Here is a 72089-nt window from a genome sequence, read left to right on the forward strand (position 1 = left end):
TTGGGTACTAGTGTACTTATTGATTCGTGCTGAAATAATAACGTTATTATTTAGAAAGCCATTCTTCACATGAGGAGGGGAGGGTGTTTTGTACACATTCTGTACTTTAACCATACTATTTTATTAAAACGGATATCATAAAACTTCATTTAAAAAATAGCCCGGACGCCGGATCAAGAAGTGCATTCACCAAAAATTATTATATTGTTAGATGAAAGTACAGAATAGTTTAAAAAAAAAAATACCCTCCCCATGTTAAGAATGGCTTTCTAAATAATGTTATTATTTCAGGACGGTCCGTATTCTGCACTATTATCAATTTATTAAATTGGGGTTTGTATTACTGTACACATAGATTCGAAAAAGTTGTCAAAAAAACAAATATATAACAAATAAATGTTACCAAAGGCAAGATAAGTTACTTTTCGTCCAAACTGGATATGTTTTTAGTGTTTTTATTCAATGTAACATGTTTATTCAGCTCGAAAAACATAGTGTTTACCGATGTATTGGAAAATTCAAAATGGCGCCCGACTCTCTCTTTAACACGGTAAGTTTGAGAAAAGGTGTTATAAATAAAAAAACTGGATAAAATACTGTTACAACTCGCTCAATATATGTTACCGTGACAAAGGTTGACATATATTCGTCGGGTTTTTAATAGTATGTTGTCTAGTTTTTTATTTATAACACCTTTTCACAAACTTACCGTGTTAAAGAGAGAGTTGGGCGCCATTTTAAATTTTCCAATACATCGGTAAACACTATGTTTTTCGAGCTGAATAAACATGTTACATTGAATAAAAACACGAAAAATATATCCAGTTTGGTAGAAAAGTAACTTATTTTGCATTTGATAACATTTGTTTTTTGACAACTTTTTCGAATCTATGTGTGTGCAGTAATACAAACCCAAGAAGAAATTATTATATTTTTAGATGAAAGTACAGAATAGTTTTTAAAAAATACCCTCCCCATGTTAAGAATGGCTTTCTAAATAATGTTATTATTTCAGCACGGTCCGTATTCTGCACTATTATCAATTTATTAAATTGTTAGGTGAAAGTACAGAATAGTTACAAAACACCCTCCCCATGTTAAGAATGGCTTTCTTATATTGTTACACAATAGTAAAAAAAAAAACCCTCCCTATGTTAAGAATAACTTTCTAAATAATGACCTTATTATTTCAGCACGGTCCGTATTCTGCATAAGAATCATTTTATTATATTGTTAGGTGAAAGTAGAGAACAGTAAAAAAACAAACCCTCCCGATGTTAAGAGTAGCTTTCTAAATAATAACGTTATTATTTCAACACGGTCCGTATTCTGCATAAGAACCATTTTATTATATTGTTAGGTGAAAGCATACAATAGTAAAAAAAAAAAAAAAAAAAAACCCTCCCTATGTTAAGAATAGCTTTCTAAATAATGACGTTATTATTTCAGCACGGTCCGTATTCTGCATAAGAACCATTTTAATATATTGTTAGGTGAAAGTAGAGAACAGTAAAAAAAAAACCTCCCTATGTTAAGAATACCTTTCTAAATAATGACGTTATTATTTCAACACGGTCCGTATTCTGCATATGAACCATTTTATTATATTGTTAGGTGAAAGTACAGAACAGTAAAAAAAAACCCTCCCTATGTTAAGAATAGCTTTCTAAATAATGACGTTATTATTTCAGCACGGTCCGTATTCGGCATAGAACCGTTTTATTATATTGTTCGGTGAAAGTATACAATAATAATAAAAAAAAACCCTCCCTATGTCAAGATTAGCTTTCTAAATAATGACATTGTTAGGTGAAAGTACAGAACAGTAAAAAAAAAACCCTCCCTATGTTAAGAATAGCTTTCTAAATAATGACGTTATTATTTCAACACGGTCCGTATTCTCCATAAGTAGCTGTTTATTAAATTGTTAGGTGAAAGTACAGAAGAGTTACAAAACACCCTCCCCATGTTAAGAATGGCTTTCTAAATAATAACGTTATTATTTCAGCACGGTCCGTATTCTGCATAAGTAGCAGTTTATTAAATTGTCAGGTGAAAGTGCACTGCTATAATTTATCAATTTATTAAATTGTTAGGTGAATATGGACCGTGCTGAAATAATAACGTCATTATTTAGAAAGCCATTCTTAACATGGGGAGGGAAGAGCATTTTGTATTTTCACCTAACGATTTTATAAATTGGGACTTTTGCAGAACTTGTTGGCTGGGGGTAAAGATTTGTCGAAAATAGTAATATATCCAAAAATTACGAAAATTACTCCAGTAGAAAATTATTTAGTTATAGTTAATTTTTATTAAAAATTGGTGGTGGTGGTGGTGGGGGTGGGGGAAATTGCATTTTATCCTATTTGTGAACATCTTGAAGTTTACGAATACAGGGGACACACTTATGTCCCTTTTCACCACTTTAATGACTTATGTTTTGTTTACGCCGATAACGGTATATATATATATATATATATATATATATATATATATATATATATATATATATATATATATATATATATTACTAAAAACACAATAATAGTTCTACTCAATGAATTTTCGTAATTTTTGGATAAATTACTATTTTCGACAGGACAATATACGTAATATTGTTTTTGCTTGTTTTAAAAAAAATCGTTTTGTCGACTCTTTCTTAATAAGTAAATAAATAAATTGGTTCTTATGCCGAAAACAGACCGTGCTGAAATAATAGCGTTACTATTCAGAAAACCATTCTTAACATGGGGAGGGTGTTTTGTAATTATTCTGTACTTTCACCTAACAATTTAATGAATTGATAATTACGCAGGATACTGACAGTGCTGAAATAATAACGTTCTTATTTAGAAAGCCATTCTTACATTGGGAGGATGCTTTGTAACTATTCTGTACTTTCACCTAACAATTTAATAAATTGATAATTATGCAGAATACGGACCATGCTGAAATAATAACGTTCTTATTTAGAAAGCCATTCTTAACATGGGGAGGATGTTTTGTAACTATTCTGTACTTTCACCTAACAATTTAATAAATTGATAATTATGCAGGATACTGACAGTGGTGAAATAATACTTTCACCTAACAACTTAATAAATTGGTCTTTTGCAGAATACTGCTGAAATAATAGCTTTATTATTTAGAAAGCCATTTTTAACATAGAGATGATTTTTTTTTTACTATTCTGTACTTTCTATTAAGAAAGCCATTCTTAAGAAGGGAGGGTGTTTTTGTTTTAGCTATTCTGTAATTTCACATAACAATTTAATAAATCGCTACTCAGGCAGAATACAGACAGTGCTGAAACGTTATTATGTAGAAAGCCATTCTTAACATGGGTAGGGTTTTTTTTTTACTATTAAGAATAAGGACCATGCTAAAAAAATAACATTATTAATAATAAAACGATTCAACAATATAATAAAATGGTTCCTATGCAGAATAATGATCGTGCTTATTATTTAGAAAGCCATTCTTAACATGGGGAGGGTATTTTCTAACGATTCTGTACTTTCACCTAACAGTTGGCTACTTACGCCAAATACAGACCATGCTGAAATAATGAGGTTATTATTCAGAAAGCCATTCTTTATATGGGGAGGGTGTTTTTTTCGTTTTTTTTTTTTTTTTTACATAGGCGTCACCACTTATCAAGGCCGAGAATCCACTCAAGGATAAGGGTTAAAGAGTGTACAGTAGTCAAAAGGACAATATAGTAATCGATAGTAATGGAAGGTCGGTAAATTTGTTAACTTAAGTCGAACGGCTCATCAGAAACTTGTTTACATTGGACTTGAACACAACCATATTGTAGTCAGCTGGAAAGCAGGAAAACGGAAGACAATTCCACAGGCGTGCAGTTCTAAGAAAGAAGCTTTGTTCATGGAATCTATGTTTAGGTTTAGGCACAGATAAAGAGTGGGGAAAATTATTGATAGTGTTTACAGCTAGACGAGTGTTTCTTGTGAAAGTTTGGCGAGGGGGGACCATAGATTGAAGCTCAGGCGAACACTTTCTATGAAAATAACGATACATCAGAGACAAACTCGCAACATCTCTTCTGTGAGATAGAGGTTGCAGTGAAGAGAAAAGGACATCTCCTACGAGGCTACGAAGTCTATTTTGAACTCTATCAAGGCAGGACAAGTCCTTTCTAGCAGCTCCTGCCCAGATGTGGCAACAGTATTCCATCCTTGGACGTAACTTGCTCTTATATCGATAGAGAATTGCATCAGCAGTGAGATATCTACTGGATCGATAGAAGGATCCTACCATTTTTCCAGCAGCTTTGGCAACAGATTTGATGTACGTATTCCATGTAAGATCAGGAGTAAAGGTCAAGCCCAGAAGCCTGTCAAAACTTGAGGCCTCCCCAAGACGAGAGCCATTCATTTTAATTGATGCCAGTTGGGGACAGAACTTTGATGATGTAAAGATAGAAGCTTGGTTTTAGATGCATTAAAAGTAACCAGCCACCCCTTTCCCCATTGTACAACGTGATCAAGATCAGAGGAGAGAACTTGGTCGTTTACTGTCTTAGATGTGCTACCATAGATGGTAGTGTCATCAGCATAAATGTCTATGAATGATTTTGTAACTATACTGTACTTTCACCTAACAATTTAATAAATTGCTATTTATACAGAACACAGACTTTGCTTAAATGATTACGTTATTATTTAAAAATTCTTAACAAGGGGCGGGTGTTTTTTTTTGACTACTCTGAGCTTTCACGTAACAATTTAATAAATTGGTAATTATGCAGATACGGACCATGCTAAAATTATAACATTATTAAGAAAGCCGTTCTTAACAAGGAGAGGGTGTCTTCTTTTTTAGCTATTCTGTACTTTCACCTAACAATTTAATAAATTGCTACACACGCAGAATACAGACCGTGCTGAAATAATGTTATTATTTAGAAAGCTATTCTTAACATGGTAGGGTGTTTTTTTTTTTACTATTCTAAACTCTCGCCGAAAAATTTAATAAATCGATAATTATGCAGAATAAGGACCATGCTGAAAAAATAACATTATTTAGAAAGCCATTCTTAACATGGGGAGGATGTTTTGTAACTATTCTGTACTTTCACCTAACAATTTAAATAATTGGTCGTTATGCATAATAATGATCATGCTGAAATGATAACGTTATTATTTAGAAATCCATTCTTAACAAGCCATTTTTAACATGGGTAAGGTGTTTGTAACTATTCTGTACTTTCACCTAACGATTTAATAAATTGATACTTATGCAGAATACTACGGACCGTGCTGAAATGATCATGTTATTATTTAGAAAGCCATTCTTAACAAGAGGAGGGTGTTTTTTTTTTTTACTACTCTGTGCTGTCACCTAACAATTTAACAATTTAATAAATTGATAATTATGCCAAATAAAGTCAGTGCTGAAATAATGTTATTATCTACATCAATGACCTCCCTAAACACATACTTAAATCATTCATTGACATCTATGCTGATGACACGACCATCTACGGCAACACATCAAAGGCTGTAAATGACAAAGTTCTCTCTGATTCTCTCTCCTCTGATCTCGAGCGCGTGGTTCAGTGGGGGAAGATGTGGCTAGTTACCTTTAATGCATCCAAAACCAAACTCCTATCCTTACATCATCAACGCTCTGATCCCCAGCTGGCATCAATTGTGATGGATGGCTCTCGTCTGGGTGAGCCCCCGTATTTTGACAAGCTTCTGTGTTTGACCTTTACTCCTGATCTGAAATGGAACACGTACATCAAGTCTGTTGCCAAGGTCGCTGGAAAGATGGTGGGATCCTTCTACCACTCCAGAAGATATCTGACTACTGATGCAATTCTCTATCTATATAAAAGCCAAGTACGGCCAAGGATGGAATACTGTTGCCATATCTGGGCAGGAGCTGCCAAAAACAGCCTATCATGCCTTGACAGAGTACAAAATAGACTTCGTGGCTTAGTGAGGGATGCCCTTTTCTCTACCCTGCAACCCCTCTCCCACAGAAGAGACGTTGCGAGCCTATCCTTGTTTTATCGTTATTTTCATGGCAGGTGCTCGTCTGAACTCCAATCCCTGGTCCCCCCTCGCCAATCTTTCACGAAAAACACCCGTCTAGCTGAATCCACTGTGAAAAATTTCCCCCACTCTATATCTGTGCCTAAATCAAAATGCGGATTCCATGAACAAAGCTTCTTTCTTAGAACTGCATGCCTGTGGAACTCTGTTCCGTCTGCCTGCTTCCCTCCGGACTACAACTTGGATGTCTTCAAGTCTAATGTTAACAAATTCCTAATGAACCGCCCCCTTAAGTAAACTTGCAATAACCCTTATCCCTGAGTGGCTTCCGGGCCTTGATAAGTGGTGATCACTGTGTAAAAAAAAAAAAAAAAAAAAAAGCCCAGAAGCCTGTCAAAACTTGAGGCCTCCCCAAGACGAGAGCCATTCATTTTAATTGATGCCAGTTGGGGACAGAACTTTGATGATGTAAAGATAGAAGCTTGGTTTTAGATGCATTAAAAGTAACCAGCCATTCCTTTCCCCATTGTACAACGGGATCAAGATCAGAGGAGAGAGAATCGGAGAGAACTTGGTCATTTACTGTCTTAGATGTGCTACCATAGATGGTAGTGTCATCAGCAAAAATGTCTACGAATGATTTTGTTACGATTCTGTACTTTCATCTAACAATTTAATAAATTGCTATTTATACAGAACACAGACTTTGCTTAAATGATTACGTTATTATTTAAAAATTCTTAACAAGGGGCGGGTGTTTTTTTTTGACTACTCTGAGCTTTCACGTAACAATTTAATAAATTGGTAATTATGCAGATACGGACCATGCTAAAATTATAACATTATTAAGAAAGCCGTTCTTAACAAGGAGAGGGTGTCTTCTTTTTTAGCTATTCTGTACTTTCACCTAACAATTTAATAAATTGCTACACACGCAGAATACAGACCGTGCTGAAATAATGTTATTATTTAGAAAGCTATTCTTAACATGGTAGGGTGTTTTTTTTTTTACTATTCTAAACTCTCGCCGAAAAATTTAATAAATCGATAATTATGCAGAATAAGGACCATGCTGAAAAAATAACATTATTTAGAAAGCCATTCTTAACATGGGGAGGATGTTTTGTAACTATTCTGTACTTTCAACTAACAATTTAAATAATTGGTCGTTATGCATAATAATGATCATGCTGAAATGATAACGTTATTATTTAGAAATCCATTCTTAACAAGCCATTTTTAACATGGGTAAGGTGTTTGTAACTATTCTGTACTTTCACCTAACGATTTAATAAATTGATAATTATGCAGAATACTACGGACCGTGCTGAAATGATCATGTTATTATTTAGAAAGCCATTCTTAACAAGAGGAGGGTGTTTTTTTTTTTTTACTACTCTGTGCTGTCACCTAACAATTTAATAAATTGATAATTATGCCGAATAAAGTCAGTGCTGAAATAATGTTATTATTTAGAAAGCCATTCTTAACATGGGAAGGGTGTTTTGTAACTATTCTGTACTTTGACCTAACAATTTAATAAATTTGTAATTATGCCAAATACAGACAGTGCTGAAAAAACGTTATTCTTTAGAAAGCCATTCTTAACATGAATTGAGATAAGATCCAATATTTGGCAAATAAACATGCAGAACAGTTCTTGAATGTCATCCTCAATTAGGATAAATTCAGCACAATAAGTAATCTTTAGAAAGCCATTCTTAACATGAGGAGGGTGTTTTCTTACTATTCTGTATGTACTTTCACCCAACAACTTTATAAATTGGAAATTATGCAGAATTTGAACCGTGATGAAATAATAAGGTTATTATTTAGAAAGCCATTCTTAACATGGGGAGGGTGTTTTCTTACTATTCTGTATGTACTTTCACCTAACAATTTAATAAATTTGTAATTATGCAGAATTTGAACCGTGATGAAATAATAAGGTTATTATTTAGAAAGCCATTCTTAAAATGTGGAGGGTTTTTTTTTTTTTTTACTATTATTAGGCAAATGTGAGTCGCTTCGGATCCAAGTTGAATTGAGATAAGATCCAATATTTGGCAAATAAACATTTGATAGATTCAGCACAATAAGTTGTCTTTGCTTGTGATCCTTCGTTCAACAACTGTTTGGTGTTCATGAAGGAATTGTCTTACCTCCCTCCAGTGGGAGCTGCTGGGTTTGATTCCATCCCGATGCCGAGTTTTGTGTAGACTGATAAACAAAAGTTGCTATAGTGATTATTTTTTTCATTTACTTTTAAATAGGTGTCACCACTCATCAAGGCCTAGAGGCCACTGAAGGATAAGGGTTAAAAAATGTACAGTAGTAAATCGCACATCAGAGGAATCATTAATCTCTCTGATTCTCTCTCCTCTGATCTGTTCTTAAATGGAACACGTACATCAAGTCTGTTGCCAAGGTTGCTGGGAAAATGGTGGGATCCTTCTACCGCTCCAGAAGATATCTCACTAATGATGCAATTCTCTATCTGTATAAAAGCCAAGTACGTCCAAGGATGGAGTACTGCTGCCATATCTGGGCAGGAGCTGCTAAAAACAGCCTATCCTGCCTTGACAGAGTACAAAATAGATTTCGTGGTTCAGTGAGGGATGCCCTTTTCTCTACCCTGCAACCTCTCTCCCACAGAAGAGATGTTGCGAGCCTGTCTTTGTTTTATCGTTACTACCATGGCAGGTGCTCGGTCTGAGCTCCAATCTCTGGTCCCCCCTCGCCAATCTTTCACAAAAAACACCCGTCTAGCTGAAACCACTGTCAAAAATTTTCCCGACTCCTTATCTGTGCCAAAATCAAAACGTAGATTCCATGAACAAAGCTTCTTTGTTAGAAGTGCACGCCTGTGGAACTCTGTTCCGGTTGCCTGTTTCCCACCTGACTACAACCTGAATGTCTTCAAGTCCAATGTAAACAAATTCCTGATAAACCACCCCCTTAAGTAAGACACTTTATCAAATCTCCAACACTAACGTACTGTACACACAATAACCCTTATCCCCGAGTGGCTTCCGGGCCTTGATAAGTGGTGACTACCTTGTAAAAAAAAAAAAAAAAAAAAAAATGCGTGGACAGCTGCACAAAAAAGAAGATGGCTACTGTATATGGAATTTCTCACAAATATGGTCATCTTCAAGTCCAATGTACACAAGTTCTTGATGAGCTTTTCCCCTTAAGTAATCCAATTTACTAAATTTACACTATTAGCGATTCCTATGATGTCCCATTGCCTACTGCACACTTTTTAACCTTTATCCTTCAGTGGCCTCTAGGCCTTGATGATTGGTGACACCTATTTAAAAATAAACAAAAAAAAAAACCAATCACTATAGCAACTTTTGTTCATCTCAATTGCACCAAAGTGTCTGATGTCATAAAGTCGCTAAAAAAAATGAAAAAAAAGGATGAATTGTCACATTCCAAAAATCATGGAGAGTAATCAAGTATTTCTTCTATATCACAGAGGAGATGTTGCGAGTTTTTTTTTTTTTTTTACACAGTGGTCACCACTTATCAAGGCCCGGAAGCCACTCAGAGATAAGGGTTATTGCAAGTACGTACATTACGTTAGTGTGGAGATTTGATGAAGTGTTTACTTAAAGTAAACAGTAGTAGAGGTAAAGTATCACATTCCACCATAGCAACCTTTTGTTATACGTTGATTGCCTGGTTAAAAAAAAAAGATTTTTTTACATTTTTTTATGAATCTGGAAAACTAGTGTCCATTCGATAATAATCTGCTATAATATTGCAAAAAAAAAAAAATCGAAAATAAAAAAATCTGAGGGGGGCGAGGTAAATTATCACATTCCAAAAATCAGGTAAAGTGATCAAGTATTTCTTTTTGCTTTTTTATTTCAATCACTATATTAATATGATGTTTGGAATGTGACAATTTATACCCCCATATATTTTTTTTATTTCAATCACTATATTAAATAAATAAAATGTGAGAGGGTGAGGTAAATTATCAATTCAATATCAGTGCAATATGGCTGCCTTCAAGTCTAACGTAAACAAGTTCTTGATGAGCCGTTCCATATAAGTTAACAAATTTATCGAATTTCCATTACTAACGGTTACTATATTGTAAAAAAATAAAATGAAATAAAATAAATAAATAAATATTGACTTTTAAAAAATAGTTTTTTTAATGAATCTGTGATATATTTATTGGTTATAATACTTATATTAATAAATATACAAATATTCTGTGATATATTTATTGGTTATAATACTTATATTAATAAATATACAAATAAGTTTGAGAAAAGGTGTTATAAATAATAAACTAGACAAAATACTATTAAAAAAGCACCGAATATATGTCAACCTATGTCACGGTAACATATATTGGGCGAATTTCTAACAATTTCTTGATGAGCCGTTTCACATAAGTTAACAAATTTACCGAATCTCCATTACAAACGGTTACTATATTGTCCAATTTGTACTGTACACTCTTTAACCATTATCCTCGAGTGGCCTCTTGGCCTTGATAAGTGGTGATGCCTATGTAAAAAAAAAAATAAATGAATGAAATAAAATAAATAAAAATAAAATAAATAAATAAATAAATATTGACTTTTAAAAAATAATTTTTTTTAATGAATCTGGAGGAGGACTAGTGCCTATTCGATAATAATCCGCTGAAAAAATTGGAAAAAAAATGAAAATACAAAAAAATGTGAGAGGGTGAGGTAAATTATCACATTCAAAAATCACGTAAAAGTGTTCAGGCATTTCTTATTCTTTTTTTCTCTTTTTATTTTTTTTAATTTTAAAGAAACCTTTTGTTATACCTTGATTGCCTGGTTAAAAAAAAATATTTTTTACATTTTTTTATGAATCTGGAAAACTAGTATCCATTCGATAATAATCTACTATATTATTGCAAAAAAAAAAAAAAAAAAAAAATCGAAAATAAAAAAATCTGAGGGGGGCAAGGTAAATTATCACATTCCAAAAATCAGGTAAAGTGATCAAGTATTTCTTTTTGCTTTTTCATTTCAATCACTATATTAATATGATTTTTGGAATGTGACAATTTATACCCCCTCCCATATATTTTTTTATTTCAATCACTATATTAACTTTTTGTTATACCTCGATTGCATCAAACTGTATGACGTTATGAATTTGCTAAAAAAAATTGGAAAAAGGATGAACAGGAAAAAAAAAAAATACGGGGGAGGGTATAAATTGTCACATTCCAAAAACCACGTAAGGCGATTCCCCACTTTTTATCTGTGCCAAAACCAAAACGTAGATTCCATGAACAAAGCTTCTTTCTTAGAACTGCACGCCTGTGGAACTCTGTTCCGTCTGTCTGTTTCCCACCTGACTACAACCTAGATGCCTTCAAGTCCAACATAAACAAATTCCTGATGAACCGCTAGGTGTGTCAGAAATTTCGTGAAAAATAGTGAATAATTCCACCCCATTTTCAAGCTTATAACTCCTCGAAAAATGTAATTCAAGCCCTATTTTTTTTTTCTCAATTAAAGGAGCAAGGACCAAGGTTTCATAAAAAAAAAACAAAAAAAAAAACAAAAAAAAAAAAACAACGTGGTTAAAAAAAAAAGGTTTTAAACTTCGAACTTTACAGGTAAATTTCTAAAAAAAAAAAAACACTACTTTTTTGTTTTAAATTTGAATATATTATTTATTGACCTTTTCTCTTCAATTTGTGATATATAAAACTTTGGTGAGTAAATTAATTATTTACTTTTTAATAGACATTTCAAAATGGGGGGGGGGCCTGAATGAAAAAAAAAACGTTTGTCTAAAATATTATATTCGGTTTATTGGAAAGAGCATAAAATTTCACATTGACCCTGAAAATATCGTAAAAATTGAATCAATAGAAAAATTTTGATAAATTTTTAAAGTTTAAAAATTGGAAAATATTGAGTTCGTAAAATTCATTATTGTTTTTTTAAAAAATAAATAAAAAATTTCTATTACTTTTAAAACAACTTTAATAGTTTATTTTGGAAGTATAATCCATAAAGAAAATAAACAACCCACTTTTAAAAGAGAAATTACGAGTTTTTTATATTTTATTCGCAGTTTCGTGTTAGGGGTGTCAAAAATTCCTACAAAAATTCTGATACACCCAATGAACCGCCCCCTTAAGTAAGACACTTTATCAAATCTCAACACTAACTTACTGTACATGCAATAACCCTTATCCCTGAGTGGCTTCCGGGCCTTAACCCATCGGGAGCTGGTCCCTTTTTTCCTCCCCACTCCTTCTCTCTCCACATTAAAAAAACGGCCTTGTGCCTAATTTGCTCAGTGGGGAAGCAAATAAATACAACCTTGTAAAAAAAAAAAAAGCATTTTTTTCTTTTTCTTTTTTTATGTTTTTAAGCAACTCGGGACAAGATCAAAGTGTAGTATCTGTTCTTCAGATGCTGCACTTGAATTTCTTGTTCTCTGTCAGTGGAGGAGAAATCATTCACGACTGAGACAATTTTTTTTTATTTTTGTTCCTTTTCTCCACGTTAAAAAAACGACCCTGGTGTCTAACTCTGTCCCGTGGGGAGGCATTGTAAATAGGAACCATCACTATAGTTATTTTCATGGAAAGTGTTCGACTGAGCTTCAATCTCTGGTTCCCCCCTCGCCAAACTTTCACAAGAAACACTCGTCTAGCTGTAAACACTATCAATAATTCCCCCCACTCTTTATCTGTGCCTAAACCTAAACGTAGATTCCATGAACAAAGCTTCTTTCTTAGAACTGCACGCCTGTGGAATTGTCTTCCGTTTTCCTGTTTTCCGGCTGACTACAATATGGTTGTGTTCAAGTCTAACGTAAATAAGTTCTTGATGAGCCGTTCCATATAAGTTATCAAATTTACCAAATTTTCATTACTAATGATTACTATATTGTCCAATTTCTACTGTACACTCTTTAACCCTTATCCTTGAGTGGCCTCTTGGCCTTGATAATGTGGTGATGCCTATGTAAAAAAAAAAAGAAAACCTTTTTGTTGTGGCCCCGATTGCACCAAACTGTATGACGTCATTTTCGATCGACCATGCCTGCTTTATAAAAAAACGGCCGTAGTTAAGGACGCATGCGCCGAACAACCGGAACCGGAAGTATTAATTTGAACTTCTAACCGAATATGGCGTGCACGTCGTGTTCGTTCAGTTATTACGAATGTGTCGTTAAGTTTTACGAAGACAACGAAGCAAGTCTGGAATTTTTTCGGTCGCATGGGGTGTTACCCAGGACGGTCGTCTGCCCTCGTTGTAAATCGCCGTGTGCTTACCGAAAGGATCGTCGGGCTTGGCGGTGTCGAAAAAGCCTCCCTTCTTCCACCCCCGGGCCCAAGAAACGATGTAGCTATATGGTTTCCGACTCGAAAGGATCCTTCTTGACCAATGCCAACATCCCACCGTGGAAGATCGTCCTCTTTGTCAACCATTTCCTCAGCCAACTCTGGGACCATCGGACGGTTTTTGAATGCATCGAGCTGTCGACGAGCACGTCGGTCGACTGGCGATCGTTTTGCTGTGAGGTGACCGATGCCTGGTTCCAGAACCAGGACCCAATCGGGGGAGCCGGGGTCGACGTGGAGATAGACGTGACCCTGATCGCCCCGAGTCGTTACAACGGGTCAACCTACTTGGAGCCCCTGTGGTTGTTTGGCGGCATCGAGAGGTCGACAAAACGGAAGTTCGTTTTAACGTTAAAGACCAACGGGGAACCACCTAGCAAATCGACCCTCGCTCCCCTCATCAAGAGGTATATAAAACCGGGGTCGGTCATTTACAGCGAGGCTGATTCGGTCTACAAAGACAGTATAAGTGAGCTGGGTTTGCCCTATAAGCATGTCGTAATCAGCGACCCTGAAAGTTTGGGGGAGGGCGACCGCGTGGCCAGACGGGACGAGAACAATAGTCTCATCCACCTGTTTTGGCGCGAGCTGAAGATGTGGGTGAAACGGCCGGGCATCAAATCGAAATATATGCACCAGTATCTCTCGAGGTATTTGTTTATTTCGTCGGTGGCCGACGACAAGACGAGTATACTGCACAAGTTTTTTGCACAGGCGGCGAAATTGTATCCGCCCTTTTCTCAGCGCCAACTTCCGGCCACGTGTCGTTCGGAAGATTCGAACTCCGAAACCCAGTCGGACGAGGAGGACGAGGGTCTCCAGCCGGACCCCGACATTTCGTAAAAGGTAAAAAATTCAACGGTTTCCTTTTTTTTTTTTCTTTTTTTTTTTTTTTTTTTTTTTCTTTTTTTTTTTTTTTACAAGATCGGAGTTCAACCATATTAAAAAAAAAAAAAAAAAAGGTTTGTATTACTGTACACATAGATTCGAAAAAGTTGTCAAAAAACAAATAAATGTTATCAAAGGCAAGATAAGTTACTTTTCTACCAAACTGGATATAATTATGGTACTGGTCGCGGTAAGAGTTCCCTGCCGAACACCCTCCAAAAACAACGATGTCTCCCGTTTGTCGCGCAGCCGCAAAGGACATGTTTTAGTTGCCATAGTAACAACACTTTTTTTTTACTCTTTTTAAATGACAACGTTAATGTTTATGAATATTGAAATAAAACATTACTACACATTTATTAATAATATCTTTTTTTTTTTTTTTTTTTTACTGTTTTACTGTTTGTGTCACTTTTATCGACTTTTTCTTTTATGAAACTTATCGGCGGTTCACAAACAGTAAAACAGTAAAAAAAAAAAAAAAAAAAAGATATTATTAATAAATGTGTAGTAATGTTTTATTTCAATATTCATAAACATTAACGTTGTCATTTAAAAAGAGTAAAAAAAAAAGTGTTGTTACTATGGCAACTAAAACATGTCCTTTGCGGCTGCGCGACAAACGGGAGACATCGTTGTTTTTGGAGGGTGTTCGGCAGGGAACTCTTACCGCGACCAGTACCATAATTTTTTGTGTTTTTATTCAATGTAACATGTTTATTCAGCTCGAAAAACATAGTGTTTATCGATGTATTGGAAAATTCAAAATGGCGCCCGACTCTCTCTTCAACACGGTAAGTTCGGAAAAAGGTGTTATAAATAATAAACTAGACAAAATACTGTTAGAAATTCGCTCAATATATGTTACCGTGACATAAGTTGGCATATATTCGGCGGGTTTTTAACAGTACTTTGATTGTTTTTTTTATTTATAACTCCTTTTCCCAAACTTACCGTCTCCGAGAGAGAGTCGGTCGCCATTTTAAATTTTCCAATACACTGTATTTTTTTTTTTTTTTTTTTCGAGCTGAATAAATATGTTACATTGAATAAAAACACTAAATAAATATGTTACATTGAATAAAAACACTAAATAAATATGTTACATTGAATAAAAACACTAAAACTTATCCAGTTTGGTAGAAAAGTAACTTATCTTGCCTTTGGTAACATTTATTTGTTATATATTTGTTTTTTGACAACTTTTTCGAATCTGTGTGTACAGTAAAACAAACCCAAAAAAAATTTAAAAAGAGGCGGACAGACCTAAAGAATCTTGGTTCCCTTTTTGTTTGTTTTTTTAATTATACACATTGATTCGAAAAAGTTTAAAAAGAAAACAAAACAAAAAAAAACAGGTAAATTTTCAGATTATGTCCACCTCCACAATTTTCTTTTAAATGACGACTATTATAGATTTTCGACTATGCTGAATACGAAAATCGGGTACTTGTGCAGTTTTCCATTAAAAAAATGGAAAGTTCAAGTGGGGGGTTTTACCTTTTTTTTTTTTTTTTCTTTTTTTTGATAAAAAAAGGCCAAATTTCGCGAATTTAGCCTTTTTTTAAGCAGTTTGGCCTTCAAAGTTTCTGTTTGGCCTTTTTTTTCTTCACCGATGAAATAAAAAAAAAAAAGCAAATAAAAACAACGCAATAAAACTTTTAAAAATACACTTTTTTTGTTCTTGTTTGTTAGCCCCTCCCCCCCCCCAAAAAAAATTATCAAAAAATCGAGTTTTGACGAGATAATTTGTCCATCCATTAGTTTTTCTGAAATTTTTAGAAGTTTTATTGCGTTGTTTTTATTTGCTTTTTTTTTTTTTATTTCATCGGTGAAGAAAAAAAGGCCAAACAGAAATTTTGAAGGCCAAACTGCTTTAAAAAAAAGGCCAAATTCGCGAAATTTGGCCTCGGGAAATCCAACGCAATAAAACTTTTAAAAATACGGCACATTTTTTTTTTTGTTTTTTGCTCTTGTTTGTTAGCCCCCCCCCCCAAAAAAAAATGCACAAAAATTCGAGATTTAAGGTTTTGACGAGATAATTTAGCGAATTGTCCGGACTATTGCGAAATCCCCCCACTTGAACTTTCCGTTTTTTTTTTTAATGTCAATGGAAAACTGCACAAGTACCGAAAATCGCATTGAAATTTTGCAGAAATAGTTATCGAGATATAAAAAGTTGTATTATGCATTGTATTCTTTGGCAGCCATCTTTTTTACGCCATAAACAAATCTACTCATCTCTGACAACGCATGCGCGTAAAAAAGATGGCCGCCAAAGAATACAATGCATAAAACTTTCAATGCGATTTTCGTATTCAGCATAGTCGAAAACTTATAAAAGTCGTCATTTAAAAGAAAATTGTGGTGGACCTAATCTAAAAAAAAAAATACCAAAAAAACTAATGTTACCAAAGGCAAGATAAGTTACTCTTCTACCTAACTGGATGAGTTTTTAGTGTTTTTTTGTAAAATGCTTATTCGGTTCGAAAAACATACGGTGTTTACCGATGTATTTTTTTTTTTGGGGGGGTACGAAGTAAAAAAAGGTGGGCAGACCTAAAGAATCTGGTCCCCCTCTTTCGGTTTCCTTTTTTTTTTGGTATTATTATACAAACACCGTGACAGCGTTAGGATTAGGGTTAGGGTTTAGGTTTAGGGTTAGGGTTAGGGTTAATTCGCTGTCACGGTGTTTGTATAGTTTTACCTTTTTTTTTTTTGTACAAGGTCAGAGTTCAACCTTATTATAAAAAAAAGAAAAAAGTAATTGTAAGGTTTAATCAAGACATTAAAAAAGGAAAATATCGAAAAAAGGGGTTTGTTTTATTGTACATATAGATTCGAAAAAGTTGTCACAAAATAAATATATAACAAATAAATGTTACCAAAGGCAAGATACGTTACTTTTCTACGTAACTGGATATGTTTTTAGTGTTTTTATTCAATGTAACATGTTTATTCAGCTTGGAAAACATACAGTGTTTACCGATGTATTGGAAAATTTAAAATGGCCGCCGATTCTCTCTTTGAGGCGGTAAGTTTGGGAAAATGAGTTATGAATAATAAACTAGACAAAATACTGTTAGAAATTCGCTCAATATATGTTATCGTGACATAAATTGACATATATTCGGTGGGATTTTTAATAGTATTTTGTCTAGTTTATTATATATGACACCTTTTCCCAAACTTACCATGTTGAAGAGAGACTCGGGCGCCATTTTAAATTTACCAATACATCGGTAAACACTGTATGTTTTTCGAGATTAATAAACATGTTACATTGAATAAAAACACTAAAAATATATCCAATTTGGTAGAAAAGTAACTTATTTTGCCTTTGGTAACATTTATTTGTTATATATTTATTTTTTTGACATCTTTTTCGAATCTTTTTTTTTTTTTAATTTATTTTATTTTTTTTATTACATGGGGGTCAGCACTTATCAAGATCCGGAGGCCACTCAGGAATAAGGGCTATTGTGTGTACAGTAATCAATGATAGTATTGTAGTAATTATTAGTATTGGAGATTTCATAGTGTCTTAAGGGGGCGGTTTGTCAGGAATTTGTTTATGTTGGACTTGAAGACGTCCAAGTTGTAGTCAGGTGGGAAACAGGCAAGCGGCAGAGAGTTCCACTGGCGTGCAGTTCTAAGAAAGGAGCTCTGCTCATGGAATCTACGTTTGGATTTAGGCACAAATAAAGAGTGGGGAAAATTATTGACAGTTTCAGCCAGACGGGTGTTTCTCATGAAAGATTGGCGAGGAGGGAGCAGAGATTGGAGTTCAGACGAGCATCTGCCATGGAAATGACGATAAAACAAGGATAGGCTCGCAATGTCTCTTCTGTGGGAGAGAGGTTGCAGAGAAGAGAAAAGGGCATTCCCCACCAAACCACAAAGTCTATTTTGTACTTTGTCAAGGCAGGATAGGCTGTTTTTAGCAGATCCTGCCCAGATATGGCAGCAGTATTCCATCCTTGGACGTACTTGGCTTTTATACAGATAGAGAATTACATCAGTAGTGAGATATCTTCTGGAGTGGTAGAAGGATCCCACCATTTTCCCAGCGTCCCTGGCAACATATTTGATGTACGTGTTCCATTTAAGATCAGGAGTAAAGGTCAAACCCAGAAGCCTGTCAAAACATGGAGCCTCTCCAAGACGAGAGCCATCCATTTCAATTGATGCCAGCTGGGGATCAGAGCGTTGATGATGTAAAGATAGGAGTTTGGTTTTAGATGCATTAAAAGTAACCAGCCACTTCTTTCCCTATTGTACCACGCGCTCAAGATCAGAGGAGAGAGAATTAGATAGAACTTTATCATTTACGGCCTTTGATGTGTTGCCATAGACGGTCGTGTCATCAGCGTAGATGTCAATGAATGATTTAAGTATGTGTTTAGGGAGATCATTGATGTAGATCAGGAAGAGAGAAAGAAATTTTCTGTGTACAGTAAAACAAACTCGTTACTTTTCTACCTAACTGGATACGTTTTTAGTGTTTTTGTTTAATGTAACATATTTATTTAGCTCGAAAAACATACCATGTTTACCGGAAAATTTAAAATGGCGGCCGACTCTCTCTTTGACTCGGTAAGTTTGGGAAAATAAGTTATAAATAAAAAACCAGACAAAATACTGTTAGAAACTCGCTCAATATATGTTACCGTAACATAAACTGACATATATTCGGTAGGTTTTTAACAGTTTTTTTGACTGTTTTTTTATTTATAACTCCTTTTCCCAAACTTATCGTGTCAAAGAGTCGGGCGCAATTTAAAATTTTCCAATACATTGGTAAACATTGTATGTTTTTCTGAGCTGAATAAGCATGTTACATTAAATAAAAACACTAAACACATATCCAGTTAGGTAGAAAAGTAACGGGTTTGTTTTACTGTAAACACAAAATTTCTTATCTTTTTCTCTCTTATTTTCTGTCCTGCTCCAACCAAGTCTACCGACCTGCTCCACAAACCCCAAAACCTCAACAATTATGACAAATCTCCAAAAAAAGAAACACGAATAAACCTAGAACTCCATCCTCCAACGTAGACCCCTATTAAAAACCACCGGATATATATTTCAACCCATGTCACGGTAACATGTAATGAGCAAATTTCTAACAGTATTTTGTCTAGTTTATTATTTATAACTCATTTTCCCAAACTTGCCGCCTCAAGAGAGAATCAGCTGCCATTTTAAATTTTCCAATACATCAGCAAACACTGTTTTTCGAGCTGAATAAACATGTTACATTAAATAAAAACACTAAAAACTTGTCCAATTAAGTAGAAAAGTAACTGATCTTGCCTTTGGTAACATTTATTTGTTATATATTTGTTTTTTGACAACTTTTTCGAATCTATGTGTACAGTAAAACAAACCTGAAAAAAAAGGTATATTGTACATATTCGTTATGGAACGAAGTTTTCCGAAAAAAAAAAAAGTGAAAAAACAATTTATGATACTGAGCAAAAGGTTTGATTTTTAGGAAGAAAGACTAGTATTTTTTTTTTCTTTTTTTTTTTTTTTTTTTTACACGGTGGTCACCACTTATCAAGGCCCGGAAGCCACTCAGGGATAAGGGTTATTGCAAGTACAGTACGTTAGTGTGGAGATTTGATGAAGTGTTTACTTAAGGGGGCGGTTCATTAGAAATTTGTTAACATTGGACTTGAAAACATCCAAGTTGTAGTCCAGAGGGAAGCAGGCAGACGGAACAGAGTTCCACAGGCGTGCAGTTCTAAGAAAGAAGCTTTGTTCATGGAATCCACGTTTTGATTTAGGCACAGATAAAGAGTGGGGGAAATTTTTCACAGTGGATTCAACTAGACGGGTGTTTTCCGTGAAGGTTGGCGAGGGGGGACCAGAGATTGGAGTTCAGACGATCACCTGCCATGGAAATAACGATAAAACAAGGATAGGCTCACAACGTCTCTTCTGTGGGAGAGAGGTTGCAGGGTAGAGAAAAGGGCATCCCCCACTAAGCCACGAAGTCTATTTTGTACTCTGTCAAGGCAGGATAGGCTGTTTTTAGCAGCTCCTGCCCAAATATGGCAACAGTATTCCATCCTTGGACGTACTTGGCTTTTATATAGATAGAGAATTGCATCAGTAGTGAGATATCTTCTGAAGCGGTAGAAGGATCCCACCACACAAGAGACGTTGCGAGCCTGTCCTTGTTTTATCGTTATTTCCATGGCAGATGCTCGTCTGAACTCCAATCTCTGGTCCCCCCTCGCCAATCTTTCACGAAAAACACCCGTCTAGCTGAATCCACTGTGAAAAATTTCCCCCACTCTATATCTGTGCCTAAATCAAAACGCGGATTCTATGAACAAAGCTTCTTTCTTAGAACTGCACGCCTGTGGAACTCTGTTCCGTCTGCCTGCTTCCCTCCGGACTACAACTTGGATGTCTTCAAGTCCAATGTTAACAAATTCCTAATGAACCGCCCCCTTAAGTAAACACTTCATCAAATCTCCTCACTAACTTAATGTACTTGCGATAACCCTTATCCCTGAGTGGCTTCCGGGCCTTGATAAGTGGTGATCACTGTGTAAAAAAAAAAAAAAGTTTTTAACAGTATTTGTGTAGTTTTTTATTTTTAACTACATTTCCCAAACTTACAGTGTCAGTTGGGCGCCATTTTATTGGTATTATATATTCGTATCATCGAGGTTATCCTGAGGGGGACCAAATTGAGCTTTCGTTACATTTGAATATGTTATATAGAGTTCTTCATTGAGGGGCACTTTTTACGTTTGGGTGTATACACTATGTAACATCAAAGATTCCGTGTGCGTATGATTGTCTCTAATATAAATGGTTGTGTGTTTGTTTATCATAAAGAGAATCGTGTGTGTGACATGTAATTTCTGAACCTACCTCTGTTCTCGCTGTTGAACCATCTGGCAATTTCTCATCCTGGAGGGAGACTTGATACCTGTTTGACGAAGATTTATCACTCCAAGACGATGAAATGGTTTTATAGTTTTTATTTCACTTTCCCCAGAGGTTCTGCAGAAGTGGAAGTGAAATCGCTTGTGTGGGCTCTTCTTCACACACGTCAGCGTTAGTCCCCCCCCCCCTCCCCAGTTAAGAGGGAGGAGACCACGGAAAACGTCCGTCTTCTTCAAAGCTCAAATCAAATCTCACAGATCTAGCCAACCACGTCACACATACGTAATTTGGTCAGCTGACCTTTGGTTCTGGTAAACGTGTCTACCTCCACGTTTACTCACCTCTCTCTCTCTCTCCCTCTCTATTCTCTTATAGAGACACAGAGAGAGAAAATAGAAAGAGTAAGAAAGCCAGAGAGGGGGGGGGAGATGCTCGTTAACATTCCTCCACCCCTTTTTTATCAAAATGTATGGCAAGCCATACATTTTTAATAACTAACTAACTAAAAAAAAAAAATTATGTCCGAAGTACATCTTTATTTTTTCACTTTCCGGACTCACCCCTTTTCCAAGAAAGATCAGGCACCAGTACTCTTCTACTACACTATCAACCCTTCTGCTGCTTCTCGAAAGTCTCTCCTCGACATTAACTTGCTTCCAAGTTAGACAAAGATACAGCTTTGCAGATATACATCTTGTCTAGGCGGTCGCATTGTTGGATATTTTCCACTGACTCTGCTCTTTATTTGGACCACTTGGCCAAACAAATGGAGACTCCATTTTCGATCACTTTTTCGAAATGGGGCCAGCATATCGCAATTACGACCAGAACGTCGGATGCTCCATGTTGGTGGTAGCTTTATTGCATGGGGACTCGAACCCCAGACCCTCAGATTAAAAGTCTGATGCTCTACCGACCCAACCATCCCACTCGCGTTCTCGACTTTCAGCATAGGCCTAAGTCCCAGTTTTTTTTCCTTTACTGTAATGCCCTGACGTCTTTCTCTGAGTGGTTCTATTACTGGAGCTTTGTTCTATTCTATCTACTACTTCGGGACTTCACAAAGCTCTTCTACTAACTCCCTTGGTTGGTCTAAGCCAAGATACGCCTTCACACTGATTCACTCGGACCCTGTTTGAGCTCCTGGAACCCGACAAGATACGGAATCATCACTCCCTAACTAATACTTATCGATTTCTAACTAAGTAGTTTTCCCTTTGTGATTTTTCCGCATTCCCAGCAAGTCCCAAGATTCCAACCCAGATATCCCTCACACATTCCTCTAAAAAAATAAAAAAAAATAATAAGGCTCTATCTTGTCCCTTACGTAATCTGCATCTTTCCCTTTCTTCTATCTCCCCGTGATTAGGCTTGGTACCGACTGTCCAGTCGCTCCGTACCCTGAGGAATTATCGCGACCTCGCACGCCAGTCTTTTGTTGGACAAGACTTATTGCCGTTGCTTGGGCCTACGTGGCATCTTCCAACTCGCTGGAACCACTAGTATTGTTTTAACAGGGTACTCATTACTCTAAAATAGTATTTCCCCTGCCAAATTTTCTAATTTGTGACAATACCGTGGCTTATAAAAAAAATAAAACAGAAAAAACTGCTTTCTACAGCCTAATCGCCTTGTAATTCTCATGAAAAAAATGCAACTACGCGCTAAACGTCCCTAAAATATAACTAAACCAACCAAATCTATTCCAAGATAATTTAATTTAATAATACCAATTAAATTCATCCAGCATGTTTTTTTTTTTTTTTTTTTTTTTTAAAATTTTGGTACCTTTAATTCACAATAGGGTAACATTTTATTTTCCTAAGTACTTGCATACATATTTCATTCATCTTCTCTTGAGCGATTCGTAACATAATGGCCACGTCAGCCATTGCACCCCCTCTGCCCCTTACACCATGTCAGAGGGCATTTCATTTGCTCTCTGAAGTTGATTACAACTAGATCCGCTCACGCTGGACAGAATACATTCCGTTTACTGCAATGTCAGAAAAACCTTTTTTTTTTTCCAAAGTCGGTAAGCGCAACCTGCCTTAAAGACACATAGCTTCACGGAAAACATCGGATTTCCACACATGAAGTACTCAAACTTGCTCCATGTTGATTCTACTCGAAATCAACAGAAATCACGATAAAAAAAATAAAATTCGAATCATTTCCCGAGAATAATGAAATTAATAACTACCCATGTAATTCAACACCTCTCCAAAATTCTAACATGCTTGCCACAGAAATTAAATTCCATTCACGCCCCACTTTTTTCTTTCATTTCTTCATCTAGTTTATTTAACCCTATATTTATCCTTTTGTTTTTTCTCCCTTATGTGGTCAAAACGTCACTCATGTCGAATAGAACATTTATTCTACTTTTCGAAAATTGAAATTAATACCGACTGAACCTTTGACTCTTCCGAAACTTTTTTTTTTTTTAAATCATTTATTACACTGTTTAAATCTTATTTCTTTCTCTTTTTCCCTATTTTATTATTACTATTATGATTATTAATTAATTAATTAGCAACACGTTCTTTCTTTTATTAATCATTCTTTCAATAGACCCCACAAGCAAAGATTTCACCTCACCATTCTGCGAAAAAAAAATACATGTCAAAGAACAAGAAAATTCTGCCAATACCGTTTGACAACACATCAATTACATAAAAATAATAAATTAAAAAATACAAAAATATTCTATAAGCAATCACAAAGTCCCATCTCACTAACAACAAAATTCCAAATAACAAAACACAGATTCGTGGATACTCCTTTTGACCACGTCATCAAGTAGGTCGGCTGCATAGTGCATCATCTTTTACCATTCCACAGAGTTAAAAATTAAAGAAAAATCACAGTCGTTTACAAAAAATACCTAGACATTTACAATTAAAATACAGTCGTTTCTAAAATAAAATAAAACGACTCACTTATAAAGTCTCAGACAACTCGATGGAACTAAAAATTGTCCATGTCAGAAAAAAAAAAAAAATTCCTAAGAAATAAAATCGTACAATTAGTGAAAAAAGGAAAAAAAAATCACATTTCAGAACCTATCCATTGTTTTTCATCAAAAGTACATATTGTTTTTCCTTAAAAGTTATGCTTAGTTCACAGTTTAAAAATGACACAAAATATTCATAACACATATTTGTGATTGACATGTTTATCTTTTTGGTAAACTGAAAGACTCATTCTTTGTTTTTCCCTTCTAACTTTTACATTAAGTGATATTTTTCTTCGTTCATAACGAGCTAATTCCTAATACGATAAACATTTTTTTTTAACTATTTTCTATATATAAAGTTTTACATCTGTGTGTCTGTATGTCTTCCTTTTCTTTCTTCGTGAAAAGGTCGTACGTGTGTATTGCTTTTTTTTTTTCTTTTTTTTTTTCTTAATTATTTTTCTAATTCGCCTAGTGTTTTAATGGACCCTACGTTGTGTATGTGTTGATTTGTATTTTTTTTTTTTACTGTTCTTTCTTTTTCTTTTTTTCCATACCTTTTATTGTTTTTCTTGTCCTTTTTTTCTTTTTTTTTTCTATTTCTTTTTTTTTTTTTTGACACTAAATCTCCATGCTTCCACGTTGTATTTTCTTCAACACAGGTTCGATTATCGCATCGGTGATGCGACTGGTCGACGAGCACCAAATTGAATATGTTATATATTCAATCATCGAAGTTATCCTCGAGGGGTACCAAATTGAACTTTCGTTACATTTGAATATGTTATATACAGTTCTTCATTTAGGGGCACATTTTACGTTTTCTATATAACATAAGAAAGATTCCGTGTGATTGTCTCTAATATAAATGGTTGTGTGTTTGTTTATCATAAAGGGAATCGCGTGTGTGACATGTAATTTCTGAACCTACCTCTGTTCTCGCTGTTGAACCATCTGGCAATTTCTCATCCTGGAGGGAGACTTGATACCTGTTTGACGAAGATTTATCACTCCAAGACGATGAAATGGTTTTATAGTTTTTTATTTCACTTTCCCCAGAGGTTCTGCAGAAGTGGAAGTGAAATCGCTTGTGTGGGCTCTTCTTCACACACGTCAGCGTTAGTCTCCCCCCCTCCCCAGTTAAGAGGGAGGAGACCACGGAAAACGTCCGTCTTCTTCAAAGCTCAAATCAAATCTCTCAGATCTAGCCAACCACGTCACACATACGTAATTTGGTCAGCTGACCTTTGGTTCTGGTAAACGTGTCTACCTCCACGTTTACTCACCTCTCTCTCTCTCTCCCTCTCTATTCTCTTATAGAGACACAGAGAGAGAAAATAGAAAGAGTAAGAAAGCCAGAGAGGGGGGGGAGATGCTCGTTAACATTGGTAAACACTGTTATTTTAGTGACTTTATGACGTCATACAGTTTGGTGCAATCAAGGTTAAACAAAAGGTTGCTATAGTGAGTTTTTTAAATTTTTTTTAATAGGTGACACCACTTATGGCCTAGAGGCCACTCAAGGATAAGGGTAAAAAAGGGACAATATCATAGGAATCGTTAATACTGTAAATTTGGTAAATTGGATTACTTAAGGGGAACGGCTATTCCAGAACTTGTTTACATTGGACTTGAACATAACCATGTCGTAGTCGGCTGGAAAGCAGGAAAATGGAAGTGAGTTCCACAGGTGTGCAGTTGTAAGAAAGAAACTTTGTTCATGGAATCTACGTTTAGGTTTAGGCACAGATAAAGAGTGTGGTAAATTATTGATAGTGGTTTCCTCTAGACGAGTGTTTTTTGTGAAAGTTTGGCGAGAGGGGATCATAGATTCGAGCTCAGACGAGCACTTGCCAACAATAAAGCACAGACTCGCAACGTCTCTTCTGCGAGAAAGAGGTTGCAGGGAAAGAGAAAAGGGCATCCCCTACGAAGCTACGAAGTCTATTTTGAACTCTGTCAAGGCAGGACAAAGTTTTCCTAGCAGCTCCTGCCCAGATGTGGCAACAGTACTCCATCCTTGGACGTACCTGGCTCTTATATAGATAGAGAATTGCATCAGTAAGTAGATATCTAATGGATCGATAGAAGGATCCCACCATTTTTTTTTTTTTTCAGCGATCTTGGCAACAAATTTGATGTCCGTGTTCATTTTCTCTGAATTTCATGTTAAGAACGGCTTTCAGAATAAACACCCTCAACCTCACCATGTTAAGAACGGCTTTCTGAATAGACCCCCCCTCCCCTATGTTATGAACAGCTTTTGAAATAGATCCCTCCCTCCCCCAACCTTGTCATGTTAAGAACGGCTTTCATGATAGACCCTGCCCCTCCCCCAACCTTGCCATGCTAAGAACGTCTTTCAGGATAGACATCCCCCAACTTCCCCATGTTGAGGCCGGCTTTCGGAATAGACACCCCTAACCTCCCCATGTCTTTTTTTTTTTTTAACAAAGGAGCCATCACTTATCAAGGCCCGGAGACCACTCGAGGATAAAGGTTATCGAGTGTACAGTGGTAGATGGGATAATATTGTAGTAATCGTTAGTGGTGGAAATTGGTTAAATTGGATTAAGAACGTTAGTGTTAAGAACGGCTTTCGGAATAAACCCCCCCAACCTCCCCATGTTAAGAACGGCTTTCAGAATAAACAAATTATTGTAGTAATCGTTAGTGGAAATTGGTTAAATTGGATTAAGAGCGTTAATGTTAAGAACAGCTTTCGGAATAAACTCATTCAGCCTCCCCATGTTAAGAACGGCTTTCAGAATAAACACCCTATTTTCAGTAAAATAAAATATTTGCTTTGTTGTCTTCAGTTGCAAGAAGTGAAAGTTTCGTTTTACCCGAATGTGCGTTACTAATTCCTCGATTGTGAAAAAAAAAAATGGCTGCAAGGGTTTCTCCATGTTGAATGAGAAACCTTTTTTATTCTCGTCACAAATTGTCGTCTGCTGCTCGGATTTTCAGCTCGCATGCGTCAAGTTGCAAATCACTGCGCGGCATTGTGATTGGTTGAAATTTATGTGACGTCATACAGCAGCAGGAGTTGAAAATCACCGCACGGCATTGTGATTGGCTCAGCTTGATGTGACGTCATACAGCAACAGAACTCTAGCTGTTGACGAGGAAAGCCGATCGAATGTTGAGTTAGTTTAGATCAATATCTGCATGAGTAAGTACCTTTTTTTTTTCTTTTCTTTTCATCTTTCCTTTTTTCTTTTCTTTTCTTTTTTCTTTTTTCTTTTTTTTCTTTTCTTTCCTTTTTTTCTTTTCTTTTCATCTTTCCTTTTTTCTTTTCTTTTCTTTTTTTTCTTTTCTTTTCTTTTTTTTCTTTTCTTTTCTTTTCTTTTTTCTTTCCTTTTTTCTTTTCTTTCCTTTTTTCTTTTCTTTCCTTTTTTCTTTTCTTTCCTTTTTTCTTTTCTTTCCTTTTTTCTTTTCTTTCCTTTTTTCTTTCCTTTCCTTTTTTCTTTTCTTTCCTTTTTTCTTTTTTCTTTTTTCTTTCCTTTTTTCTTTTCTTTTCTTTTTTCTTTCCTTTTTTCTTTTCTTTCCTTTTTTCTTTTCTTTCCTTTTTTCTTTTTTTCTTTCCTTTTTTCTTTTTTTTCCTTTTTTCTTTCCTTTTTTTCCTTTTTTCTTTCCTTTTTTCTTTCCTTTTTTCTTTCCTTTTCTTTCCTTTTCTTTCCTTTTCTTTCCTTTTCTTTTTCTTTCCTTTTTTCTTTTCTTTCCTTTTTTCTTTTCTTTCCTTTTTTCTTTTCTTTCCTTTTTTCTTTCCTTTTTTCTTTCCTTTTTTCTTTCCTTTTTTCTTTCCTTTTTTCTTTCCTTTTTTCTTTCCTTTTTTCTTTCCTTTTTTCTTTCCTTTTTTCTTTCCTTTTTTCTTTCCTTTTTTCTTTCCTTTTTTCTTTCCTTTTTTCTTTCCTTTTTTCTTTCCTTTTTTCTTTCCTTTTTTCTTTCCTTTTTCCTTTCCTTTCCTTTTTTCTTTCCTTTTTTCTTTTCTTTTCTTTTTTCTTTTTTCTTTTTTTCTTTTTTCTTTCCTTTTTTCTTTTTTCTTTCCTTTTTTCTTTCCTTTTTTCTTTTTTCTTTTTTTCTTTTTTCTTTTCTTTTTTCTTTTTTCTTTCCTTTTTTCTTTTTTCTTTCCTTTTTTCTTTTTTCTTTTCTTTTTTCTTTTTTCTTTTCTTTTCTTTTTTTCTCTTTTTTCTTTTCTTTTTTCTTTTCTTTTCTTTCTTTTCTTTTTTTCTTTTTTTTCTTTTTGTTTTTTTCTCTTTTTTCTCTTTGTTCTCTTCTCTTTCTTTTCTCTTTTTTCTTTTCACTTTTTTCTCTTTTTTCTTTTCACTTTTTTTTCTTCTCTTTTTTTTCTCTTTTTTTCCTCTTTTCTCTTTTTTCTTTTTTTTAGCTTGTGTACCGTTCGACATTACTTGTTTTAAGAACTGTATAAACATTTTACATTAAGTAAAACCACTGAAAACTTATCCAGCTAGGTAGAAGAGTAACATATATTGCCTTTGGTAACATTTTATTTATTTTTATTTTTTGACAGCTTTTTTCTGTTAGAGAAGACTTTTTGGCCTTTGGGCCAAGATCAAAGTGTAGTATCTGTTCAAATACTACACTTCAGTTTTGGGTTTGTATTACTGTACAAACAGATTCGAAAAAGTTGTCAACAAACAAATATATAAAGTTTTCACGAACGGTTTACAAAAGCCGGTGGAGGGGCGGTGGCCGGTGTGTTTTGTTCCCCCCCCCCCCGGCCTCCATACTTCTTTTTTTATTTTTTGCGGCGACGTCGGTGGCGAGGGGGGTGGGGATTCCAGTAACATGTATCATATTTAGCTTTTTTTTTTTTTTTTTTTTTTTTCTTTTTTTTTTCGTTATTGGAAAACAAGATGGCCGCTATTAAAAATGATGGGGATTACGTTGGATACTGAATGTCTTCAAATACGGTTAAATGCGTTAATCGTTCTCAGCGTACCCGAAAACCTATAAAAGTCGACAAATTATAGGTGAATGCCGAGGGGGTCGGTAAAACTAAAACTTTTCCGTTCTCAAGTACCCCCCCCTTTTTTTTAAACTTGCGGAAAACGCTCTTTTTCAACGGTTGTTTTAAAAATGGAAATTTAAATTTCATTTTGCGTTTTACGTCAAACGCACCGTTCACATTCGACATGTCAACTTTTCTAGGTTTTCGAGTATGCCGAGTCTATTCCGATAGCCGTTCTTAACATGGGGAGGTTATGGGGTGTGTCTATTCCGATAGCCGTTCTTAACATGGGGAGGTTATGGGGTGTGTCTATTCCGAAAGTCATTCTTAATATGTTGAGGTTAGGAGGGGTGGCTATTCCGAAAGTCATTCTTAACATAGTGAGGTTATGAGGGAGTGTCTATTTCGAAAGCCGTCCTTAACATGGGGAGGAGGGGGAGGTTGTCTATTCCGAAAGCCCTTAACATGGGGAGGTTATAGGGGGGGGGGTCTATTCCAAAAGTTCAAGATCAATCCCCCCCCCTTTTTTTGTAAGTGGAGAAATCCTTCACGACTGAAACAATTTTCATTTTTATTCCTTTCTCCACGTAAAAAAAAAAAAAAAAAAAAAAAACGATCCTGGCGTCTACCCCCCCTTTTTTGTTTTTAAGCAGTTTAAGTGTGTCAGAAATTTCGTGAAAAATATTGAATAATTCCACCCCGTCTTTCCAAGCTTATAACTCCTCGAAAAATGTAATTCAATCCCTAATTTTTTTTTTTTCAATTAAAGGAGCAAAGACCAAGATTTCATAAAAAAAAAAAAAAAACGTGTTTTTTTTTTTTTTTTTTTTTTTTTTTTTTTTTTAAAGGTTTTAAAACTTCGGACTTTACAGGTAAATTTCTAAAAAAACACTACTTTTTTTTGTTTAAAATTTGAATATATTATTTATTGACCTTTTCTCTTCAATTTGTGATATATAAAACTTTGGTGAGTAAATTAATTATTTACTTTTTAATAGACATTTGAAAATGGGGGGGGGGCGTGAATTAACAAAAAACGTTTGTCTAAAATATTATATTCGGTTTATTGGAAAGAGCATAAAATTTCACATTGACCCTGAAAATATCGTAAAAATAGAATCAATAGAAAAATTTTGATAGATTTTTAAAGTTTAAAAATTGAAAAATATTGAGTTCGGAAAATTCATTATTGTTTTTTTTAAAAATAAAAAAAAAATTTCTATTACTTTTAAAACAACTTTAATAGTTTATTTTGGAAGTATAATCCATAAAGAAAATAAACAACCCACTTTTAAAAGAGAAATTACGAGTTTTTTATATTTTATTCGCAGTTTCGTGTTAGGGGTGTCAAAAATTCCTACAAAATTCTGATACACCTAGCTAGGTGTATCAGAATTTTTGTAACATAAAACCACATAAAAGCATATGAGATATAAACGGATACACACTCGAGAGTCAAAACAATGAAAAGAATATGCTGTTGTCCTAACCCTAATTATTAAAACTAAAATGGCGGTTTATCAAAGACATAAGCATATTTAAGTTTTGTTTTTAAATATGAAAGAATTAATTTTTTTTAGCGATATACACTACAACAAAAGTTCTTGTTGAGCCGTTCCATATAAGTTAACAAATTTACCGAATTGATTACTATATTGTCCAATTTTTACTGTACACTCTTTAACCCTTATCCTCGAGTGGCCTCTTGGCCTTGATAATGTGGTGATGCCTGTGTAAAAAAATATAAAATAAAGTAATAATAATAATAATAATAAAAAGCCAAAAATGTTTACATGCTATCAAAACTGTTTACACTCTGATTCAAGGGGAGATAATTAGCAAAGGATGCATAGAGTTACTTCCCCTTAGTCGTCTTGAAAAATGACTCTCGCCACAGAGAACCACATAAAAGCATATGAGATATAAACGGATACACACTCGAGAGTCAAAACTATGAAAAGAATATGCTGTTGTCCTAACCCTAATTATTAAAACTAAAATGGCGGTTTATCAAAGACATAAGCATATTTAAGTTTTGTTTTTAACTATGAAAGAATTAATTGTTTTTAGCGATTCGCTGAAAACATTGGCAAAAAAAAAAAAAAAAAAGTTCTCACCCCCCCCCTTTTTTTTAATTTTTTTTTTTTTTTAAGTTTTACGTTTGTTTTAAAAATGGAAATGGAACGGATATTTAAATTTCATTGCGTTTTACGTCCAACTCATTTTTTTTTTTTTTTTACCTCACTAACGATATACGCATCGGCTCCGATGTTGAACATTGCTCAATTGAAAGAGAAATCATTATTTTTACAAGGAAAGAATTTTTGCGTGTTTTTTTTAAAAAAAATTTTTTATTTATTTATTTTATTTATTTTTATTTTTTATTTATTTTTTATTTATTTATTTTTTATTTATTTTTATTTTTTATTTATTCATTTTTTTTTTATTTTTAATTTCTTTGCCGGAGTTTGTAATTCGTAATATTTGTAATAATTAATTTTATAACATTGAAAAAAAAAATTAGGGCTTGAATTGCATTTTTAGAGGAGTTATAAGCTTGGAAAGATGGGGTGGAATTATTCACTATTTTTCACGAAATTTCTGACACCGCTAGTGGTGGCCACAATGAAAAAAAAATTTGCAACTCACTCTGATGTGACCGGAAGTTAGGGGACAAAAAAGATTTCTTTATCCCCCCCCCCCAAACTGCATCTCTCCTCCTTCTTTCATCTATCTATCTATCTATTCATCCTGGTCACAAAGTTCGTGTTGACTTTAGTAGAACGTTATAATTGAAAACTGAACCCCCACGTGAAAAGTTTCGAAATTTAATTTTTTTTTTTTTTTTTTATAATCTGGAACTTAAGCCTTTAGTCTGATATTAAAAAGAAGAAAGACAGCCATTTTGTAGTCAGCTGGAAAGCAGGTAAAGTAAATAATTCGACAGGTGTGCAGTTCTAAGAAAGAAACTTTGTTCATGGAATTTAGGTTTAGGTATAGATGAAGAGTGGGGGAAATTATTGATAGTGTTTTCAGCTAGACGAGTGTTTCTTGTAAAAGTTTGACGAGGGCACTGGAGATTGGAGCTCAGACGAGCACTTGTCATGAAAATAACGATAAATCAGAGACAGACTCGCAACGTCTCTTCTGTGAGAGAGAGTGTGCAGAGAAAAGGGCATCCCCCACTAGGCTAGGAAGTCTGTTTTGAACTCTGTCAAGGCAGGATAAGGTCTTCCTTGCAGCTCCTGCCTAGATGTGACAGCAGTACTCCATCTTCGGACGTACCTGGCTCGTATATAGGTAGAGAATTGCATCAGCAGGTAGATATCTGCTGTGGAACTCTGTTCCGTCTGCCTGCTTCCCACCTGACTACAACCTGGATGTCTTCAAGTCAAACGTAAACAAATTCCTAATGAACCGCCCCCTTAAGTAGACACTTTATTAAACCTCCACATTAACGTACTGTACTTGCAATAACCCTTATCCCTGAGTGCCTTCCGGGCCTTGATAAGTGGTGACCACCTTGTAAAAAATAAAAATAAGAAAAATAAAATTTTTTTCAGAAGCCCTAGACTTGCTTATACGTGATGTAAATACGAGTGCCACATCTGGGCAGGAGTTGCTAAAAACAGCCTATCCTGCCTTGACAGAGTACAAAATAGACTTCGTGGTTTAGTGAGAGATTCCCTTTTCTCTTCCCTGCAACCTCTCTCCCACAGAAGAGACGTTGCGAGCCTGTCTTTGTTTTATCATTATTTCCATGGCAAGTGCTCGTCTGAGCTCCAACACCCCCCCCCGCCAATCTTTCACGAGAAACACCCGTCTGGCTGAAACTACTGTCAATAATTTTCCCCACTCTTTATCTGTGCCTAAATCCAAACGTAGATTCCATGAGCAAAGCTTTTTTCTTAGAACTGCACGCAAGTGGAACTCTCTGCCGCTTGCCTGTTTCCCACCTGACTACAACTTGGATGTCTTCAAGTCCAACATAAACAAACTCCTGACAAAAAAACCGCCCCCTTAAGTAGGACACTCTATCAAAACCCCCAATACTAATGATTACTACAATACTATCTCCTTGATTACTGTACACGCAAGAACCCTTATCCCTAAGTGGCCTTCGGGCCTTGATAAGTGGTGACCCCCATGTAAAAAAAAAAAAAAAAAAAAATCCCACCATTTTTCCAGCGACTTTAGCAACAGATTTGATGTATGTGTTCCATTTAAGATCAGGAGTAAAGGTCAAGCCCAGAAGCTTGTCAAAACATGGAGCCTCCTCAAGACGAAAGCCGTTCATTTCAATTGATGCCAGATGGGGATCAGTGTTGATGATGTAAAGAGAGAAGCTTGGTTTCAGATGCATTAAAAGTAACCAGCCACTTCTTTCCCCATTGTACCACATGCTCAAGATCAGAGGAGAGAGGATTTGAGAGAACCTGGTCGCTATATAATTGAATAAATGAAAATATATTCAAACCTATTTTGCGACCAGGCAAGACCAGGCGCACACCATTTTTAGTAAAAAAAAAAAAATATTTTCTCTTATAAAAATAAAAACTTGATTAATTTACGTGAATTTTGGAATATGACATTTTCTTTCAGTGACAGACCCCCCCCCCTCCCTTTATAATGATATGATTTTAAAAGGTATTAACAACAGACAAAGGCTACTACTAAATTAATTAGGGAATGCACAAAACTTAATACAGACCAATAATGGGTTGAAAAGGTATAGATTTTGAACCCTTGGACGACGATGGTATTTACATCACGTATAAACATGTCTAGGGTCTTTGGAAAAAATTATTTTTTTTATTTTTTTTTTTTTTTTACACGGTGGTCACCACTTATCAAGGCCCGGAAGCCACTCAGGGATAAGGGTTATTGTAAGTACAGTACGTTAGTGTGGAGATTTAATAACGTGTCTACTTAAGGGGGCAGTTCATCAGGAATTTGTTTACGTTGGACTTGAAGACATCCAAGTTGTAGTCAGGAGGGAAGCAGGCAGACGGAAGAGAATTCCACAGGCGTGCAGTTCTAAGAAAGAAGCTTTGTTCATGGAATCTACGTTTTGATTTAGGCAAAGATAAAGAGTGGGGAAAATTTTTGACAGTGGATTAAGCCAGACGGGTGTTTTTTGTAAAAGATTGGCGAGGGGGGGGGGGAGCAGAGATTGGAGTTCAGACGAGCACCTGCCATGGAAATAACGATAAAACAAAGATAGATTCCTAGATGTAAAAGATCTTTCTACTCCAGTAGTTTCTTCCCCAGAACCGCTAGACTTTGGAATTCCATTCCAGGTCCCTGCTTCCCCAACTGTACTAACGTGCAGAAGTTCAAGTGTAATGTGAACCGATATCTTGCTGCCCAAATCCCTACATAGTACCTCAGTAGTTGTTGCCCCTGACAGTAGCCCCCTACACCAAAGTGGCAATTTGCCTTGTTTGGAGTGAAAATGTAATAAAAAAAATTTAAAAAAATTGTAGAGATTCAACGTCTCTATCAACTGTGCCACGGGCCCCGAATCTTTGAATCCAACTTTGATCGCCCTTCGGGGCCCGTGGCGCAGTGGATAGAGACATTGAGCCTCTACAGTTCCAGATGAAAATTGTCTGAAGATAGCGGTTTCAATCCCACCCAAAGCGTGCCAGAGGTTAATTGGCCAAAAATGTGGTGAGACGACAACTACGGATGGCAGTGATGGCTGAGAATGCAGTTAGGAGATTCGGAAGTTCCTACCCATCGCGGTTACCACCTGACGAAGGCCCGAGGAGTTAGTTGGCCGAAACGTTGTGAATAAATAATCAAATAAAAAGATGAAAAACAAATAAAGATGAGACTAGTAATCCGAATTAGAATTAATATAATTAATTTAGGTGACTAAAATAGGACGATTCCATGTTTTGTTAACTATAATTAATTTAGGTGACTAAAATAGGACGATTCCATGTTTTGTTAACTATAATTAATTTAGGTGACTAAAATAGGACGACTCCGTGTTTTGTTAACTATAATTAATTTAGGTGACTAAAATAGGACGATTCCATGTTTTGTTAACTATAATTAATTTAGGTGACTAAAATAGGACGACTCCGTGTTTTGTTAACTATAATTAATTTAGGTGACTAAAATAGGACGACTCCGTGTTTTGTTAACTATAATTAATTTAGGTGACTAAAATAGGACGACTCCGTGTTTTGTTAACTATAATTAATTTAGGTGACTAAAATAGGACGACTCCGTGTTTTGTTAACTATAATTAATTTAGGTGACTAAAATAGGACGACTCCGTGTTTTGTTAACTATAATTAATTTAGGTGACTAAAATAGGACGACTCCGTGTTTTGTTAACTATAATTAATTTAGGTGACTAAAATAGGACGACTCCGTGTTTTGTTAACTATAATTAATTTAGGTGACTAAAATAGGACGACTCCGTGTTTTGTTAACTATAATTAATTTAGGTGACTAAAATAGGACGACTCCGTGTTTTGTTAACTATAATTAATTTAGGTGACTAAAATAGGACGACTCCGTGTTTTGTTAACTATAATTAATTTAGGTGACTAAAATAGGACGACTCCGTGTTTTGTTAACTATAATTAATTTAGGTGACTAAAATAGGACGACTCCGTGTTTTGTTAACTATAATTAATTTAGGTGACTAAAATAGGACGACTCCGTGTTTTGTTAACTATAATTAATTTAGGTGACTAAAATAGGACGACTCCGTGTTTTGTTAACTATAATTAATTTAGGTGACTAAAATAGGACGACTCCATGTTTTGTTAACTATAATTAATTTAGGTGACTAAAATAGGACAACTCCGTGTTTTGTTAACTATAATTAATTTAGGTGACTAAAATATAACGGCTCTGTGGAGAAGTTCAAGTGCAACATGAACCGATATCTTGCTGCCCAAATCCCTACATAGTACCCCAGTAGTTGTTGCCCTGATAGTAGCCCCCTACACCAAAGTGGCAATATGCCTTGTTTGGGGTGAAAATGTAATAAAAAAATTAAAAAAAAAAACTCCGTAGTCTTTAAAAACACCATTGTTGCAATTGTTTGTAATTGAAAACAAAGTAGACGTTAAAATCTTCTTCAGACGACAGGATTACATGAATTTTTATTTATTTTTTTTTTTTTTTAACTATTTCTGCAGCGGCAACTTTCAATTCCATATTGTTCCGAAGACTTGTATTCCAGAAACGAATGAATAAGTCAAGCCGGACCGTGACATTTCGTAAAGGTAATAAATTCAACATTTACTTTTTTGTGGTTGTTCGCATTTGTAATCTTTTTAAACCAACGCATTTTCTTTCTTTTTTTTTTTTTTTTTTTTTTTTTTTTTTTTTACATAAGTCACCACTTATCAAGGCCTGGAGGCCACTTGATGATACGTGTTAAAGAGCGTACAGTAGTGAATGGGATAATATTGTAGTAATCGTTAGTCGTAAAAATTTAGTGAATTGTATTACTTAAGGGGAACGGCTCACCAAGAATTTGTTTACGTTGGACTTGAAGGCGACCATATTGTAGTCAGTGGGAAAATGGAGGAGAGTTCCATATGCATGGTCCCCCGTGAGTGCAGAATGAATGAGGGATCACCACTTATCAAGGCCCGGAAGCCACTCAGGGATAAGGGTTATTTTGTGTACAGTAATCAATGGGATAATATCGTAGTAATCGTTGGTATTGGAGATTTGATAAAGTGTCTTACTTAAGGGAGCGGTTTATCAGGAATTTGTTTATGTTTGACTTGAAGACATCCAAGTTGTAGTCAGGTGGGAAACAGGTGAACGGAAGAGAGTTCCACAGGTGTGCACGTCTAAGAAAGAAGCTTTGTTCATGGAATCTATGCTTTGATTTAGGCACAGAGAAAGAGTGGGGAAAATTAATGACAGTGGTTTCAGCTAGACGGGTGTTTCTCGTGAAAGATTGGCAAGGGGGGGGGGACCAGAGATTGGAGTTCAGACGAGCGCCTGCCATGGATATAATAAAACAAAGACAGGCTCGCAGCTTCTGTGGGAGAGAGGCTGCAGGGAAGAGAAAAGGGCATCCCCCACTAAGTCACGAAGTCTATTTTGTACTCTGTCAAGGCAGGATAGGCTGTTTTTAGCAGCTCCTGGCCAGATATGGCAGCAGTATTCCATCTTTGGACGTACTTGGCTTTTATATAGATAGAGAATTGCATCGTTAGTGAAATATCTTCTGGAGTGATAGAAGGATCCCACCATTTTCCCAGCGTTCTTGGCAACAGTTAGCCCCAAAAGTCTCCAGGGGACGTCAAATCCTGGCGGAAATGAACAAACGGTGTAGTTTTAGGCCTTTAACATATTTGAATTTGAGTTCTGTACCATGCAAAAAAAAAAAAAAGTCCATCATTTGTATCCCTTCCCCCCCCCCTCCCATGTAGGTATTTTTTGGATATCACTTATGTTTTCTGAATCGGTACTGTTTGAGTGCAGTGGCAAGGAGAAGTCTAGGAAGACTGGAAACGATGCAGAGATAAGCGGAGAGAACATGCAGGCTCATCGTTGTTTTACTTAGGTGATCTGACTGTGTCAAACGTAATTATGTCTATGAACGTGTTGAGCTCTAAACTTTATATTTTTATTTATTTATTCCCCCCCCCCCCCCGAAAGGAGGGTTGACCTATAATGTTAGAGAGAGAGAGAGAAGCGGGGAGAGTGTGAATTACAGTGTAGACACGTTAACCGGAAGTAAAAGATCAGCTGATTTGATTGCATGTGAGTCATGTGATCAGGTTAGCTGAATCGATGAGATTTGATTTGGACTTGGAAGAGAGCGGACGGCTTCGCCATTGTCTCCTCCTCATCACTCGGGGGGGGGGGGGTTACGAACGCTGACGTTCTAGAAATAAGACCTTGAAGAAGAAACCACAGGTTAAATTCACTTTCCATTCCTTTCTGCAAAACATTTGGAAGGTGAATAAAAAACTAAAGAACCAATTTCTTGTCTTGGAGTGAAATAATTCTTCGTCCCCAATCACAGGAATCCAGTCTCCCTCCCAGACGAGAATTTCCAAATGAACCAACAAAATTGCAGAAGGTATGTTTAAAAGATACATGACAAGTCACACACGTATGCGGCCTTAACAGCATCACTAGACGATCAGACACACAACGACATTAAACTGATAAGATAATCAAACACTCAACCCTTTATTATAGAGCAAGAACGTAACAGTAAGTCCACCCTTGTCTGTTCGTCTGTCCGCATTTTTCTCAATAACTATCCTTACATCATCAACGCTCTGATCCCCATCTGGCATCAATTGGGATGGATGGCTCTTGTCTGGGAGAGGCCCCGTGTTTTGACAAGCTTCTGGGTTTGACCTTTACTCCTGATCTGAAATGGAACACGTACATCAAGTTTGTTGCCAAGGTCGCTGGAAAGATGGTGGGATCCTTCTACCGCTCCAGAAGATATCTCACTACTGATGCAATTCTCTATCTATATAAAAGCCAAGTACGTCCAAGGATGGAATACTGTTGCCTTATCTGGGCAGGAGCTGCTAAAAACAGCCTATTCTGCCTTGACAGAGTACAAAATAGACTTTGTGGCTTAGTGGAAGATGCCCTTTTCTCTACCCTGCAACCTCTCTCCCACAGAAGAGTCGTTGCAAGCCTATCCTTGTTTTATCGTTATTTCCATGGCAAGTGCTCGTCTGAACTCCAATCTCTGGTCCCCCCTCGCCAATCTTTCACAAAAAACACCCGTCTAGCCGAATCCACTGTGAAAAATTTCTCCCACTCTTTATCTGTGCCTAAATCAAAACGTGGATTCCATGAACACAGCTTCTTTCTTAGAACTGCACGCCTGTGGAACTCTGTTCCGTCTGCCTGCTTCCCACCTGACTACCACTTGGATGTGTTCAAGTCCAACGTTAACAAATTCCTAATGATCACCCCCTTAAGTAAGCACTTGATCAAATCTCGACACTAACGTAATGTACTTGCAATAACCCTTATCCCTGAGTGGCTTCCAGGCCTTGATAAGTGGTGACCAAAAAAAAAAAAAAAAAAAACTATGCCTTGGAATTTTTTGGAATTTTTCAAGCATTAAACCTAATGAGTAATAAAAAAAAAAAAAATGTAACAAAACAGATTTTCTGGAAAACTCCGGTTGCTCCCCTTTGGGGTACCTTTCGGGTTAAAACGGCTAAAATTGATACTTTTGTGCTTATTAAAAAAAATTGATGCCTTGGATTTTTATAAAACTTTCTGAAAAGTTGTAACTAACTGATTTCTATATAATTTTGTTTGTCTATACTTCGCGATAACTCTTTGGTGTGCACCAGGGGCTCTTTTAGGACTAATAAAAACATTCCATTTTTGGGACTATTTTTTACCATATTTGTCTAAAATTTTCTGTGTATGTTTATTTAGCAATTTTTTTTTTTTTTTTTTTTTTTTTTTTTGTTACATTTTCACCCTAAACAAGGCAAATTGCCACTTTGGTGTAGGGGGGTACTATCAGAGGCAACAACTACTGGGGTACTATGTACTATGGGAATTGGGCAGCAAAATGTCGGTCCACGTTACACTTGAACTTCTGCACGTCAGTACTGTTGGGGAAGCAGGGACCTGGAATGGAATTCCAGAGTCTAGCGGTTCTGGGGAAGAAACTACTGGAGTAAAAAGATCTCTTACATCTAGGGATCTCTACAGTGTGGGGGTGGGATTTAGCAGCCTGTCGGGTTTGTCGAGGTTGCTCACGTCGTGGGGGCACAAGTGATTGCAGTTCGTCAGAGCATTTACCATTAAAATACTTGTAGAAAAGGCAGAGGGATGCAACGTTTCGTCGATGGGACAGAGGCTGAAGCTTAGATGCCAGTTCAGGGCCTATCAGGTTTGCGACTCTCTTTTGAACCTTGTCAAGGAGCGAGAGACTAGTAGCCGATGCACCAGCCCAGATGTGACAGCAATACTCCATACATGGGCGAATGGTGGCCTTATAGAGGTACAGGATACTTTCGGGTGTTAGTAGTTTTCTAGCACGGTAGAGAGAGCCCACCTTTCTTGCAGCGGCCCTGGCAACGCCTTCAATGTAATTGTTCCAACTCATGTTTTCTGTGAACGTTAGGCCAAGGATTTTGGAAGATGTACTCTCAGATAAAGAGTCGTTGGCCATTGCTATAGGTGGTAGAGAGGGTTTCTTGTAAATTTTGCATGGTGCTGAACTCAAATTTAAATAAAGGCCTTGGGTACTTTTGGGGTTAAATGGGGGTGGGAGCAAATGATGGTCTTATTTCTTTTTTTTTGCATGGTGCAGAACTCAAATTTACATATGTTGAGGCCTAAAACTGCACAGTTTGTTCATTTTCGCCAGGATTTGATGTCGATTTGGGGCTAAATGGAGGGAGGGTATGCTGAATTTATTCATTTTTTTTTTTTTTATGCCTCGTTCACTGTGCACTTACGGGAGACTATCCATGCTTCACTTGTATTTTTTTTTTGTTTTTTTATCAAGGCCCAAAGGCCACTTGAGGATAAGAATTGATCATTAATGTACAGTAGTCAATGGGACAATGTCGTAGTAATCGTTAGTCGTGTGCATTTGGAAAATTGGATTATTTAAAGGGAACGGCTCATCAAGAATTTGTTTACATTGGACTTGAAGACAGCCATATTGTAGTCGGCTGGAAAGTAGAAAAACGGAAGACAGTTCCGCAGGTGTGCGGTTCTAAGAAAGATTTGTTTGTGGAATCTACGTTTAGGTTTAGGCACAGATAAAGAGTGGGGGAAATTATTGATAATGTTTTCAGATAGACGAGTTTTCTCATGAAAGTTTGGCGAGAGGGAACCCTAGATTGGAGCTCAGACGAGCACTTGCCATAAAAATAACGCTAAAATAGAGATGTTTGGATTTAGGCACGGATAACTGGAAAAAGTTTATCAAGCATCAGTTTTTAATGAACGTGCCATCTGTTTTTAGTTAGTACTAGCGAGGGGTACCCAGCGTTGCCCGGGTGTTTGTCGGGGTATGTGAAAAAAACCTGAAAATGTGAAAAAAAAAACGAAGCCTTCACGACGCGCAGTTGGAAAATAGTAAAGTGTTGAAAAAAACAGGTGCGTGTTTTTTATTGACGTGATGGCCATAGGTATTCAGCGGTAAGCATTTTGTGCGGGACAGTTTTGAATAAATCGGTTTGTTTGTTTTTAAAAACCCGTTCCCTGTTTATTAGGAGGAGCGAAATGAAAGCTACTGTCTGATATGACGAAGTCGACATTGAACAAACGTTACTTAGCTCTCTTGAGACAACTGGCTTTCGGCCTGTGATTGGAGTCGAGTTTCGCTTTTTTTTTATACCGAAAACCGAATGTAACGCGTGCCGATGCGGGAAATGTTGAATAATTAACGTTTGAAAGTCAATAAAATTAAATAGACAGGCGAGCTCCGTAGGTAACTCTGAGATATTACAATTTATAGATGATATAAAAAGTTTTAAGAAGTTGTGAACCGAGCAAGCGCTTCTCTGAAAGAAGCCTTTTGTGGATATCGAGGACAAGCTTACATACATACATGATGATGATGATGATGATGATTGCAAACGTCTTGTCAGACGAGTGCCACTCCCTCAGACACTTAATGTCCATGAGCCCAGAAATGACTTTTATTTTTCTTAGTTCTACTGGTGAATTCACACGCTCACGCAGGCATGATACTGAAGACGGTCATTGAGATCAATTATTACATGTTTCCAGCATTTCAAGCCTCCATGCGTCATAACTTTTCCATCGCCACAGGACCACTTTTATAGACAAATGCCTGAGGGGGTATCTATACAGAGGTGATGTTACACAGTCTTAGCTTAGTCTCTCTCTCGGTTCAAAATGTTGAGATCCAGCAACAAGCAAGAGCAAGATAGCCAGCAACAAGTTAAACTGCAGACTAGCTTAATGCGGGTACTGGTCTCCCGCTTTATGGTTTTTTAAATCAGAGATTTTCTTCTCCTTGAAAGGTTGCCTTCACCACGGCTTATGGGAGCCCTCTCCACACAAACACACGTAGTGCTAGTTGGCCGTTGAACCCGAAAAAGGGTTCATTCGTCCTTTGGAAGGTCTTGTTTTTAATCCTTCAGGGAGACTAGCCACCCTCCTCACCAAATAAGTCTGGGGGAACCAGTTTAGTCGCCGGTGACCCGACCATGAGGCAGGTAGTACTGGGTTACATGGTACCAGTAGCATATGACATGACCTGACATACATACATACATACATACATACATACATACATACATACATTTTTGCTTTTATATATATATATATAGATATATCTTAATTTTAATCACGCAGGTTAGAGTTTAGTAAACAAGTTCTTTTTAGTCCTCCAATTAATCAGAGAGGGACCTATGTTTTCAGTGGCGTCCGTGTGTCCGTTATTCTGGATGATTGCCAGATAACTGTCCATTAGTTTTTCCGGAAATTTTGCCAAAAATTGTATTTCATTAAATAGATGTGCACAGTAAAAAAAAAAAAGGTTTTTGCGAAAAATTCCTGTTGTGCCCCTAGGAGCTCAAAAGAGGTTAAAAAAAAATGCCACAAAATGGCCAAAAATGACATGTTTTGCCCCCATAACGTTTGATCCATTTGTTAGAATTTTTTGAAACTTGGCCAGAATGTGTAGGCCATTGTTCTTAATATAAATCCAGTATGGGTGACCCTGGCAAAATTCTGGTTCACATCCCCTGGGACTTTCAGTGCTATAAACGCCCCTTTTTGTGGCTCTTTTTTTTATATTTCTCAACAAAACCTTTGTCTGACTTATATAGTGTTTTTTCACGGTGGTCAACTCAAATATGCATATGTTATGGCCTGAAACTGCACTGTTTTCCATTTGCATTGGGGTTCAGTGTCCCCAGAGACTCAAAAATGGGCAAAAATGACACTTTTTGTCCCATAGCGTTTGATCCATCCATTAGATTTTCCTGAAACTTGGCCAAAATGTGGAAGCCATTGTTCTTAATATGAATTCAGTATACTGAAATTCTGGCAAAATTCTGGTTCGCATGCCCTTTTGGAGCTCTTTTTTCATATTACTCAAAAACTTGATATGTATGTCTATATGGTAGTTTTTTTTTTTTTTTTTTTCCCCATAACTTTTTTCCCCCCTAACTTTGCTTTTATCCCCCCCTAACTTTGCTTTTATCCCCCATAACTTTGCTTCCCCCCCATAACTTTGCTCCCCCCCCCCATAACTTTGCTTTTTCCCCATAACTTTGTTTTTATTTCCCCCCCATAACTTTGCTTCCCCCCCCCTAACTTTGCCCCCCCCAACCTTGCTCTCCCCCATAACCTTGCTCCCCCCCATAACCTTGCTTTTTTCCCCCCTCATAACTTTGCTATTCTCCCCCCATAACCTTGCTTTCCCCCACCCCATAACTTTGCTTTTCTTGTAACTTTTTTGTAACTGTTTGCTTGTCGTAACTCTTTTTTCGTCTTTAATTACAGAATATCCGTTTGCTTGTGGAAGACCAGTTAAAAAAAAAAAAAACCTGAGAAACACTGAACTTGACGAATCTTTACTGCGGATGACTTGGCTAAAAATCCAACCACATTGCATTACCAATATGGGTATCATTATGAATCGATGATTTCAAGCCACATTGCATTACCAATATGGGTATCATTATGAATCGATGATTTCAAACCACATTGCATTACCAATATGGGTATCATTATGAATCGATGATTTCAAACCACATTACATTACCAATATGGGTATCATTATGAATCGATGATTTCAAACCACATTGCATTACCAATATGGGTATCATTATGAATCGATGATTTCAAACTCGGCCCAGATGATGACTTAAGCCAACTCTTGCGGGATGTACATAGCTTCTCCAAAGATATTGGAATGAAGTTTAACCTCGACAAATATGCCCCGTGTTCCATCGGAGCTGGGAAAAAGGTCCAAACAAAAAAATGAAGATGGGTACATCAAGGAGAGCAGGCAAAATACAAATACCGAAGACAATAGACAAGAACGATTCAATTAAATTGAATATCTTTTATGGAGTGCATAAATATCTCCGCTGGACAATCCGTAAAAAGTGAAATATCGAACGCAGCAGCAAATCTTGGGAACATGTTTACCAGAATAAACAGTTGGAAGTAAGTCCTGCACCATCCCCTATGACGAGGAAATTCTTACAGCTACGTATTTAGAGAACGAAGCCACAAAACCTGACATAGTCGTATGGGAAAAAAAGGAGAAAGAGAACCTTAGTAGAAGTCAGTGTCCCCCAAGGACGCTTGGTTAAATATAACTTAAATCATTATCTGAATATTTATTGAATTAAAATAAAATTAAGAAAATTCTAACAACAACGAGAGGATTATAATGACGGGACAAGATCGAGGCTCGATGACCAATGGTTTAAAAAAAAAAAAAGAAAAAAAAGGGATGAGTGGTCTCAGCAATAACAACAGAGCTGAAAGGGAAAAGATTACGAAATACCTATGTCTTATTTATGACATGAAAAGAAATTGGAATCTTAGGAAGATTTTTATCATTCGAGTAATTATAGGAGCAATTGGACTCCGGGGGTGGGTGGGTGGGGGATTAAAAAAAAAAAAAAAAAAAACAACTACCAGGCAAATATACCCGGTAAATCAAGTGCAAGAGAGATTCATACTTAAAGGAACTGTCAGAATCCTAAAAAGATCTCTCGGTTGGAATATCCGAGTTAAGCGGATGAATGTTTGGCATCCAATAGGATGCCCCATCCCCAGCTTGAACAAACTGATGTGAAAACAACCAAAAAAAAAAAAAAAAAGCTATAAAGATTATGAAATACCTATGTCTTATTTATGACATGAAAAGAAATTGGAATCTTAGGAAGATTTTTATCATTCCAGTAATTATAGGAGCAACTGGACTCATGAAAAAGAATTTCAAAAACTATATGGCGAATACACCCGATGAACCAAGTGCAAGAGATTCAGGCAATTGCACTTAAATGGACAGTCAGAATCCTAAAAAGATCTCTCTGTTGGAACATCTATAAAGTCTGGCATAGTTATACGGGGAAAAGGAGAAATAAGCAACTTTTTTTTTTTTTTTTAATGTCGGATGAATTTTTGATGACGAGCAAAAATTGGAACGTTTAAGTTGTGAGGTTTGTGGATGAGCAATTTCTAATGAACAATTGAACGTGAATGCTTGACACGAATCACTTTCTTATGTGACGATGCTACGATTCCATGACAAATAACACCCTACCTGAGAGCCCATCCTTTAGCCTCCTCGGCTTAACACAGGCAACATAAATTGGAAGAATTACATTGAGGACGTTGCCAGGACTGCTGCAAAGAAGGTGGGCTCACTCAATCATACTAGAAAATTACTCGTATTCGAGAGTATCCTATATTTTTGCAAAGGCACAATTCACCCATCATTAAATGCCGGAAAAACCAGTTTCTACTTACTTTTTTCCTCGGACTTCCCTCCCTGTTTCCTGCTTTATTGTATCTTTATAAAGACAAATGAAAGTCAGTCATTTTTTTTTTTTTTTTTTTTTTTTTGCACCGTGCAGAACTCAAATGTACATATGTTAAGACCTAAAACTCAATCGTTTGTTCATTTTCACTAGGATTTGATGTCCCCTCGGGACTTTTGGAGGCTAAATTGGGGGGGGGGGGACTGCTGAACTTAGTCATTTTTTTATGCTTCATTAGGTTTATTGTTGGCTTAATATTCACCGGGAATATGAATTTGAACAAATGCATTGACAAGCCCGCTGTAATATTGTATTTCTGATGAACTCCTGACACTTGTGCCCCCCTTGACATACACCTTCACTGTTGAGATCACTAGATTGTGGAAAACCTTCTGCTCGACTAGTTTCTTTTTTCAAACGATAGACTTTGGAATTTCCTCCCATTTTCTGCTTCTCTGAGTGTATGAACTCACAGAGGCTTAAATGTACTGTATTTTTACAAACCGGACAAGTACCAAAATCCCACCCTTACACAGAGATCCCCTCCCCCCCCCCAGATGCAAGAAAGAAAGCCTTCTACTCCAATATAGTTGCTTCTCCAGAAGTTGCTAAGTTTACGTATCTGGGCAGCAACGAAGGTTCCACAGAGAGAAATATCGAAATTCGCATCTCGAAAACATGGGCCGCATTGGATGGGTTGCGTTCAGTACGGACTTTGGGGCTAACTAACAAATTGAAAAGGCAGTTATTCAGGGCAATGGTAGTCTCTGTCCTTGTTTGCGGTGCTACAACCTTGATCACTCACCAAAATGTTGAAAAGATAACGTATCTGGGCAGCAACTAAGGTTCCACAGAGAAATATCGAAATTCGCATCTCAAAAACATGCTGCTCAGCTCCTTACATAATATCTCTGCAACTTACGTCCCGATAGTAGCCTTCGTCTTCAAAGTGGCAATGCGCCGTGTTTGGGGGGGAAGATTGAATAATAAAAAAAAAAAAAATAATAAATAAACAAAAATCTCTGACTGTTAGAAAAAAAAAAAAAAAAAAAATCCAATCTAATAGGTCCCACACTAGCAGTTAAGCTCCAGCCTCTGTCGCATCACCAGTGTTGCATCGCTGTGCCTATTTTACAAGTACTTTAATGGAATCTGCTCTGATGAACATGTACACCTGACAAACCCGCTTAGCAACAAAATCACCAACTAGCAGCAAAATTCCACCCCTTTACTGTTGAGATCGTTGAATATCGGAAAAACCCTATTCTACGAGCTTCTTCCCTCAGACTTTGAGACTTGGAAATCCCCTCCCTGATTCCTGTTTCTCTTGAGTTTACTAAACTGCAGAAGTTAAATATGTACCATGAACAGACATCTCGATGCTCAGCTCCCCACGGTGTCTCCTGTTAAGACACAATACGAAATTGTAGCCCCTTATGTTCAGAGTGACAGTACACCTTGTTTGGGTTGGGGGGGGGGCGGACAGGAAGTGAACTTGCATGTTTTTATAATACGGCACAATCACGTTGACACAATGATGAGCCAGAACTGCTAGACTTTGGAATTCCCTTCCGGGTTCCTGTTTCCCCAATTGAACGGACATGTAGAAGTTCAAGTGTAAAGTGGCACTGTGGCTTGTTTGGAAATGTAATAAAAAAAAAAAAAAAAAAAAAACGTGAACAGACATCTTGCTGCTCAACTTCCTACATAGTATCCCTGCAACTTACGTCCCTGATAGTAGTCCCCTACACGATACACAATACCAAATTGTAGCCCCTTATGTTCAGGTGACAGTATGCTTTGTTTGGATTTTTTTAAAAAAAAAAACCCAAAAAAACTGAAGTAAACGTGTATATTTTTACAATACGGCACAATCGTGTTGACGCACCGGTTCCCGTCGTCCAAATAACAAACTTTTCAAGATCAAACCCACAATAGAAGAACGATTACCAGATACCAGAAGATCACATAGAGAGGAAGTGATTTTTTTTTTTCCCCGTATTCACATAGGACACACGCACATAACCACTCCTTCCTGCTAAAAAAAAGACCGTCGAGAATGTTTTGCATGCCAAGAACCTTTTACGGCAAAACTTTCTTTTGGATTGTGGCAATCTCGTGCATGCCAAGGCCGCTGGAAAAATGGTGGGATCTTTCTATCGATCCAGTAGATATCTCACTGCTGATGCAATTCTCTATCTATATAAGAGCCAGATACGTCCAAGGATGGAATACTGTTGCCACATCTGGGCAGGAGCTGCTAGAAAAGACTTGTCCTGCCTTGATAGGGTTCAAAATAGACTTCGTGGCCTGGTGGGAGATGTCCTTTTCTCTTCGCTGCAACCTCTATCTCACAGAAGAGATGTTGCGAGTTTGTCTCTGATGTATCATTATTTTCATGAAAAGTGTTCAACTGAGCTTCAATCTATGGTCCCCCCCTCGCCAAATTTTCACAAGAAACACTAGACTAGCTGAAAACATTATCAATAATTTTCCCCACTTTTTATCTGTGCCTAAACCTAAACGTAGATTCCATGAACAAAGCTTCTTTCTTAGAACTGCACGCCTGTGGAATTGTCTTCTGTTTTCCTGCTTTCCAGCTGTCTATAATATGGTTGTCTTCAAGTCCAACGTGAACAAGTTTCTGATGAGCCGTTCCACTTAAGTTAACAAATTTACTGAACTTCCATTACTATCGATTACTATATTGTCCTTTTGACTACTCTACACTCTTTAACTCTTATCCTTGAGTGGCCTATCGGCCTTTATAAGTGGTGACGCCTATGTAAAAAAAAAAAAAAAAAAAAAAAAAATATCCAGCAAAACTGTTACAATATCAACAATATGAAAGAACTATTTAAAAAAAAAAATAAATTCCAACAAAAAATAACGTTTCCGGAAAAAGTAAATCTATATAAAAGAATATAACCCTAACCCTAACCCTAACCCCCCCGGGGATGGGGGGGGGCACATCACAAAAAAAAGAAAAAGCACATCACTTAATGATGCAAAAAAGCTGATTTAATGAATAAATTAAAATCTCTAATCCACAAAAAAAACTCTGCATTAAATAACCAAAAGAACAAAAAAAGGGTTGATATGCCGTAAAACCAAACCAATTCCGTCAGATCGCCAAAATTAAGCAACGAGGAGCCAGAAATGCTAGACTTTGTAATTCCCTTCTGTTTCCCAACCGTACTGACATGTGAACAGACATCTTACTGCTCAACTCCCTACGTAGTATCCTTATGTACCTGATAGTAGCCCCCTTCATCAAAGTGTCACTGTTCCTTATTTGGGGTGAAAATGTAATTTTAAAAAAAAAAAAAAAAAAAAATCTACCGTGAAGAGACATCTTGCTGCTCAACTCCCCCCACAGTATCTCCTATTAGACGCAATACCAAATTGTAGCCCCTTTGTTTTGAGTGACAATATTCCTTGTTTGAGATGAAAACAAAAAAAAAAAAAACTGAAATGAACTTGCATTTTTTTTTTTTGTTCAGATGATAATTTCAAAACCTGCGAATAAGGTAAGAAAGTGTCTTTTTTATAAAATCGATGCCAAATTTGTCTGCAAGGTCACATGATGTGTGCAAAGAGTCCAAATTTTTCGCTGTCGGCAAAAATGTTAAAAGTATGTGTTCGGAATTCCAGTGAGAAGGCAAATTGTTTCCTTTGTTTTTTTTTTTCTCTCTCTCACGCCTATATCTCTGTGCACATATTTTTTTTTATTTTATAATTATTGAAAAGTTTTTATTTACGTCTTATTTTGATTTAAGAATTATTGAAATTATTTTTTTTTTTTTTTCATAATTATTGAAAAGTTTTTTTTTACGAATTATTGAAATTTTTTTTTTTTTTTCATAATTATTGAAAAGTTTTTATTCACGTCTTATTTTGATTTAAGAATTATTGAAATTATTTTTTTTTTTTTTCATAATTATTGAAGAGTTTTTTTTACGAATTGTTGAAATTATTTTATTTTTTTTTATTTTATAATCATTGAAGAGTGTTTTTTCCGTCTTATTTTGATTTAAGAATTATTGAATTTTTTTTTTTCATAATTATTGAAAAGTTTTTATTATGAATTGTTGAAATTATTTTATTTTTTTTTATTTTATAATCATTGAAGAGTGTTTTTTCCGTCTTATTTTGATTTAAGAATTATTGAATTTTTTTTTTTTTATTTTATAATTATTGAAAAGTTTTTTTTACGAATTGTTGAAATTATTTTATTTTTTTTATTTTATAATCATTGAAGAGTGTTTTTACGTCTTATTTTGATTTAATAATTATTGAAATTTTTTTTTTTTTTTCATAATTATTGAAAAGTTTTTTTTCCGTCTTATTTTGATTTAAGAATTACTGAAATAATTTCTTTTTAATAAAATAAAATCGGCATCAAGTGCGCTTGAAAGCCAAATCACAACGTAATATTAGGAAAAAAAAACATATTTTACTTGTTTGAATTTTATCACAAATATTTCAGAGGTATACTCCATCTGGTCGTCGGGAGAGAGACACAAATCTCCCGTCTGCTTTCCTCTGCTGCCTAAACCAATATCTGTCTCCCCCCCCCACTCTATACCCCTTCCCTTACTTGACCTATTTTTGGAGAGGTAGAAAGAGTAAGAATATAATAGAATAAGGTGTGACCGCTGGAGCCAGAAGGTGCATATATATATATATATATATATATATATATATGTATTATAATATTATTGGTAGTATTGTTTAATTATTTAAACAAAAAACACAATGTCTCTATCAAAGAGTGCTCAATGTTTAGACAGAGCAATATGAATATGTTGAATGTGAAAATTAGTGGCTACACATATGCAAATACGTTTCAGTGACCACCCTGCTAGGGAAAAATACATCATCAGGCCAAGAATATCCTTGGGATATTCTTGGCCTGATGATGTAATTTTCCCTAGCAGGGTGGTCACTGAAACATATTTGCATATGTGTAGCCACTAATTTTCATATTCAACATATATGTGATAGTATGAACCATTACCTCCCCTTAAAGAACTCTTCAGTAAAGAAGTCTCGGACATCCACCATACATAGGCACTTTCACAGAAAGTGCCTATGTATGGTGGATGTCCATCTGATCCAAAGAGGACGTTTGTGTTCTGCATCTCATCTGTTCACACGGAGGTGGCTCTGCAGCCCCAGTCTAGGGGCACATAGTCTAGTATCGCAACTTTAACCGAGTAACAGTCAAAGCCGATCACGTAAGGCTTCTTTAAGTAGTAGCTTAACATATTAGGAGAAAAAAGAAATAGAAAACAATGCAATTATTTAAGTAACACACAAATTACATTTATTAACATATTAGGAGAAAAAAGAAATAGAAAACAATGCAATTTTTTAAGTAACACACAAATTACATTTATTAACATATTAGGAGAAAAAAGAAATAGAAAACAATGCAATTATTTAAGTAACACACAAATTACATTTATTAACATATTAGGAGAAAAAAGAAATAGAAAACAATGCAATTTTTTAAGTAACACACAAATTACATTTATTAACATATTAGGAGAAAAAAGAAATAGAAAACAATGCAATTATTTAAGTAACACACAAATTACATTTATTAACATATTAGGAGAAAAAAGAAATAGAAAACAATGCAATTATTTAAGTAACACACAAATTACATTTATTAACATATTAGGAGAAAAAAGAAATAGAAAACAATGCAATTATTTAAGTAACACACAAATTACATTTATTAACATATTAGGAGAAAAAAGAAATAGAAAACAATGCAATTATTTAAGTAACACACAAATTACATTTATTAACATATTAGGAGAAAAAAGAAATAGAAAACAATGCAATTATTTAAGTAACACACAAATTACATTTATTAACATATTAGGAGAAAAAAGAAATAGAAAACAATGCAATTATTTAAGTAACACACAAATTACATTTATTAACATATTAGGAGAAAAAAGAAATAGAAAACAATGCAATTATTTAAGTAACACACAAATTACATTTATTAACATATTAGGAGAAAAAAGAAATAGAAAACAATGCAATTATTTAAGTAACACACAAATTACATTTATTAACATATTAGGAGAAAAAAGAAATAGAAAACAATGCAATTTTTAAGTAACACACAAATTACATTTATTAACATATTAGGAGAAAAAAGAAATAGAAAACAATGCAATTATTTAAGTAACACACAAATTACATTTATTAACATATTAGGAGAAAAAAGAAATAGAAAACAATGCAATTATTTAAGTAACACACAAATTACATTTATTAACATATTAGGAGAAAAAAGAAATAGAAAACAATGCAATTATTTAAGTAACACACAAATTACATTTATTAACATATTAGGAGAAAATAGAAATAGAAAACAATGCAATTATTTAAGTAACACACAAATTACATTTATTAACATATTAGGAGAAAATAGAAATAGAAAACAATGCAATTATTTAAGTAACACACAAATTACATTTATTAACATATTAGGAGAAAAAAGAAATAGAAAACAATGCAATTATTTAAGTAACACACAAATTACATTTATTAACATATTAGGAGAAAAAAGAAATAGAAAACAATGCAATTATTTAAGTAACACACAAATTACATTTATTAACATATTAGGAGAAAAAAGAAATAGAAAACAATGCAATTATTTAAGTAACACACAAATTACATTTATTAACATATTAGGAGAAAAAAGAAATAGAAAACAATGCAATTATTTAAGTAACACACAAATTACATTTATTAACATATTAGGAGAAAAAAGAAATAGAAAACAATGCAATTTTTAAGTAACACACAAATTACATTTATTAACATATTAGGAGAAAAAAGAAATAGAAAACAATGCAATTTTTAAGTAACACACAAATTACATTTATTAACATATTAGGAGAAAAAAGAAAAAGAAAACAATGCAATTTTTAAGTAACACACAAATTGCATTTATTAACATATTAGGAGAAAAAAGAAAAAGAAAACAATGCAATTTTTTAAGTAACACACAAATTACATTTATTAACATATTAGGAGAAAAAAGAAAAAGAAAACAATGCAATTTTTTAAGTAACACACAAATTACATTTATTAACATATTAGGAGAAAAAAGAAATAGAAAACAATGCAATTTTTAAGTAACACACAAATTACATTTATTAACATATTAGGAGAAAAAAGAAAAAGAAAACAATGCAATTTTTTAAGTAACACACAAATTACATTTATTAACATATTAGGAGAAAAAAGAAATAGAAAACAATGCAATTATTTAAGTAACACAAATTACATTTATTAACATATTAGGAGAAAAAAGAAATAGAAAACAATGCAATTATTTAAGTAACACACAAATTACATTTATTAACATATTAGGAGAAAAAAGAAATAGAAAACAATGCAATTATTTAAGTAACACACAAATTACATTTATTAACATATTAGGAGAAAAAAGAAATAGAAAACAATGCAATTATTTAAGTAACACACAAATTACATTTATTAACATATTAGGAGAAAAAAGAAATAGAAAACAATGCAATTATTTAAGTAACACACAAATTACATTTATTAACATATTAGGAGAAAAAAGAAATAGAAAACAATGCAATTTTTAAGTAACACACAAATTACATTTATTAACATATTAGGAGAAAAAAGAAATAGAAAACAATGCAATTATTTAAGTAACACACAAATTACATTTATTAACATATTAGGAGAAAAAAGAAATAGAAAACAATGCAATTTTTTAAGTAACACACAAATTACATTTATTAACATATTAGGAGAAAAAAGAAATAGAAAGAAAACAATGCAATTATTTAAGTAACACACAAATTACATTTATTAACATATTAGGAGAAAAAAGAAATAGAAAACAATGCAATTATTTAAGTAACACACAAATTACATTTATTAACATATTAGGAGAAAAAAGAAATAGAAACCAATGCAATTATTTAAGTAACACACAAATTACATTTATTAACATATTAGGAGAAAAAAGAAATAGAAAACAATGCAATTATTTAAGTAACATACAAATTACATTTATTAACATATTAGGAGAAAAAAGAAATAGAAAACAATGCAATTTTTAAGTAACACACAAATTACATTTATTAACATATTAGGAGAAAAAAGAAATAGAAAACAATGCAATTATTTAAGTAACACACAAATTACATTTATTAACATATTAGGAGAAAAAAGAAATAGAAAACAATGCAATTATTTAAGTAACACACAAATTACATTTATTAACATATTAGGAGAAAAAAGAAATAGAAAACAATGCAATTGTTAAGTAACACACAAATTACATTTATTAACATATTAGGAGAAAAAAGAAATAGAAAACAATGCAATTATTTAAGTAACACACAAATTACATTTATTAACATATTAGGAGAAAAAAGAAATAGAAAACAATGCAATTATTTAAGTAACACACAAATTACATTTATTAACATATTAGGAGAAAAAAGAAATAGAAAACAATGCAATTATTTAAGTAACACACAAATTACATTTATTAACATATTAGGAGAAAAAAGAAATAGAAAACAATGCAATTATTTAAGTAACACACAAATTACATTTATTAACATATTAGGAGAAAAAAGAAATAGAAAACAATGCAATTATTTAAGTAACACACAAATTACATTTATTAACATATTAGGAGAAAAAAGAAATAGAAAACAATGCAATTATTTAAGTAACACACAAATTACATTTATTAACATATTAGGAGAAAAAAGAAATAGAAAACAATGCAATTATTTAAGTAACACACAAATTACATTTATTAACATATTAGGAGAAAAAAGAAATAGAAAACAATGCAATTATTTAAGTAACACACAAATTACATTTATTAACATATTAGGAGAAAAAAGAAATAGAAAACAATGCAATTATTTAAGTAACACACAAATTACATTTATTAACATATTAGGAGAAAAAAGAAATAGAAAGAAAACAATGCAATTATTTAAGTAACACACAAATTACATTTATTAACATATTAGGAGAAAAAAGAAATAGAAAACAATGCAATTATTTAAGTAACACACAAATTACATTTATTAACATATTAGGAGAAAAAAGAAATAGAAAACAATGCAATTATTTAAGTAACACACAAATTACATTTATTAACATATTAGGAGAAAAAAGAAATAGAAAACAATGCAATTATTTAAGTAACACACAAATTACATTTATTAACATATTAGGAGAAAAAAGAAATAGAAAACAATGCAATTATTTAAGTAACACACAAATTACATTTATTAACATATTAGGAGAAAAAAGAAATAGAAAACAATGCAATTATTTAAGTAACACACAAATTACATTTATTAACATATTAGGAGAAAAAAGAAATAGAAAACAATGCAATTATTTAAGTAACACACAAATTACATTTATTAACATATTAGGAGAAAAAAGAAATAGAAAACAATGCAATTATTTAAGTAACACACAAATTACATTTATTAACATATTAGGAGAAAAAAGAAATAGAAAACAATGCAATTATTTAAGTAACACACAAATTACATTTATTAACATATTAGGAGAAAAAAGAAATAGAAAACAATGCAATTATTTAAGTAACACACAAATTACATTTATTAACATATTAGGAGAAAAAAGAAATAGAAAACAATGCAATTATTTAAGTAACACACAAATTACATTTATTAACATATTAGGAGAAAAAAGAAATAGAAAACAATGCAATTGTTAAGTAACACACAAATTACATTTATTAACATATTAGGAGAAAAAAGAAATAGAAAACAATGCAATTATTTAAGTAACACACAAATTACATTTATTAACATATTAGGAGAAAAAAGAAATAGAAAACAATGCAATTATTTAAGTAACACACAAATTACATTTATTAACATATTAGGAGAAAAAAGAAATAGAAAACAATGCAATTATTTAAGTAACACACAAATTACATTTATTAACATATTAGGAGAAAAAAGAAATAGAAAACAATGCAATTATTTAAGTAACACACAAATTACATTTATTAACATATTAGGAGAAAAAAGAAATAGAAAACAATGCAATTATTTAAGTAACACACAAATTACATTTATTAACATATTAGGAGAAAAAAGAAATAGAAAACAATGCAATTATTTAAGTAACACACAAATTACATTTATTAACATATTAGGAGAAAAAAGAAATAGAAAACAATGCAATTATTTAAGTAACACACAAATTACATTTATTAACATATTAGGAGAAAAAAGAAATAGAAAACAATGCAATTATTTAAGTAACACACAAATTACATTTATTAACATATTAGGAGAAAAAAGAAATAGAAAACAATGCAATTATTTAAGTAACACACAAATTACATTTATTAACATATTAGGAGAAAAAAGAAATAGAAAACAATGCAATTATTTAAGTAACACACAAATTACATTTATTAACATATTAGGAGAAAAAAGAAATAGAAAACAATGCAATTATTTAAGTAACACACAAATTACATTTATTAACATATTAGGAGAAAAAAGAAATAGAAAACAATGCAATTATTTAAGTAACACACAAATTACATTTATTAACATATTAGGAGAAAAAAGAAATAGAAAACAATGCAATTTTTAAGTAACACACAAATTACATTTATTAACATATTAGGAGAAAAAAGAAATAGAAAACAATGCAATTATTTAAGTAACACACAAATTACATTTATTAACATATTAGGAGAAAAAAGAAATAGAAAACAATGCAATTTTTTAAGTAACACACAAATTACATTTATTAACATATTAGGAGAAAAAAGAAATAGAAAGAAAACAATGCAATTATTTAAGTAACACACAAATTACATTTATTAACATATTAGGAGAAAAAAGAAATAGAAAACAATGCAATTATTTAAGTAACACACAAATTACATTTATTAACATATTAGGAGAAAAAAGAAATAGAAACCAATGCAATTATTTAAGTAACACACAAATTACATTTATTAACATATTAGGAGAAAAAAGAAATAGAAAACAATGCAATTATTTAAGTAACATACAAATTACATTTATTAACATATTAGGAGAAAAAAGAAATAGAAAACAATGCAATTTTTAAGTAACACACAAATTACATTTATTAACATATTAGGAGAAAAAAGAAATAGAAAACAATGCAATTATTTAAGTAACACACAAATTACATTTATTAACATATTAGGAGAAAAAAGAAATAGAAAACAATGCAATTTTTAAGTAACACACAAATTACATTTATTAACATATTAGGAGAAAAAAGAAATAGAAAACAATGCAATTATTTAAGTAACACACAAATTACATTTATTAACATATTAGGAGAAAAAAGAAATAGAAAACAATGCAATTATTTAAGTAACACACAAATTACATTTATTAACATATTAGGAGAAAAAAGAAATAGAAAGAAAACAATGCAATTATTTAAGTAACACACAAATTACATTTATTAACATATTAGGAGAAAAAAGAAATAGAAAACAATGCAATTATTTAAGTAACACACAAATTACATTTATTAACATATTAGGAGAAAAAAGAAAAAGAAAACAATGCAATTATTTAAGTAACACACAAATTACATTTATTAACATATTAGGAGAAAAAAGAAAAAGAAAACAATGCAATTATTTAAGTAACACACAAATTACATTTATTAACATATTAGGAGAAAAAAGAAATAGAAAACAATGCAATTATTTAAGTAACACACAAATTACATTTATTAACATATTAGGAGAAAAAAGAAATAGAAAGAAAACAATGCAATTATTTAAGTAACACACAAATTACATTTATTAACATATTAGGAGAAAAAAGAAATAGAAAACAATGCAATTATTTAAGTAACACACAAATTACATTTATTAACATATTAGGAGAAAAAAGAAATAGAAAACAATGCAATTATTTAAGTAACACACAAATTACATTTATTAACATATTAGGAGAAAAAAGAAATAGAAAACAATGCAATTATTTAAGTAACACACAAATTACATTTATTAACATATTAGGAGAAAAAAGAAATAGAAAACAATGCAATTATTTAAGTAACACACAAATTACATTTATTAACATATTAGGAGAAAAAAGAAATAGAAAGAAAACAATGCAATTATTTAAGTAACACACAAATTACATTTATTAACATATTAGGAGAAAAAAGAAATAGAAAACAATGCAATTATTTAAGTAACACACAAATTACATTTATTAACATATTAGGAGAAAAAAGAAATAGAAAACAATGCAATTATTTAAGTAACACACAAATTACATTTATTAACATATTAGGAGAAAAAAGAAATAGAAAGAAAACAATGCAATTATTTAAGTAACACACAAATTACATTTATTAACATATTAGGAGAAAAAAGAAATAGAAAACAATGCAATTATTTAAGTAACACACAAATTACATTTATTAACATATTAGGAGAAAAAAGAAATAGAAAACAATGCAATTATTTAAGTAACACACAAATTACATTTATTAACATATTAGGAGAAAAAAGAAATAGAAAACAATGCAATTATTTAAGTAACACACAAATTACATTTATTAACATATTAGGAGAAAAAAGAAATAGAAAACAATGCAATTATTTAAGTAACACACAAATTACATTTATTAACATATTAGGAGAAAAAAGAAATAGAAAACAATGCAATTATTTAAGTAACACACAAATTACATTTATTAACATATTAGGAGAAAAAAGAAATAGAAAACAATGCAATTATTTAAGTAACACACAAATTACATTTATTAACATATTAGGAGAAAAAAGAAATAGAAAACAATGCAATTATTTAAGTAACACACAAATTACATTTATTAACATATTAGGAGAAAAAAGAAATAGAAAACAATGCAATTATTTAAGTAACACACAAATTACATTTATTAACATATTAGGAGAAAAAAGAAATAGAAAACAATGCAATTATTTAAGTAACACACAAATTACATTTATTAACATATTAGGAGAAAAAAGAAATAGAAAACAATGCAATTATTTAAGTAACACACAAATTACATTTATTAACATATTAGGAGAAAAAAGAAATAGAAAACAATGCAATTGTTAAGTAACACACAAATTACATTTATTAACATATTAGGAGAAAAAAGAAATAGAAAACAATGCAATTATTTAAGTAACACACAAATTACATTTATTAACATATTAGGAGAAAAAAGAAATAGAAAACAATGCAATTATTTAAGTAACACACAAATTACATTTATTAACATATTAGGAGAAAAAAGAAATAGAAAACAATGCAATTATTTAAGTAACACACAAATTACATTTATTAACATATTAGGAGAAAAAAGAAATAGAAAACAATGCAATTATTTAAGTAACACACAAATTACATTTATTAACATATTAGGAGAAAAAAGAAATAGAAAACAATGCAATTATTTAAGTAACACACAAATTACATTTATTAACATATTAGGAGAAAAAAGAAATAGAAAACAATGCAATTATTTAAGTAACACACAAATTACATTTATTAACATATTAGGAGAAAAAAGAAATAGAAAACAATGCAATTATTTAAGTAACACACAAATTACATTTATTAACATATTAGGAGAAAAAAGAAATAGAAAACAATGCAATTATTTAAGTAACACACAAATTACATTTATTAACATATTAGGAGAAAAAAGAAATAGAAAACAATGCAATTATTTAAGTAACACACAAATTACATTTATTAACATATTAGGAGAAAAAAGAAATAGAAAACAATGCAATTATTTAAGTAACACACAAATTACATTTATTAACATATTAGGAGAAAAAAGAAATAGAAAACAATGCAATTATTTAAGTAACACACAAATTACATTTATTAACATATTAGGAGAAAAAAGAAATAGAAAACAATGCAATTGTTAAGTAACACACAAATTACATTTATTAACATATTAGGAGAAAAAAGAAATAGAAAACAATGCAATTATTTAAGTAACACACAAATTACATTTATTAACATATTAGGAGAAAAAAGAAATAGAAAACAATGCAATTATTTAAGTAACACACAAATTACATTTATTAACATATTAGGAGAAAAAAGAAATAGAAAACAATGCAATTATTTAAGTAACACACAAATTACATTTATTAACATATTAGGAGAAAAAAGAAATAGAAAACAATGCAATTATTTAAGTAACACACAAATTACATTTATTAACATATTAGGAGAAAAAAGAAATAGAAAACAATGCAATTATTTAAGTAACACACAAATTACATTTATTAACATATTAGGAGAAAAAAGAAATAGAAAACAATGCAATTTTTTAAGTAACACACAAATTACATTTATTAACATATTAGGAGAAAAAAGAAATAGAAAACAATGCAATTGTTAAGTAACACACAAATTACATTTATTAACATATTAGGAGAAAAAAGAAATAGAAAACAATGCAATTATTTAAGTAACACACAAATTACATTTATTAACATATTAGGAGAAAAAAGAAATAGAAAACAATGCAATTATTTAAGTAACACACAAATTACATTTATTAACATATTAGGAGAAAAAAGAAATAGAAAACAATGCAATTATTTAAGTAACACACAAATTACATTTATTAACATATTAGGAGAAAATAGAAATAGAAAACAATGCAATTATTTAAGTAACACACAAATTACATTTATTAACATATTAGGAGAAAATAGAAATAGAAAACAATGCAATTATTTAAGTAACACACAAATTACATTTATTAACATATTAGGAGAAAAAAGAAAAAGAAAACAATGCAATTATTTAAGTAACACACAAATTACATTTATTAACATATTAGGAGAAAAAAGAAAAAGAAAACAATGCAATTATTTAAGTAACACACAAATTACATTTATTAACATATTAGGAGAAAAAAGAAATAGAAAACAATGCAATTATTTAAGTAACACACAAATTACATTTATTAACATATTAGGAGAAAAAAGAAATAGAAAGAAAACAATGCAATTATTTAAGTAACACACAAATTACATTTATTAACATATTAGGAGAAAAAAGAAATAGAAAACAATGCAATTATTTAAGTAACACACAAATTACATTTATTAACATATTAGGAGAAAAAAGAAATAGAAAACAATGCAATTATTTAAGTAACACACAAATTACATTTATTAACATATTAGGAGAAAAAAGAAATAGAAAACAATGCAATTATTTAAGTAACACACAAATTACATTTATTAACATATTAGGAGAAAAAAGAAATAGAAAACAATGCAATTATTTAAGTAACACACAAATTACATTTATTAACATATTAGGAGAAAAAAGAAATAGAAAGAAAACAATGCAATTATTTAAGTAACACACAAATTACATTTATTAACATATTAGGAGAAAAAAGAAATAGAAAACAATGCAATTATTTAAGTAACACACAAATTACATTTATTAACATATTAGGAGAAAAAAGAAATAGAAAACAATGCAATTATTTAAGTAACACACAAATTACATTTATTAACATATTAGGAGAAAAAAGAAATAGAAAACAATGCAATTATTTAAGTAACACACAAATTACATTTATTAACATATTAGGAGAAAAAAGAAATAGAAAGAAAACAATGCAATTATTTAAGTAACACACAAATTACATTTATTAACATATTAGGAGAAAAAAGAAAAAGAAAACAATGCAATTATTTAAGTAACACACAAATTACATTTATTAACATATTAGGAGAAAAAAGAAATAGAAAGAAAACAATGCAATTATTTAAGTAACACACAAATTACATTTATTAACATATTAGGAGAAAAAAGAAAAAGAAAACAATGCAATTATTTAAGTAACACACAAATTACATTTATTAACATATTAGGAGAAAAAAGAAAAAGAAAACAATGCAATTATTTAAGTAACACACAAATTACATTTATTAACAGAGAAGGAAAAAAAAAAATGAAAGCGAAATGTTCTTTGAGTCCTAATATTCAAAGTTCATTCTTATAACATCGACTGAAAACTCCTGGGTGTAGAACCCATAAAAGGAGGGGGGGGCTGCATAATAATGTCCCATTATGCCGCTCTTAACAAGCCATTTAACGGTTAGAGAGAGCATCAATGATTAAAGGAAAGACTTACTTTGTAGAATATATTTTTTGAAGGATAGGAAAGGAAGAAAAAAAGAGTCCACCATCCAATGTTGTCGAATCGCGATTACTTCCCTTATATCTTTACAAGGCCTTTGACAAAGTATGGCATAAGGGTCTACTTCACAAGATTTCCAGCTACGGTATAACTGGAAATGTTTTCTCAATCATTAAATCATTTCTCTCTGATAGGCTCATAAGAGTAGTGGTAGATGGACAAAAATCGGAGGCCTGCAATATAAATGCTGGAGTCCCTCAGGGGTCAATCCTGGGCCCAACTCTCTTCCTGATCTACATCAATGACCTCCCTAAACACATACTTAAATCATTCGTTGACATCTATGCTGATGACACGACCATCTACGGCAACACATCAAAGGCTGTAAATGACGAGTCTAGGGGCACATAGAAATAAGAAAGAAAACAATGCAATTATTTAAGTAACACACAAATTGCATTTATTAACAGAGAAGGGAAAAAAATGAAAGCGAAATATTCAAAGAAAGAAAAAAAGAGTCCACCATCCAACGTTGTCGAATCGCGATTACTTCCCTTGTATCTTTACAAGCACGTTTTTCTTACTGCAAAAGTTTCTTTTGTTGAAGACATAATTTCCGTAGATAGGATCCTTTTCTTGGTTTTCCATTCAACACAATTTTTTCTTAGCTAGCAGCATCCGTCTAGCTCTCCGTTGATTACTCGTGATTCTCGCGATCTTGCCTGGTCGTTCATGCCTTTGTGCTTTAGGCGTAGTTACTCTTCTTCGGCACTTGTTCTACAGTCTTTTAGAACAGTTCCTGTTCGAGACGTGCCACATCCGTATATTCTCGGCTTCTTGTCTGCGTCTCCATTAATTATCCTTTTTTAGGGCTTATCTGCCCGACCTGAAACCCGTCCCATTCCTAGGACTGTTGTTTCAAATTCCCGAGTCTACAGACACGTCTGCTCATTACAAAATCTTGTCTGCCACTGATTAAATTGGCGGTTAATTTGTATTATTTGTACGATCGTTTCGGAAAACAGTGCTTTTTATTGTGGTAGACATCAAGTTACGGACAGTAATTATTACATATAGTTTTTTAATAAGCAAGGTCTCCTCGTCAGCAAATTTTGAAGGGTTTTTATTAAATTTAAAAGACACCATAAATAAACCTAGCATTAAAAGTAAGGCAGATGTATCTTTTAATTTTTCGCCTTAACACTTGTCATTTCAGCACGTTCCAGTACCTCAGAGTTGGTGCTATGGCTCTGCCAGGGTATTTTCATAATTCGCCTTAATTTTGTTTGTCGGAAGTGTTCCAGATGTTTTATTTCGCTCCTGTATAGTGTACGACAATCATATCTATATATGATGATTGCGACGTCTTGTCAGACGAGTACCACTCCCTCAGAAACTTAAAGTCCATGAGCCTGAAAATGACTTCCATCGCCACAGGACCATTGTTATAGAGGGAGTATATATACACAGATGATGTTACAGAGTCTTAGCTTTGTACGACAGCTAAGTCTCTCTCTCGGTTCAAAATGTTGAGATCCAGCAACAAGCAAGAGCAAGATAGCCAGCAACAAGTTAAACTGCAGACCAGCTTAATGTGGGTACTGGTCTCCCGCTTTATTGTTTTTAAATCCGAGATTTGCTTCTCCTAGAAAGGTTGCCTTCACCACGGCTTACGGGAGCCCTCTCCACCCCATAATGCACACATACATACACACAAACACACATTGTGCTAGTTGGCTGTTGACCTCGAAAAAGGGTTCATTCGCCATTTGGAAGGCCTTGTTTTTAATCCTTCAGGGAGACTAGCCACCCTCCTCACCAAACAAGTCTGGTGGGGGAACCAGTTTAGTCGCCGGTGACCCGACCATGAGGCAGGTAGTACTGGGTTATCTATCTATATATATATATATATATATATATACAGTCCTCCACATACAATACTGTTTCGTTGTATCATAACTCATCAGTGTGGCTAGACATACACCTTTACCCAGCCGTGGATCGAACCTACAACTATCGTGTTGACAGTCGGTAATCAGTGCCCGTAAATATTTCTCCTCAAATGCCTATTAAATTATCATTTACCTGTTGCACAGTGCTCAAACCGTCAGTTTTTTTCTATCTGCTGTCTTTGAGTGCTTTATCATAGAACGGTTTGTGGGTGTTAAAACTGTCTGTATTAGATGAATTGCAACTTATTTTTTTGCTGATTGAGTTAGGGATGTATTTGATTATAGATTTTGGTGATCGGACACGTGATCGGAAGTTTGGGGCATATGTCTATTTGTCTTGATTTTACATACGTCTAATGAGATCTTCTATTTCTTGTGATATTCACGGCCACCATACTGACATTTTGGCTCGTTCTCGGCATTTGTTTAACCCCAGATGTCCTGTATGTATTGCTTGTAATGTTTCTGCTCTGAGATTTTGTGGAACCACTATTCGATCTTGATAAAATAAAATTTCCTGATGAACTGATAGATCATTCCTAAAGTTAAAGTAATGTTTAACTCCCTTGTTTAATCTATCCTCCTTGCTCGGCCAACCATTTGATGTTAAATGGATAATCTCCTGTAGTTTTGAATCCTTAGATGTAGCATTCCTAATTTCTTTTAATTTTCTATCAGTAGCTGATCTGGTCTTTATGATAGTGTCTATATACATTTCTACATCTTTCTCCGTGGTGCTTTCTGCTTTTTCGGTTGGACTTCTAGACAGTGCATCTGATACCAGCAAAAGTTTCCCAGGAACATACTCTGCTATAGGATTGTATCTCCTAAGTCTCATCAACAGTCTTTGACATCTCAAAGGAGTGTTATTCAGATCCTGAGTATTTATCAACGGTACCAAAGGTTTATGATCCGTTAGAAGACAAAACTGATCTAGTCCCGCAATGTATCTGTCAAATTTCTCACAGGCCCATATGCTCGCTAAACGTTCTTTTTCAATTTGAGCATAGTTTTGTTCTGTTTGTGTCAGCGTACGAGAGGCATAAGCTATGACTCTCAATATTTTATTTTCTTCTTGGAAAATGGCAGTGCCAAGTCCATAGCTGCTCGCATCCGCACTAATTGTGATGGGCTTTTTCGGATCATAATAAGTCAATATCGGTGCCTGTGTCAATAGTTCTTTAACGCTTTGGAATGACTTTTCTTGAGGTTCATTCCAAGCCCAAACCGTATCTTTTTTCAATAATTCCAGCATTGGTTGTAATGCCGCTGCTAAGTTAGGCACGAATTTAACCAAATTCATTCGATACGCTGTTTCTCTCGATAGCAAGTTGTCTGTACTGCTATCAATAACATGTATTTCGAATGAGTATCTGCTATCCTTATGTCTCGTATGAACCGTAAACTTCCCTATACAGTTCAATATACCTCCGGGGCTTTTGTATATGCCATGCTGGTTTCAAAACAGGTTTTTTCTCAAGCTACGAAACGTTTCGTAACTGATAACATTTACGGCCGTTCCGGTGTTGATTTTAAAAATTAAATTATTTTCACATACCTTTAACCGCACGTGCCATGGGTCTATTGCATTTTCTCTGAATTCTTTTCTTTTATAAATAGCCCCAAGAAAGCATTCCTCTGTCGTATGTTTTTCCACTTCTCTGACATTATGGGCTTTGAATCTGCAACATAGTCTTTGAAGTTTGTCTTGATTTTACATGTGAAGAATGAACGAATTGTCACGAAAGCATACGAACCATTCTTTCACCTAATAATAAATTAGAAAAAAAAAAACTTTTTGGTACTTGTGCAGTTCTGCTACCGCGAGTGTACGAACCATTGTTCACTTTCACCTAACAATTTAAAGAAAAATACTTTTTTTTTTTTTTTCTTGTTTTGTTTTTTTAAGTTCGTATTTCTCGCGTTGACGAAACTGCACTAGTACCAAACGTCTTTTTGGTTGGGAACGGTGAAAAAACGTAAATAAATAAATTAGAAAAAAAAAAAAAAACTTTTTGGTACTTGTGAATGGGTTTGTATTACTGTCCACACATAGATTTGAAAAAGTTGTCAAAAAACTAAATATATAACAAATAAATGTTATCAAAGGCAAGATAAGTTACTTTTCTACCTAACTGGATATGTTTTTAGTGTTTTTATTCAATGTAACATGTTTAGTCAGCTCGAAAAACATAGTGTTTACCGAAGTATTGGAAAATTTAAAATGGCGGCCGACTCTCTCTTTAACACGGTAAGTTTGGGAAAAGGAGTTAAAAAAAAATTATGCAAAATACTGTTAAAAATCCACCAATTATATGTCAGCGTATGTCACGGTAACATATATTGAGCGAGTTTTTAACCGTATTTTGCCTAGTTTTTTTTAATTTTTAACTCCTTTTCCCAAACTTACCATGTAATTTCCTTTGGTAAAGTAATTATGGGTATTCTTTCAAGCAAGACGGAGAGTAATTTCCTTTGGTAACGTAATTAAGGGAATTCTTTCAAGCGAGAAGGGATTCTTTCAAGCGAGACGGTAGAGAGAGGAAAAAACTCAAACTTTTTGGTACTTGTCGTGTGTTTTTGTTATTTCTATTTTATTTTATTTATACCTGTTGTATATTGGTTTATATTGATTTATAAGCGTGCTAATTTGTGTATCGGGCGACTCTTCGTATAATTTTGTCGCACTCCGAAAACGTTGAAATCGCTCTCGCCATGTCCTCCACTGGTTCGGTTGCGTAAAGTCAAAACACTCTGGGGGCTGAAGTCTAAACATATTTCTTTTTGAAATAGTTGACGTTAATTTTTTTTTTTTTTTTTTCTCGTTATAAGGTTTCCTTACCCAAAGAAAAAAATTTATCCCAATCTGACACCATGTTTCGTCGGGTCCCTGTAATTTCTATGCTACCACGTGGTGACCGCTGCTACTACATTTCAGAGGAGGAAGGAAAGAACCAGAAACGCGTCCGTTCACATCAAATACTTTATTTAGACTCCCCCTGATATTAACCAAGGGCAGGTAACTCTTTATTATTACACATGTTGTATATTGGTTTATATTGGTTTATATTGGTTTATATTGATTTATATTGGTTTATATTGATTTATATTGGTTTATATTGGTTTATATTGGTTTATATTGATTTATATTGGTTTATATTGGTTTATATTGGTTTATATTGGTTTATATTGATTTATATTGGTTTATATTGGTTTATATTGATTTATATTGGTTTATATTGATTTATATTGGTTTATATTGATTTATATTGATTTATATTGGTTTATATTGGTTTATATTGGTTTATATTGATTTATATTGGTTTATATTGATTTATATTGATTTATATTGGTTTATATTGATTTATATTGATTTATATTGGTTTATATTGGTTTATATTGATTTATATTGGTTTATATTGATTTATATTGGTTTATATTGATTTATATTGGTTTATATTGGTTTATATTGGTTTATATTGGTTTATATTGATTTATATTGGTTTATATTGGTTTATATTGATTTATATTGGTTTATATTGATTTATATTGGTTTATATTGATTTATATTGATTTATATTGGTTTATATTGGTTTATATTGGTTTATATTGATTTATATTGGTTTATATTGATTTATATTGATTTATATTGGTTTATATTGATTTATATTGATTTATATTGGTTTATATTGGTTTATATTGATTTATATTGGTTTATATTGATTTATATTGATTTATATTGATTTATATTGGTTTATATTGGTTTATATTGGTTTATATTGGTTTATATTGATTTATATTGGTTTATATTGGTTTATATTGATTTATATTGATTTATATTGGTTTATATTGGTTTATATTGATTTATATTGGTTTATATTGATTTATATTGGTTTATATTGGTTTATATTGGTTTATATTGGTTTATATTGATTTATATTGGTTTATATTGATTTATATTGGTTTATATTGATTTATATTGATTTATATTGGTTTATATTGGTTTATATTGATTTATATTGGTTTATATTGATTTATATTGATTTATATTGGTTTATATTGATTTATATTGATTTATATTGGTTTATATTGGTTTATATTGGTTTATATTGGTTTATATTGATTTATATTGATTTATATTGGTTTATATTGGTTTATATTGGTTTATATTGATTTATATTGATTTATATTGATTTATATTGGTTTATATTGATTTATATTGATTTATATTGGTTTATATTGGTTTATATTGGTTTATATTGGTTTATATTGATTTATATTGGTTTATATTGATTTATATTGGTTTATATTGGTTTATATTGGTTTATATTGGTTTATATTGGTTTATATTGATTTATATTGGTTTATATTGGTTTATATTGGTTTATATTGGTTTAGAGATTGGAGCTCAGACGAGCTAGATAGCAGTTTCAATCCTACCCAAAGCCAGCCAGAGGTTTACTTTGCCAAAACGTGGGTAGACAACAATAACTATGGAAGGCAGTAATTGCAGTGGATGTGCAGTTCCTATCCCGTCGCGCTTACTACTGTTGTATATATTGGAGGAGATGATATATTAAAATGTGTCATGAGTTATCTAGTGGATGTAAGATATTGTTCTTTTAAAAGACAGATTAAAAGACTTTATTTAGACTCCCCCTGATATTAACCAAGGGCAGGTAACTCTTTATTATTACACATGTTGTATATTGGTTTATATTGGTTTATATTGGAGGAGATATTTTCTAGATTAGTTGTAGCTAAGCTTAATAATGTTCTTATTAAAAATGTTATGCAGGATATTGCTGGGTGGGGGGGAGTGATGTATTATTGGGTTTATTAGAGTCCAAGTATGTGATATTAGTGTTGGGGTATCCAGATTCCTTTAAAGCGTTTTCATAGAAGGGTTTGTGTTGTATATTGGTTCATATTGGAGAAGATGATATATTAAAACGTGTCATGTGTTATCTAGTGGATGTAAGATATTGTTCTTTTAACAGACAGATAATAAACGTATAAATCGTATGTATGTTGTTTAGCTAGGAGGACATGATATTGACGTGTAAACTGAGTCATGTTGTATCTGACTTATCTCACGGGATATTTTTACAGTTCATATGTAAGAATAATAATATATGCTTCACACATATTTTCTTGAAGAGTTCTTCTGTATCTTCCCGCTGCTCCGTGACGAACCATGAAGCGATCAGCACCATATAATTGAGACATCTGTTCTTATTTGTGAAGCCATTAAAACAACTCTTTATATTTTTATAATATATATTTATTACAGTTGCCTCAAATGGTTTTCACAGAATCTGCAGTTCGTCTACATTTTCTGTTCATACAGCCCGCTCCTACCTGTCTGTCCACCCCTGTCTAGACGTCTGTCTGCTCTGGTGGTCAATCCTCAACTCTCTGAATCTCTCCAAAACTAACTACATCACGTGTTCTCTTACGTCACCTAATTACGTGTCTCAAACCAATCTAATCCACAACTAGTTATTTGTTTATTCAAAACCCCAAAATAATGTTTACATATATTTTCTATTTTCACATTCCTTTTGCGATTCACACGTCAATCATTTCTCCCGCAATTTAATTGTTTATTCTTCTAATCATAATAACTGATCCAGCGACCATCCGTCGCTCAAATCAATTAACAAGAATACAATAACAATAATAATGTTTTGACCCTTGACCCCGCTTGCCACAGTTAACAGATACTACGCTATGATCACAGCCTAAAGGGTCATAACATTACATTTGTGCTAAGCCTTTTTTCTATTGATTTAGGGATATGTTTAATAATGTGTTTGGGGTGATTAGACATAGGGTGTATATATAGGGGGTATGTATTATTCTTAGTGTATGGTTCGTAGGTATTATTAGGGAGGTTAAAGGTAACACCCAGAAAATTTACTGTGTTTTATTATGGAAGTCACTTCGATCTTTAGGTCCATATTCTTCAATTCCCTGATGTTCTTTTTAATGCCTTCGCATTTTGGGCCGTTGGAGTTTTCAACAATGGTGAGGCCATCATCTCTGTAAAGTCCTGCGTGTTACGTTGTCGTATCATAAATGAGCGTTTGTTGTATATTGGTTGAAACTGGAATGGAGATCATATATTGAAACGTGTCTATTTATAAAGGATTGGTACGTTGTGTGTGTGTGTGTGTGTGTTCATCTAGTGGTCTTTCTATCACATATGTTCATGTGCTGTTAAGTGTGAATATGTGTGTGACATGCATTTTCACATACCTCTGCTTCTTCGTTGGTCCATTCTGGAAATTCTCGTCTGGGAGGGAGAGTTGATACCTGTTTTTGGTGACGAAGAATTATTTCACACCAAGACAAGAAATCGGTTCTATAGTTTTTTTTATTCACCTTCCAGTTTGTTCACAGAAGTAAGGAAAGTGAATTTGGCTTCTGTTTTCTTCTTCTAGGTCTTATTTCTACCATGTCAGCGTTCGTTCCCCACCCCCAGCGAAGGGGAGGAGACAACGGCGAAGCCATCCGCTTTCGTCCAAGTCGCAACCAAATCTCCTCGATTCAGCTAACCTGATCAGATGACTCACATGCAATCCAATCAGCTGATCTTAACTTCCTGTCAACGTGTCTACACTGTAATTCACACTCTCCCTCTCCCCTCTCTCTCTCTCTCTCTCTATCCATTCGCTAACACCACGTTGTTGTTAGAGATAAACTTTGTAAGATTGTATAAGATGAAAAGGCCGACTAAGTCAGTGGCCTCCGCTGAATCAAGGGCACCCATCGCAAGGTCGAAGGGGGTGGGTTGGTTTTTTTTAGTCCATTGAGAGTCTTGGCTTAGTAGGAAAGTTTTATGGCATTTCATAATGATGTTGGTTTCGAATGGTTGAATATCAGAGGATGTAGGGGCAAAATCCAAGACAATGTCAAAAAGGCGTTTGGAAATAGACGGGTTGTAGTTAATTATGTCGAATTGGATGAATGCAGCATTATTCTTGTTAGCTATCCTTTTGAACGAATTAATAGCATCCTCAGTGTTAATCCACTGGGTTAGGTTGAATCTATTTTTAATTTGTTTATTAATTCTTTCAAGAATTCTCTTGCTGATTCTGCCAATTTCAAGTCTGAAGAAATATATATATATATATATATATATATATTTGTGTGCAAAAGACAGCTAAACAATGTTATGTACACCTTAAACGTTGATAAGTAAAACCTGTTTGAAAAAGATTATGGTCTCTCTCATCACGCCGCATATATATATATAGTCTTTGAAGTTTTCAATCTTTAAAACTATACAAAAAAATATTTATCATTTGTTAGAAAACCATGCGATTCATCAATTTCCACATTTAAAATGGATATATTTTTTTAATTTATCAGTCTTGTATTTATAAGATTACGGATTAATCCATTTAACTACTTATCACCCCCACTATGATTAGTATTTAGTATATTTACATTCTTATTTAAAATTAGATATATAAATATTTTTACATATATACATTTTTTTTTTTATATTATTATAATTTTATTATATGTAATTATAAATACATTTTATACATTGCTAATATAGTTTTGGATTTCCTTTATTAATATAGTCTGGTTTATCTTAAACAGTTCAAAAGCATCAGGATAATGAACAAATGCTTTATTTAACTGTTTTAATATTTTATCTTTATCCCCACCTTGTTTTATCATCCTTATTACTAAGCTAGAAACTGGTGGTATAAAATCTGTTAATTTTAAAGTAACGCGAGCTATTCTCAAAAACTCTGACATAATGGTTCCATAAAATATAAAACCAGGGCAGGTGCTATCTTTATGCGGCATACATACTATTTTAAAGGGGAAGGCATTTCTTTTATCAAACATTTTATAAAGAAAAATCCCATCCTCAATTTTTATATCGAAATCCAAAAATGTAGCCTGTTGTCCTCTATGTTCACAATTCAATTTTAATTCGTTTGGATATATAAGATGTTTATTTTTTTCGAATTCATCATTATCGTTTATACATATAAGTTCATCTAAAAATCTCCTACATCCATGAAAGTTATATGTTTTAGATATATCTGTTTTTAATAGTGATGACATATATATATACTCAAGTCTATGTAAATACAAATTTGCCCAAATATATATATTTATATTTGTGTGCAAAAGACAGTTAAACAATGTATGTGCACCTTAAAAGTCAGTGGCCTCCGCTGAATCAAGGGCACCCATCGCAAGGTCGAAGGGGGTGGGTTGATCTTTTTTAGTCC

At 33.4% G+C, this 72089-nt stretch overlaps 1 protein-coding gene across 1 annotated transcript; it reads left to right on the forward strand.

Moving 5' to 3' along the window:
• The first annotated feature begins 13131 nt into the window (after positions 1–13131).
• LOC145271052 (uncharacterized) lies at positions 13132–47422 on the forward strand. The gene is made up of 3 exons (XM_080126599.1): positions 13132–14247; positions 36299–36385; positions 43614–47422. The coding sequence occupies exon 1, from the start codon at positions 13186–13188 to the stop codon at positions 14242–14244; it is 1059 nt and encodes a 352-aa protein (XP_079982725.1). The 5' UTR covers positions 13132–13185; the 3' UTR covers positions 14245–14247; positions 36299–36385; positions 43614–47422.
• The last annotated feature ends 24667 nt before the right edge of the window (positions 47423–72089 follow it).

The sequence above is a fragment of the Euprymna scolopes genome, chromosome 46, assembly GCF_053919585.1.
Source record: "Euprymna scolopes isolate OS-2025 chromosome 46, ASM5391958v1, whole genome shotgun sequence".
Classification (NCBI taxonomy): Eukaryota; Metazoa; Mollusca; class Cephalopoda; order Sepiida; family Sepiolidae; genus Euprymna; species Euprymna scolopes.

Excerpts from the sequence above, each read along its gene's own strand:
- LOC145271052 (XM_080126599.1), top strand. The coding sequence starts at position 13,186 with ATGGCGTGCACGTCGTGTTCGTTCAGTTATTACGAATGTGTCGTTAAG.